Consider the following 72089-nt stretch of genomic DNA (forward strand, 5'->3'; position numbering starts at 1 on the left):
ATTATTGTTTGCAAATGATTTTCGGTACAAAATAAAATACGGTAAAGGCTATTTATAATTACGGAAAATTAGTATCCCGTTGGATCATCTTGGATATAAAATGGTACATTTATTTATAAAAACATATCCAAACGGTACCGGTTTTCGGGATAATTATCTAAATCAGTACAATTTGTATTGCGGTCTTGGTCTCAACGCCTGGTTACACGTATTACGAGGTGATAATTGTAATAGTTTAATAAAAATATTCTGTTTATCAAAAATACGAGTTTTATTGATTTACCGAAATGAATAATGTATCGAAAATATTACGCCGGGACCCGCGCAGGACAAACCGTACGCCGGATCGAAAAAGTCAAAACATGGAAAATGCTCGGAATATTGCAATTAGGTTAGGAAGGAGTTCTCGGAAGAGTTTCGGGTTATAAAAACGTAAAAACAGGTGACGTCGGTTGGTTCCCGATTATATAAAATAGTTTATAAATACTCGGAAAAAGAATTTATAAAATCCATATATTTCCTATAAAATCATAAATCAACATAAAAATAAATAAGAAGATATGACAATTATCTATATTTTATTTGGACATATAAAAATTAAAATACTCAATTGATATTATTTTTAAACATCCAAACACATATACCACTTAACAAATACTTCACAGAATAAATACGGAACATGCATAATATTTATTTATTAGCAAAAATAACTACATGATATATCCCAGATATTACTGTTAACATCAGTGAAAGCTAGGTAGTTGGTACTCTTCTTTGGAATAATAGCTCTAACATTGTTTACAGCCATTGTGAGTGTATCAATTAAGAGATTTGAGAGAGAAAGAACTTGAAATGAGAAAGAATGATGGAGATTTATAAGAGCTAATTGAGATCTCGAAAGCGTAAAGAGGAGTTATGTCGAGAAATCTGGGTATTTATAGAAAAAGATAAGTGACTTGTCGAGAAGTAGAAATAAACGGTTCATATTTGCTTATCGAGAAGTCACGTGAACTTGTAAATTCATATCGAGATGTCACTATTCTGACTCTTATCGAGAACTAGATAGTTACTTATCGAGAAGTAACATAAATACCCAGTTTGTCCTGATTGGACTGAATTATTCCATTTTTTATTGAGTAAATCAATGTGAAATTAGAACTGATTTTGTGTGAAAAGTAATTTACTAAAATAATTTATAGAACTAAATTATCTCAGTTATGAGTTATTGATAAGTCTAAGATTTATACCTGTAGAGAACTCCATAAAAATATACATGTGTCGAGATCTCTACAATACTTATCGAGAAGTCACAAAGATGCTTGTCGAGAAGTCCATCGAGAAGTCATGAAACAGATTTATCGAGTACTCTATCGAGAAGTCTTAAAGTGACTTGTCAAGAAGTCATTTAGACTTATCGAGAAGTCATAAAGAGGTTTGTCGAGAAGTCCTTCGAGAAGTCATGAAAAAGACTTATCGAGAACTCTGTCGAGAAGTCTCAAAATGACTTATCGAGAAGTCTTTTAGACTTATCGAGAACTCAGTTCTCTACATACTTTTGATTCTATTTCAATTATGTCTTATTATCAATTTTACATATTAAAATTATGAATTAACATTTAGACGTTTTTCTCAAAATTTGAAAAATAAAAAAATAAAAAATAAATATACAGAGAATTCTGAAATATTTATAAATCATATTCCATTTAATTTCTAATTAAATCAAATTAATTTTGATTTATTAGAAATTAATATGCTGCCATACATTAGCCGAGTTTATGCCTTTAGGATGAAGAAATTAATATACCAATTTCACTAACAAGTCTAGTGAAAGTTGCTTCATCCAAAGGTTTAGTGAAAATGTTAGCTAATTATTTTTCTGCTGGAACAAAATTGAGCTCAATAGTACCATTTGCAGCATGTTCTCTAATAAAATGGTACCTTAGATCAATGTGCTTACTTCTAGAATGATTAACTGGATTAACAACAATAGATATGGCACTAGTATTGTCACACATGATTAGAATTTTGTGTAACACTAGGCCATATTTCATAATTTTATTTCTAATCCAAAGCACTTGAGCACAACAACTTCCTACAGCTATGTATTCAGCCTCAGTTATAGAAGTTGACACAGATTGTTGTTTCTTACTGTACCAAGATACAAGTCTTTGACCAAGAAATTGATAGCTTCCACTAGCGCTCTTCCTGTCAACCCTGCATCCAACAAAATCTGCATCTGTGTATCCAACAGCTTCAAAAGCAGTTCCCTTAGGATACCACAATCCCAAGTTTGTTGTTCCCTTTAATAATTTGAAAATTCGCTTTACTACCATCAAATGTGATTCTTTAGGATTTGCTTAAAATCTAGCACATAGACATGTTGCAAACATAATGTCTGGCCTACTAGTAGTCAAGTATATCAAAGATCCAATCATTCCTCCATATTTAGCTGTAGACATTGGTGTAGATGTAGGTGAATAGTCAACCATTCCAAACTTTTTCAGTAAATCTTTAACATATTTGGTTTGACTGATGAAAATACCGTCACTTCTTTGACTAACTTGAAGCCAAGGAAGTAATTGAGCTTTTCCATCATGCTCATCTCATATTCACTCTGTATGAGACTTGAAAATCTTTGGCATAACTTCTAATTTGTAGAACCAAAAGTAATATCATCCACATAGATTTGAACTAGGATAATAACATCACCATGTTGCTTGTAGAATATAGTCGTATCCTGTAGTTCCTATATTAAATCCATATTTGATCAAGATTTATGATAGTGTGTCATACCATGCTCTAGGTGCTTGCTTTAATCCATAGAGATCTTTTAACAATTTATAAACAAAGTTTGGAAATTATGGATCTTCAAAGTCAGGTGGTTGTTGCACATAGACTTCCTCTTCCAATTAACCATTGAGGAATGCACTTTCACATCCATTTTGATACACCTCAAAATTTTAGTGTGTAGCAAATGCAAGGAAGATTTTATTGCTTCAAGTCTTGCAAATGGAGCAAAAGTTTCATCATAGTCAATTCCTTCTTCTTGTGAGTAGCTTTTAGCAACCAGTCTTACTTTATTTCTTGTCACAATTCCATTTTCATCCATCTTATTCCTATACACCCATTTTGTTCCAATAATACATATGTTTTTTTTATGTAGGAACCAATTCCCAAACTTTATTTCTCTCAAACTGATTTAGTTCTTCCTGCATTGTAGTTATCCATTCAGGATCAGGCAAGGTCTCTTCAGTTTTCATTGGCTCAATTTGAGACAGAAAACATGCATGCAAACATTCATTTGTAGCAGCACTTCTAGTTCTTACTCCAGCACTAGGATCACCAATTATTGCATCTTTAGTGTGACTTATATCCCATTTCCTGGTGTGATCTTATTGACTAGAATTGTTTGTATTATTGGCATGTCTTGTAGAACCACCATCTTCTTCTCCCCTTGAGTTTGTGCCATCAAACTCAGATGAAATTCTTTCTTAATTAGAATTTTCATTTCCATGGATCACTTGTTCGGTAGATTCTTTCTCCATTTTATTTTCCGTGTTGATCTCAGCATCATCCTCGGAATCATTGTCAATATTGAGATTTTCAAACTTCAAAATTTCAGCTTCATTTTTATCAAGGCATTCCAAGCATGGACACTTGTCATCATCAAAAGTCACATATGTGCTTTCCATAATTTTCTTTTATTCAAGCACATAAATTCTGTAGGCAGTTCTCTCCAATGAATATCCTAGAAAAAATTGCTTCAAAAACCTTAGAATCAAATTTTCCCACATATTCAGGGTTGTCCTTAAGCACAAAGTATTGGCTTCCAAACAATGCGGATGCTTCACAATAGGCTTTCTTTTTTATAGAATTAAGTAAGATGATTTTCCAGGGTTTTTGTTGATCAAATATCTATTTTGAGTATAGCATGCAGTATTCAGAGCTTCTTCCCAAAAACTTGTTGGCATATTGGCATCTTGCATCATTATTCAGGAAGCTTCAACTAGAGTCCTATTTTTCCTCTCAACAACTCTGTTTTGTTGAGGTGTTCTTGCAGCTGAAAATTCTTAAACAATGCCTTTGTCTTTGCAGAATTCATTCAATATCGCATTCCTGGATTCTGTGCCATTATCACTTCTTAATCTCTTTACACAATTTCGATCTTCAGCATGCTTTCAACTTTCTTTATGTGTTCAATAATTATGTGTGGAGTTTCGTCCTTTAGATGCATAAGCTCTACCCATGTATATATTGAGTAGTCATCCACCTTCACCAGTGCATATGTCTTTCTAGAAATAGATAAGACATTAATTGGTCCTAACAGGTCCATGTGAATAAGTTGCAATGGTGCATTTATGGAATTCACAGTTTTGCTCTTATCACTAGACCTCTTCATTTTGCCTTTCTGACAAGCCTCGCAAACTTTATCTTGAGCAAATTCCAAATTTACCATGTCTCTCACTAATCTTTTTTCACCAAGGTATTAATTGCTTTGTAATTCAGGTGAGAGAGTTTCTTGTGCCACACCTTGCTTTGCTCAACAGATGCCTTGGTGTAGAAGCAACAGATTCCGTCCTTGTTTACTAAACTTAGATTGCAACAAACAAGCTTCCTTTTCTTACTCTTTTTAGAGCAGTTTCACCAGTCATTTGCTGATAATTGAGCAGTCTTCTTTTTTAAAATTCACCTTGAATCCCTTGTCAGTAAATTGGCTGATAGTTAGAAGATTTATTTCAAGTCCAGCAACTAGTGCTACATCTTTTATGGCAACATTTTCGGAATCCAGCTTGCCATATTCCATTTTGAATCCTTTGTTGTTGTCTCCAAAAGTCACCAATGAGCCAGCCATCTCCTCAAATTATAATAGGAGGGCCTTATGTCTGGAGCATCCACTGTCAATGATCCATATGACTCTTTTCATTTTTCCCTGCACACAATGAGGATTAAGTGTGTTTAGCTACACAATGAGGATTAAGTTTGTTGAGTACTTTCTTCTTTTTCACAGAAATTACAGAAGTAGAATTTGATGATTCAAAAAGAACAATATTTATTGATTGATTTACATTTTCCTTTTTAGCTGTAGATCTAAGATTAACTTCTTTGAGATCTACTCTCAATTTATGACATCTTGTCATCACTTTCATATTACAAGGAATGCAATCAAATCTGTCACAGGATGAATAGGGATCCTCAGCCACTGCCTCATTGTATTTGCATGCTCCTTCTTTTGACTCACTAACAACTTTTTTACAAAGGCGAGTTAGTTGTTTTGTTGAACCATATTTTTTACATTTCTTTTTTGGAGCATCTGCAACATATGCATAGTTGTTGTTCTTGTTTACACCTATCTTCCCATTCATGTTCTTTTTCTTTCTACCAGCATTCTCAGATTTTACCTTCTTGGTTGGTGTCTTTATAACTTGATTGACTATTGGTTCCTTTTCAGTTTCCTTTGTAAGAGTGGTTTCTGCATCTTTATTTTCACTGTATTCATCTGCAAGTTCTTGCTTGATGACCAATTCAACCTCACTAAAATTAACCTCACGTGCCTTGAACAAAGGTACATTTACTTTTCTCAGCACAGTTGAGACATCTTGATCTGCAATATCTTTTCCTTTATCACCTTTATTTTTCTTGTTTCTGTTCAAGGCATCATAGTCCAAAACAATAGCTATATTGGCACATGGTTTATTTTTCTCATGGTATTGTCCAACCAACTGAGATGCATTCTTAAAGGACTTCAATTTTACTTCATTCTTTTCCAATTTTTCCCTCAGCACTGCTTCAATTTCACTTGCACACTTGAGCTTGTTTTTCAGATAATTATTTTCTTGCTTGACAGTTTCAAGCCCAACACAGCAGCTCTAATTCTTGCTTTTCAATCTCAAGCTTCTCATTAATTTTAACAGTTTACTAACTTCCTCAGTAGCTTCTAACATGCTTGTGTGATTATGAAACATCTCTATACTCATCTTTTCAACAGTTTCTTTATATTGGTTTGTATTTAAATTAATTGTGGTTAGAGTTGGTACCTCTAATTTTGATGAGGATGATTCTGCTTGCTCTAAAGTCATGAGTGCATAGTTTCCAAATTCTTCATTATTATCATCTTCATCAGTGTCATCCCAACTCTTGCCTTCAGCTATGTAAGCATTTTCCTGTTATTTGCTCAAGAGAGCTTCATACTTTGCTTCTAATTCCAAATAAGAATTATCCTTCTTCACTTTCTTTGACTTCCTACACTCAGTTACAAAGTGAACCAACTCATCACAGTTGTAGCACCTAATTTTTGATCCGTCAACGGATCTAATTTTGTAACCACCTTTTCCACCTGAGTTGTACTGAGTTTTTCCTTTCCAGTTGTTGTTTTTTAAGGTTTACCCCTTGTTCTTAAGGTACTTTGGCTTTTTCACCCTAATGTTAAAAAAATTTCTAGCAAGGTAAGCCATTGATTGATCCATCTCATCTAATTCATCAAGGGTGTAATACTCATCTACCTAAATTATGCCAATATTGTTTCCGCCGCTTATTTCTAGGGCTCCTTGTTCTTTTGATCAACTGCATTAGTGACTGGAGTTTGAGCTTCTTGTCCATCTTCAATCATTGTACTATAATTGACCATCAAGGCACTAGATCCATGAACCACATGTCCTTGGTTTGCCTTCAATAATTTTCTTTGCAACTCTCAAGCTCATATGTTTTTAAAATCCCCTATAGGACCTCCAATGTCATTAAAGCTCACGTCTTTTCCTTCTCTAATAGCAGATATTTCCGTTCAAGATGGTCAGGATGGGTAAGGAGAAATTTTAGGTTAACCTCTTCAGCTTCATAGTATTTATCATGAAGTTGCAATTCATTAATCAATTTGTTGAATCTTTTAAAAACTTTAGTAATTCCTTCTCTAGGTCTAGCCATGAATCCCTCATACTGAGACACCAATATTCTCTCTAAATTTGACCTTACTTCATCTTTACCCTCACACAGAATTTCAATCTTCTCCCAAATCTGCTTGGATGTGTCACAGTTGATAATATTGTTGTACATTACATTGTCAAGTTATTCAGTCAGTATTAACTACAAGCCACTGTCCATAAAAACCTTTTCCATTTCAGCTTCTGTGCATGTTGCAGGGTCTTTGGGGGGCAAAGTGAGCTGGTATGACCATATCTCCATCAGTGGACTCAGGAACTCTTTCCATAGGGATGAAAGGTCCATTCTTGAGAATTTGAAGATACATGGGATTGGCCATTTTTATAAACATCATCATCTTCTTTTTCCTTAGTGTGTAGTTGGTTTTGTCAAAGGCTGGTATCTTGATGTTAGTTATCTTTTGAGCACTTATTCTTCCAAGATCTTTATCTGTTTACTTTCAGATTTTGCTCTGATACCACTTGTTAGATATTGAATGCTATAAAATATAACACAGAATGGGGGGAGGGTGAATGTGTTTCTTTGATTTTTCTTAGTTTTAAGCTCTATGAATTTTGGTTTGAACAAAGTAGTTTAAAAATGTAGATATTATATTTAACAGAATGAGCACAAACACAATATATTAAAAAATTACTTAATTGTATTAATCAAGTTTGTCTTGCTACAAATCCGCGTTCTTAAGAAAATAAGAACTCAACTTCTTTCTTGAGAAATACAAGAAAATATAAATCTATTTGTTACCGGTGAACTAAGGACTCGTGCATGTTTTATAAACTAGCAACACGGGTTTACAAAACTTGCACTAAAATGTACTAAACCAATTTCTAAAGCAACCTTGTCTATTTCTTTTTCTAGTGTTAGCAAATCTGTGCAGAATCTTGCAAGTTTGTGACCACCCTTTGTCCGGTTAATCTTGGCACTTGATCTTGTATTCATCAAACTATTTTGTAGACTTTTCAATTCAGTGAATGAATTGTTTGTTCACTGATAATCTTGAATCTTGAACTTGTCTGTATTCTGAATTTGAGAAATATGTCGAGATCTCCAATTGTTCTATAGAGAAGTGAAATATCGATAAGTATAACGGCTTATCGATATCTCTGAGATCTCTATAGTTATATTTGACTTGTCGAGATCTCTAGTTTTCTATTTGTGAAATGGCTTGTTGATATCTCTAAAATCTCTACATGCAGAAATGATTTGTCGATATCTCTGAGATCTCTATATACACCATTAGACTTATCGATATCTCTGAGATCTCTATATGAGAAATTGACTTGTCGATATCTCCAATTCTTCACATCTTCATTTGACTTGTCGATATCTCTGAGATCTCTACATGCAGAAATGATTTGTCGCTATCTCCAGTTCTGTATGTCTTCATTTGACTTGTCGATATCTCTGAGAGTTCTTTATAAGCCATTTTAGACTTCTCTATAAGCCACTTTAGACTTCTCGAATGACTTCTCGATATACCTTGATCTGTGATTTGTCGATATCTTGACTTTGAGCATTTTTTCTAGAACAACATTATACAAATCCAAACTTCTACATCTTTTCTCTGATGCATGATCATAACTTGATCTTTTTCCAGAGTTTATTCCTTAGTTTGAAACTGTTCACAGAAAAATTTCTCAGTCTAATCTATTAAATACTTTTACAGACTCAAGAATTACAATTATAGAATACAAATTGATTATCAAACAACTCAATTTTAGGGCTCTCAATTTGACTTAGTATTGTTATTATACGGCATGCCTTGCACAACATATACACAAAATAAATGATAAAAGTGTTTTTAAACAATATTAAAATTAGATGAAATAATTATTTTGTTCTAATTTGTATTTAGTTCGATGATAATTTGTAAACTAACAATTGTAGAAATTAAGTTAGATTTTTAGTTTTAGTTATATTTAATTAAAACTATTTCTATAAAACTTTTTAATTATAATTTGATTAAAGAATATATTGTGAAAATGCAAAACAAACACTACAAAAAAATGCACATGTATATGACATTGAAATCATACATACCGAAAATGTAATCCGAAGTCGAGGTACTTAATTTCAAAAAAAAATTACGAATATACAGTGTTTGAAAATGAAATATTTTATAGAAAAGAGAAAAGGTAAGAGGCAGAGAGATATTTGAATTGGAATCAAATGTCATATGAGTTAAGTTCCATGTAATTCTTATTTCCTTATTTTTTGTGAGATCATGCAGTTCACACGTTTTGCAATTTAAATATTACGTGAAATATTACAAAATATATTATTTTGTGAATAATTTTATATAAAAATATCCATTTTAATGAAAATTATATAAAACACATACAATTTAAGAGTTAAATATTACAAAACATGTTATTTTACTATATATGTTTAGTTGGCAGAATATATATCTATATATTATAAAATATGCATGTTCTACGCGTAAAATATATGAGATTTACATAATTTACATTTGAATAGTGATGTTTATATAAAATGATTTGTAAAATAATATTTTCTGCGATATTTTACGTAATATGTTATTTATCGAACGTAAGTGGACTCCGAAAATATTCAAAAAATGAGGACTCCATTAATTTTTTTTTTCCATATAATAATAATAATAATCATATAAAATAATGAAAAGGAGGTAAAAGGCTAAGAAATACAAGAAATGAGGAAAAAAGAATGTTAGGGGACGTAGATAAAAAGGGCAAGTAAATCGGATAAAACGAGGAGTGGGTTAAGGGGGTTGGTTAAAATAGCCTTAGCCCGTTTAGTTTTCCTTTATAATTGGAACTCTTTTCTGTTTGTATATTATTAGTATTATTTTTAATTTTAATTCCTTGTTCCTCGTTGTCGTTGTTTATTCATGTCATCTCCCTCCCCATACTCAAAAAATCACAGAGACCCCATAATAACGAAAACCAATAACAAACAGGGGGGGCGCAAAGCAAAGCATGTTAAGACTCGCAGGCCGACGTCTTTCATCTCTCTCCTCTGCACGGAACTTCTCTCCACCCTCTTCTCTCATTTCTCCCCACCTCTCTCGTGGTTAGTTTCCCTTTTTTTTTTCTTTTTTTTTTTTGCGTTTGATTGCTGTTATTTTTCCCATCCCTTATTATTACTGTTTTCGATTTAATTTTATTCAGTTGCATTATCCGATTTTCTCAATTAAAACATATTGGCTGATTACTCCTTTACACATTGTTTGGGGTACTGTTTTTTCTATTTTTTTTTTATTGGATACAGACATGAAACTATGTGTATGCTTTGCCTTGTATGTTGTATATACGTCTTTCCAGTTTAGATCAAATATCGGACCAGATCTTTCACATACCAGGCCTTACTTTTTGTGAATATGCTCTTATATCTCGTTTTTTAGTTATTCACTACAATTATCTCTTTTAGCAGAATGAATACATTGTAACATGCAAATTACTACATTACTGTATAGTTAGTGTACACAGAGTTGGGTATTTTTTGTTTGATAATATGCAATTAATTCAAAAGTTTCCGTAAATGAGCCTGATGATTTCTACCAACAGTTACAATATCTTTATTATCCTGAATTGTTCACCAAATTCTTCCCGGGAGAAGACATTTTAATTCTCATCATTGCTCTTTCTCCCCTTGCTGTCTCCTCATCTTTTGTCCCATTTGCGGATGTTTAGTCTATCATCCCAACAGAACCCCCAACTCAAATATGTGATGAAGAACAACTTCAAATACTGGGGTGACTGCTATATATGCTAGAGACCATATCTTTTCATTACCTTGTTGATGATTTATTATATTTCTTTGTAATAATATTCATCCAACTCCTTCACTATCAAACTGTATAAAATCATTTGATTGATGGTCTCTTCCTTACTGAACTAGTGGGAAAGCTAAACAAATGTGGTTGATGATGGTGCTCTATAATATCCAGTCACTAAAATCCTGTATTGTTGCTGATGAAAAATTATAAAAAATTGCTTCGCTTTGTAGTTGCAAGGAGACTAGGTTTTCTTATGGAGATTGTGGTACTGTTTTTCTTTGGGAGGGGTGCTTCTGATGTTTGAGGTGCCATTCTAGCTTTTACTTGGCACCTTCAACTTGTCTGTGTACCATCAGTTAGTAATTAGTATAGTTAGCTGATTTATTAAGTGGTCTGGAGATACAGTTTATTAAGTGGTCTTAGCTGATTTATTAAGCGGTCTTACGACGGAGATACTCTTTATTTACTGAAAAGAGACCCGAATTTATTGATAATTGATGTAAGGAGAGTCTTCTGATGTAGAAGATCTTTTGGATTTAATATACCATACAAGGTCTTGTTCAACAGTTCAAGAATTATGATGAACGGCAAGCACTGTGTGCTCGTCTATGATGCGTAATTAGACTTTGAGGTTGTTTATTTTGCAGGTTTAACTTCTAATGTGATCACTGGAAAGAATGAGAAGCTGCCTATTCCAGATATTCCACCAACCATAGCAGCCGTGAAGAACCCGAATTCAAAGATAGATTATGACATTTCTAACCATGAGCGATTTGCACCTGGCGATCCTAGCAAAAGGGCAACTGCTTATCTTGTCTTGACAGGCGGAAGGTTTGTATATGCTTCCATGGTACGCCTCCTTGTTTTAAAATTTATCCTTAGCATGTGTGCTTCAAAGGATGTTCTTGCATTGGCCTCACTCGAGGTCGATCTAAGCAGCATTGAACCTGGAAAAACAGTGACTGTAAAATGGCGAGGAAAGCCAGTCTTTATCAGGCATCGTACTAAGGAGGATATTAAGGCGGCAACAAGTGTTGATGTGGGATCTCTTCGTGACCCACAAGAAGACGGTGTAAGGGTTAAGAATCCAGAGTGGCTTGTTGTTATTGGTGTGTGCACCCATCTGGGTTGCATCCCTTTACCGAATGCTGGTGATTTTGGGGGATGGTTTTGCCCATGCCATGGTTCTCATTATGACATCTCTGGGAGGGTTCGCAAGGGTCCTGCACCGTACAATCTAGAAGTCCCCCAATACAGCTTCTTGTCGGAAAACACAATGTTGATTGGATGAAAAGTTGGAGGTGGATCCTTCTTTAATTTTAAGATACCAATTACCAAGTACTTCAGAATCTTCCAATTTTCTTACATTTTATTGAAAACTTGCGCGGCACCTGTAGCAGGAAGAAATTTTTGTTTCATTCTTAGCATAACTAAAATGCTTTTGTAACTTGGGTGGCCAGTTTATGTTGCTGTTAATGGTATCTATGAATGCCTAATAAGGTTTTTGTTGTAAGTATACTTCGGTTTTTAAGTTTAAACTGCTCTAAAGAATACAATAATTTTCCCTTTCTTCTCTTGCTGTCATTAAGATTGATGTATAAGGTGCTATATGGTTCTCAAGCTCTTAAGCAAATGTATTAAGTTGTATAAATGCATTACACGGTTTAGTATTTTCCCAGTGTGATTTAGGTCAAGCTTCTGATAGTAGTTTGTGATCTTGATTTAAAAGGGTTTAGGAAGAGGAATTAGGGAAGTAAAACAAGAATGACACTACTTACTGCAAATTAAAGCTCTTGCTAAAGAATAACATCTGCAATCTCACCATATGCTAAATAGGTGTGAACTGTTTGTTGAATAATCTGAACATGCTCATCATCTCTCAAAGATTCCTTTGACATAAACCATGCCTTTTTCACTCAGCTGAAGCTCCTTCCTCATTTGTTCTACTTGCTGGTCGTCACCCTGAACAACAACTTCTGACAGTGTTCCGTCTTCAGCCACCATCATTTTGACCTTGATCTGCTCTGTTCTTGAAGCTCGCTTCCAATAGTAAGCTCCTCTGTTCAGTTGACATTTTATATAAGAAAAAAATACTTGTTTAAGTGAGAAGTTGGATACGACCAGAGCTTAATAAAGAAGAATAAGGGCAACGACTTACGCTAACGGGCTTAAGAGAGTTAGCCAGAACCAATTGTTTCCCACTTGAGGATTTGTAATAGTAAGAACAAGGGCAACACTTCCCAAGCTTATGCAGGTGCAGAATGTTAAGAGTGCTGCTTGTCCTCGACTAGGCACCATCATGCCTTGAAACCTACATAGTCAGTAGGTAGTGAAGAGTCATATTCACATACAAGAGGAACAACGACGGTCAAAAAAGGTTCTTAAACTCGGAAGTGAAGGTCCTCTTCTCTTTATTCAGGGAAACAACTAGGAAGTAGAAACAGTCACAAATTAATGGATCTCTACCAACGGAATAAATGGAATCGAGAGTTGTGGTTTAATTTGGTATGAAGAGAAATATATGATGTACGAACAATCATAGCTAAAGACCTCACAACATAGCATTAATCTAAAATTTGTTAAATTATTGGAGCAAATCATGAAAGTGAGGGGTGAGTGGCTCACGTTATGGTCTCTCCCTTATCCAACACCGCAAAACTATTGCGAGTGAAAAATGAAAGAATCTCCCCTGCCATCTGATTGGGCTTCTTCATTTTTCCGTCCCCTTCTCCTATAAATGTCTTCTTCACTATCTGCAAATCACTCAAATTCAGTGGCCGAACTAGAATTCTAAAATACCCAGCTAAAATCTATCTAAATTATAGAATCCAGTCAGGACTAAAAAATATCTACTAGTTTTTAAAATTACACGTACCTTGGATTTAACCGAACGTTTGATGAGGGACCAGAGCCCCGGAACAGAAATGACAAAAAGACCAAGAGAAGTGTAATAACTAGCAGTAGAATAGCCCACATTTTCTGAGATCAAAAAGACAGAATTTGGGTCTGACAAAAGTGGTTCGGGTGTTAGGGAAGAGACAACTCGAACCGCAAGCTTTCTGGGTCGTTTGAGAGTTGGGCATGGCCGCTGGAGCTGCTGAATTTGGGTTGAAAATCTGGGCCTCAATTTACAACAAGGCAGAGTATGTATGGGAGGAACAAGTAAATTAGCTGAGGATGCCATTGATAAATTTAATTTAAATGCTGTGATAGATATTCATTCCTTTCTTACATTTCTAAGTTCTAACAGATAAAACTGATTACATGCTTACGTGGACCAACCATGGACGTTCCCATTCTTTCTTTTTCTTTGGTTTCATATTTTGTGATTAAAATATTGGAAAAATCGGTTTTATTACTCAACTATTTATTATTTTAGAAATTTACCACTCAACTGTATTTTAGTTCTATAGGCACTAACATTACATTCAACTTTCATTTTAAACCATTTCAATAATTTTTTCTAAAAAATTTTAAATTTATGATTTTATTTTAGTTAATCATTCACAAGTTTTGAAATTATGAATGCGTAGATTATTTGTTTTTGAGTTTGCATGTCTTTATTTTGTTATTTTTAGCATATAATTTTGTGTATGCCGAGAAAGTGGACGTCACTAGCGTTCTTCAATTTTTCGGGTGATTGAGTGATTATTTGTTAGTTTAAGTTGGCATAATAAACTTGTAAGAGTATATTTGCTCATATGTATTAAGTTTTATTGAGTTTTAAATCAAATTTGGAATTTTAATAGATATAAGTTATTGAGTTTGTATATAGTGATTTACATTGAAAAATTACATAAAAAGAGTCGATTTGATCATAAATTTGGCTTGGTCGGAAAATTGTCGGTGACCAGAACAACGTTGTTTTCTAGGGTGTCAAGATTCCGGCAGTGTGTTCTTCATTTTCTGTTGTGTTAGCCGAAATAAGTCAAATTTAACGGAATGCGATAGAATTTAGTACAAAAGTGACTTTAATGGCTAAAAAAATTAAAACATAAGTTGAGTGGTAAATTTCTAAAGTAATAAATAAGTAAGTGATTAAAAATCAATTTTTCCCAAAACATTAGATTACTTCGAATTTGATTAATTATTTTCTTACATGTTATCCAAATTTCACTATAGTTGATGGTAAACTTAATTCACGGATGCTTAAAGACAGGTTGTCTACAATACTTTAAATAAACTTATATATTGATCAGATTTTAAAAAATTGTTAATGCTCAGTTTTAGAATTTACCGAAACCCGTTTTCACTTAAATTGTCGAACAAGGAATTTTAGTATACATAGGGAGACTGTTATGCTCAAAATTTGGAGTAAGCCTTGTCCCGGTTGAAACCAGATTATTTGGTTAAGATTGAATATTTATACCTAAAATTAAGGAGAAGATAAGGCAAATTTTCTTATTGTAAAGGTCAAGGGCGCGCCCTTTGTTTATGAAGAATTGGTGGTTAAAAACATCATATAGATGCTGAAGGCGTACGTACATGTATGCAGGAGGAGCGCCCTAGTGTTATATAAAGACGAGAATGTAAGTTTTCTATGAGTTAACTCCTCACTTGTGGAAGGCTTTAGGGCGTGCTCTGTAAATACAAGAAGGCGCACCTTAGGGCTGTAATTCGAGTCGGGTGGCTCGCGAGCTCGCCCGGCTCGAACTCGTTTAAGTGGACTCGACTCGGCTCGTTTAGTTAAACAAGCCGAATTCGGGCAGAAACTCGTGAAATTAAACGAACCGAGTTCGGGTAGGGTTTTAGGCTCAATTAAGTGTAAAATTAAATGAGTTGGCTCACCCGACTCGTTAAAATCGGCTCGTTTAGCTAAACGAGCCGGCTCGACTCGACTCGTGAAATTAAACGAGTCGAGTTCGGGTAGAGGTTTAGGCTCGATTAGTTAAACGAGCCGACTCGGCTCAACTCGATTAATCTTCGCTCGAATTACACACGGCTCGAAACTCGGCTCGCTCGGCCCGAATTACATCCCTAGCGCGCCCTATATTTATGAAGAATTGGTGGTTAAAAACATCATATAGATGCTGAAGGCACGCCCTCATGTATGCATGAGGCGCGCCCTAGTGTTATATGAAGACGAGAATGTAAGTGTTCTCTGAGTTAACTCCTCACACGTGGAAGGCCTAAGGGCGCACCCTAAGTAGGAAATATGGCTTGGAAGGGACTTCAACATGGTTACCTGGACGAGTTCTTTGGATGATTCAAAAAGAAAGGAGATTAATATTATTAACCTATTTGCTGCAGGTACTCTATTGAAGAACTCCTTACTGTAATACAACCACAGGAAGGCGATGTCCATGGTCAGGGATCTCCAGGGGTATGCCTGGACGGAAGGCCTCCTCCTGTAGTCAATGAGTGTTCTCATTGGGGATGTGGGGTAAACTTTGGTGTGTACTTTGGGAGCTCTGTTTCTGTAGTCAACAGGTATCCTCGTTGGAAGACTTCGGAGTATCCTGCACTTTGTACCCAAAATCTTGGGATCACTTGTCCTGCAATATAGTTGGGGCTCCTTATTCGAGGGACAAGGATGCGTCCAACATTTAGGGTGAACCACAACTATACCTGCGTCCACGGATTAGAGAAACAGCTGGTAGCGGAGGGTTATTATTGTCCAGAGAGATGCCTTATCCATGAAGTCTCGAAACCATGGACGAGCCTTGGGCCTTTGTGGTTGGGCCTCATCGGCGAACATTCCTAAAGATAGTAGAATAAGGTTTCTAGTAGGTTTCCTTCTAGGCCTCGGGATAAGAGATCTAAACCCATTAGGTTTCTTGTTCCCCAAGAACTACGTTGGCTTGATTCCCTATAAATAAAGATACGTAGGCAAATTGCAAGGGGTCAGAAGCGAGAGCGCAAAGGAGCCACCACTAACCCTAAGTAATCTCAGCCACCAATAATCACAAAAACCAAACATTGTTTATAAAATCTTGCGATTACTATTCACATTTTCCGACGAAAAACCATCGTCACAGATCTTGTTTCCGTCTACGAAATTCAAACTTTGTTGCTACCGAATTCCTCCGTCAATAAATTGGCGCTAGAAGGAGGGGCTAATCAAGATCTGCATCTAGGAGGAAAGATGTTTCAATATCATGATGGAAGTTCTTATAATGGAGAAAGCTCTGAAGAAGGCTCTGAGCAGGGCTATGATGAACCCTACATTCCTACTCCGGTGGATCGCCCAACCCCGAATGTCGGTGGCCAACCACCAGTTCTGATTAGCAACGCGGATTTGTTGTAACAACTCTATCGCATGGGTGATTGATAAGTGGCATTTTATACCACTTAGAACGTCTTATAATGGCTTGAAGTCAAGTATTTTGTGTATTTGATGCGTTTTTCTAGTGTTTTTGTATTTCAGGGTATAACTTGCGTATGTAGGAAGAGTTCATCGTAATAAGCCTAGGGAAGTGCTTGGCATTGGTTGTGGGAAGTTAGGAGCAGAATTCAGAAAAATCAGGAGCATAATTTTATATTTTCCAGAAGGTGCTAGGGCACCCGCCCAGGAAGCTAGGGCACCCGCCCAGGAAGCTAGGGCGCCCGCCCAGGAGCTGGGGCGCCCGCCCAGGAGCTGGGGCGCCCGCTCAGGAATCTGAGGCGGCCGCCGTGGTTCGAGAAAATTAATACTGATTTTTACAATCCTTATTCTGGTGGACTTCTGAGACGGCTGGTTCTTGTGGGCTTCTATATAAGTAGTTTTCAGAGACGTTTTAAAGTGTGTGGTATTAAGTAAGGAGCAAGGAGAGAAGGAAGAAGACCGTGCACATCGCAACGAAGAAGAGGAAGCATACATTTTCTTGTGATTCTTTTTTTCGTTGTATCAGTGGATGCTAGTTTTCTTTACTTTGAACCTTATTACTCTTGTGACGTACTCTGGTTTTAATAAGTATTTTTATTAGTTTATATTGTGTGTTATTATCATATTTTCATATGAACCCATGGTGACGATGAGTTCTATCATGGGATAATCGTGATCATGGGGTCGTAACAGATTTACTATGGATTTCTTTAGTTAGTTGTTTAATACCTTAGTGTGTGATGATTGTATGATATCTAGCATAGGTTGTGCTTATTCCTCTTATATGCGTCGCGAACATATAAGATAGTCTATTAATCTCTTGTGAAGCGACGGTGGATCTTGAGGTTTGGAACTTGCCATGCTAGCATATGTTCATGTATGTTTATGCATGATTAGTGGGTAACTCTAACCGTTTTACTTGCCCTATGTAATCATAAAGAATAACTTGTGCTTAAATCGTTATGTTGTCAAATTCTGTAGACATATAGGGTCTCAACATAATTGACGCCTATTCAACTTCTATCTTAATTGTGGATGATTGGTAGAATGGTATTAGTACAACGAAAGTTGGCTTTTATCAGTTTCGTGTTATTCGATTAATATCATCACCGTTACATGCTAAGGGTAATAACAATAACTATTGAAGGAAGTAGTAATGAAGTTATGATCTCATGTGTGTTTAATATTATTAATTCAAGTGTCAATTAAGTGTTTTAATTCTCGTAGTTAATTATAGTTAATAATTAGTTAATCAACTTAAGTGTTATTGTCTTGACATTGAGAAGTAATTATACATTGGTGAGTAAGCGGTAATTGAACATAATCAGTCCGAGTCTCTGTGGGAATGAACTAGAAATTATTCTATATTACTTGCGAACGCGTATATTTACGTGAATTACTAGCGCGTGTTTTGTGCTTAACAAGTTTTTGGCGCCACTGCCGGGAACTCGGCGTATTTGTTTAGTTTATGTACTTACCATCAGTGGCCATTAGTGCTCATTGATTAAGGTGCGTTACTTATAATTTCCGGTTGTGTTTCAGGTACTTTAGCGAGCGTTTATGCAAACACGTTCTCGTACTCGCAAGAGGACTTTAGATACGGCTGAGGAGATAGACTTAGTTCTTGATATTCCGGAGAAGTTATATTTTGAAGATTCGAATAAAGAGAGTGAGCAGAAAGAACCAGTAATCATGGGTGATTGTATAGTTCCAGCAGTAGATCCAACTCTTATGGACTTTTCTCGGCCTAAAATTAATGACATTCAGTCAAGCATCCTTCATCCGGTTATTCAGGCTAATACTTTTGAAATCAAGCCGGGCACTATTCAGATGGTGCAGAATTCTGTTTCTTTCGGAGGTGCTGCAACTGAAGACCCCAACATGCATATCAGGAATTTTGTTGAAATCTGTAGTACTTTCAAATATAATGGTGTTACTGATGAGGCTATCAAGCTGAGGCTTTTCCCATTCTCTCTGAGGGATAAAGCTAAGGACTGGTTACATTCTGAACCAGCTGGGTCCATCACTACTTGGCAAGATCTTGCGTAAAAGTTTCTGGTGAAGTTCTATCCAATGGCAAAGACTGCAGCTATGAGGAATGCTCTTACTCAGTTTGCACAGCAACCGACTGAATCTATGTGCGAAGCTTGGGAGCACTACAAGGAGATGTTGAGAAAGTGTCCACATCATGGTATGCCTGACTGGATGGTTATCACTGGTTTCTATAATGGTTTGGGGGCCCAATCTCGGCCCATGCTCGATGCAGCAGATGGAGGCGCCTTGTGAGCCAAAAGCTATACTGAGGCTTATAATCTTATTGAAACTATGGCTGCAAATGAGCATCAAAACCCAACTCAAAGGATGATGCCTGGGAAGGTAGCAGGTATTCTGGAAGTCGATGCAGCTACAACTATTGCAGCGCAGCTCCAAGCGCTGTCTTTAAAGGTCGATTCCTTAGCTAACTATGGAGTCAATCAGATAGCTATGGTCTGTGAGCTTTGTGTAGGCTCTCATGCTACAGATCAGTGTTCTCTCGTTAATGAATCTGTTCAGTATGTGAACAATTATCAGCGACCGCAGCAGCCTGTGCCAGCTACTTATCATCCTAACAACATAAATCATCCCAATTTCAGCTGGAGCAATAATCAGATGCTGTTCAGCAACCATATCAGCACCCTATAAGTAAGCAGTTTAATCCACCTGGATTCCAGCAACCACAATATTATGCTCAAAGTCAATCATATCCTCAACAAGGAGGTGCTGCTCCACCTTCTAGTGCTGATTTCGAGGAGCTCAAGCTGTTGTGCAAAAGTCAGGCTATTTCTATCAAGACCTTGGAGAATCAAATCGGTCAAATAGCCAATGCCGTGCTCAATCGTCAACCTGGCACACTTCCCAGCGATACTGAAGTGCCAGGCAGGAAGGAAGCTAAGGAACAAGTCAAGGCTATCACCTTAAGGTCGGGAAAAGTTGCTGATGCTGAAAAAGCAAAAGATGGAGAAGCTGAAGTTATAGATGAAGAAGAAAAGCAAAAGAAGAAAGCGGCGGAATCAAGGAAGACTACTGTTGAACATACTCTGCCTGAGGGTAATACAGGGGAGAAATGACTCTATCCTCCACCACCTTTTCCTAAGAGATTGCAAAAACAAAAGTTGGATAAGCAGTTCGGTAAGTTTCTGGAGGTGTTCAAGAAACTTCACATCAACATACCTTTCGCTGAGGCTCTGGAGCAAATGCCTAGTTATGCGAAATTCATGAAGAGTATTCTTTCAAGGAAGGTGAAACTGGATGACCTTGATATCGTTGCTCTAACGGAAGAGTGCAGCGCTGTGCTGTAACAAAAATTACCTCCAAAGCTTAAAGATCCAGGTAGCTTCACCATTCCTTGCACCATTGGCAAGTTGTCTTTCGATAAGTGCCTGTGCGATTTGGGAGCAAGCATCAATCTGATGCCATTGTCTATCTTCAAAAAGTTGAATTTTCCTGATCCAAAGCCCACCTACATGTCTCTACAATTGGCTGATCATTCTATTACATACCCACGAGGCATCATGGAGGACGTGTTAATAAAGGTGGATAAGCTCATCTTTACGGTAGACTTTGTCATTCTGGATTTCGAGGAAGATAAGAAGATTCCCATAATCTTGGGACGACCTTTCTTGGCTACAGGCCGTACCTTGATTGATGTGCAAAAAGGTGAACTTACTATGAGATTGCAAGTTCAGGATGTAACATTCAATGTCTTCAATGCGATGAAATTCCCTACAGAAGATGAGGAGTGCTTCAAGGTGGATTTGATTGATTCTGCGGTAACGGCGGAACTTGATCATGTGCTGATGTCTGATGTCTTAGAAAAAACCTTAGTGGGGGAATTTGACAGTGAAGATGAGGAAGGCAATGAGCAACTACAATATCAAAATGCTTCTCCTTGGAAGCGGAAGCTAGACATGCCATTTGAATCTCTTGGTAATACTAATCTCAAGAATGCTGAGGGAAAGCTCAAACCATCTATTGAGGAAGCACCTACTATGGAGCTTAAACCATTGCCTGAACACTTGAGGTATGCTTTTTTAGGTGATGCATCTACTTTGCCTGTTATTATTGCATCTGACCTTTCAGGTATTGAGGAAGACAAGCTCTTGAGGATCTTGAGAGAATTCAAATCGGCCATCAGATGGACTATATCAGATATAAAAGGGATCAGTCCTTCATATTGCATGCATAAAATTCTGCTAGAGGAAGGTAGTAAGCCGACTGTTGAGCAACAGAGAAGTCTTAATCCTATCATGAAAGAAGTGGTGAAGAAAGAAATTCTGAAGTGGCTAGATGCAGGAATCATATATCCTATTTCTGACAGTTCTTGGGTGAGCCCCGTGCAATATGTACCTATGAAAGGAGGTATAACTGTGGTAGCAAATGAGAAGAATGAGCTCATCCCCACTCGAATAGTCACAGGATGGAGGGTATGCATGGATTACAGAAAGTTGAACAAAGCCACGAGGAAGGATCACTTCCTTCTTCCATTTATTGATGAGATGCTTGACAGGTTGGCTGGTTATGAGTATTATTGTCTTCTGGATGGCTATTCCGGGTATAATCAGATTTGTATTGCACCAGAAGATCAAGAAAAGACTACTTTCACTTGTCCATTTGGCACGTTTGCTTTTCGCATAGTTTCGTTTGGCTTATGTGGTGCACCTGCCACTTTTCAGAGATGCATGATGGCTATATTCTCTGATATGATTGGAAACAATGTCGAAGTGTTCATGGATGACTTTTCCGTCTTTGGATATTCGTTTGATGAATGTTTGAATAATCTTCGTTCAGTGCTCAAAAGGTGAGTGGAAACCAATTTGGTGCTCAATTGGGAAAACGTGTCACTTTATGGTGCGTGAAGGCATTATTCTTGGGCATAAAGTCTCTAGCAAGGGCCTTGAGGTGGACAAAGCCAAGGTGGGAGTCATTGAAAATCTTCCACCACCTATTTCTGTGAAAGGAATCCGTAGTTTTCTTGGTCATGCGGGTTTTTATCGGCGTTTCATCAAGGACTTCTCGAAGATATCTAAGCCGTTGTGCAACTTGCTTCAGAAAGATGTGTCTTTCAAATTTGATGATGAATGCTTGACGGCATTTGAGACCCTCAAGAAGAGTTTGATAACTGCACCAGTTATTACGGCACCTAATTGGATAGAACTTTTTAAGATGATGTGTGATGCGAGTGATTATGCAGTGGGAGTAGTTCTTGGGCAGGGCAAGAATAATCTTTTTCATGTGGTCTACTATGCTAGTAAGACGCTTAATGGAGCCCAAATGAACTACACCACTACTGAGAAGGAGCTCTTGGCTATAGTCTTTAGTTTCGAAAAATTTCGATCTTATCTGCTTGGGACAAAGGTGACAGTATTCACTGATCATGCTGCCATTCGCTATTTGGTCTCAAAGAAGGATTCGAAGCCTAGACTTATTCGTTGGGTGCTCTTGCTACATGAATTTGAGTTAGAGATCAAGGATCGAAAAGGTACTGAGAATCAAGTAGCTGACCATCTCTCTAGATTGGAGAATCCCGATTCTACTTCACATGATAAGACATTGATCAACGAATCTTTTCCGGATGAGTAGTTGTTCAAAGTTCAGGAGGAAGAGCCATGGTTCGCAGATATTGTAAACTATCTTGTCAGCAATATAATGCCTCCTAATATAAATACAGCTCAAAAGAAGAAGTTTCTGCATGAGGTGAAGTGGTACATGTGGGATGAACCATATTTGTTTAGACAGGGAGCTGACCAGATCATCAGGAGATGTATCCCATTCTGTGAGATGGAGGGGATATTACGAGACTACCATTCCACAATTTATGGTGGACATTATGGTGGTGAAAAGACGGCAGCTCGTATTTTGCAAGCAGGTTTTTTCTGGCCTACGCTGTTTAAGGATGCACATCAGTTTATTTTAAGGTGTGATCGTTGCCAAAGAGTGGGGAATCTTACTAGAAAGGATGAGATGCCTTTAAATGTGATGCTTGAAGTCGATGTCTTTGATGTTTGGGGAATCAATTTCATGGGACCATTCGTCTCGCCTGCAATAATCAGTACATCTTGCTGGTAGTGGATTATGTCTCGAAATGGGTAGAAGTCAAGGCTTTGCCGACAAATGATGCAAAGGTAGTGTTGAATTTTCTCCATAAGTAGATATTCACAAGGTTTGGAGCGCCACGAGTGATCATAAGTGATGAGAGGTCGTATTTCTGCAACCGTAAGTTCACTTCTATGATGCAGCGCTACAATATGAATCATCGGGTTGCTACTGCTTATCATCCACAAACTAATGGTCTAGCTGAAGTGTCTAATAGAGAGATAAAGCGCATTCTGGAGAAAGTTTTTTGTCCGTCAAGGAAGGATTGGTCTTTAAAGCTCGATGAAGCTGTTTGGGCATATAGAACAGCATACAAGACTTCACTTGGGATGTCCCCGTTTCAACTTGTCTATAGTAAGGGATGTCATTTACCTGCGGAGCTTGAGCATAAGGTTTATTGGACGTTGAAGAAGTTAAACCTTGATTTAGATGCTGCTGGGAAGAAGCGAATGCTTCAGTTAAATGAACTTGATCAATTTCGACTTCAAGTGTACGAGAACAACAAAATGTACAAGAAAAAAGTAAAAAGGTGGCATGACAGGAAGCTATCTCCTTAGTCATTCACGCTGGGGCAACAAGTTCTTTTATTCAACTCTCGTCTCCGACTTTTTCCTGGAAAGTTGAAATCAAGGTGGTCTGGACCTTTTATCGTCAAAACTGTGTTTCCACATGAAGCGGTAGAGATTTTTGAGAATGATACGGGCCAAGCATTCAAGGTTAATGGTCAGAGATTGAAGCATTACTATGGGGACACGGCAGACCGAGAAGTGGTTAGTGCCGTTTTATTGTCAACTTGATTGAACTCCTCTACGTCAAGCTAATGACGTAAAAGAAGCACTTCTTGGGAGGCAACCCAAGATTTTAACCTTTAGGAACCTTTAGAAGTTAGTACCATATCCAAAAAACCCAAAAAAAAACAGAAAATTTGGGCAGAATTTTTTTTCCAAAAACCTCTAGGGCGCCCGCCTGGACTTCCTGGGCGGCCGCCTGAAGTCTGGGGCGCCCACCTGGAAAGCCTGGGCGGCCGCTCGGGACCCTTCTGTCAGAAATTTTTTTCGGACTTATAAAAAACCAAAAAAAATCAGAAAACCCAAAAATAAAATAAAACCCATAACAACAACCCACAAACCCACGTTTTCTCTCCCACAAACCCCACTTCTACTCTAATTCTAACCCTAAATCCTACCCTATATATACACACAACACCTCCATATACACTCCCATATACTTACAACTTAAAAACCCTCTCCTACACTCAAAACACAACTCTTAAACACTTTTTCTCAGTTTCAATGGCACCTAAGAGATCTCGAACTATTGATAGCAGCAGCACCGTTCCTACTGCTGATTCTTCGAGGGGAACTGCTGTGAGGCCCCGTTTGATGGATAGGGCTGCTGAGGAGGAGTATACTAGGCTTCTGACTAAGCCAATTCTGAAGGAGAGGGGATTTTTACCATCAGGGATGGATGGTGAGTTATTACCAATGGTTGCAGAGAAAGTGTTGTGAATATGTTGTGTACCTGATGATCACTTAAACAAAACATCTAAGTAGATTTTACTTAGTGAAATAATGTAGAACTCGACGGATAAGAATTATAGTCCCGATGGATAACTCATTATAGTCCTGACGGATGATTAACTTATTATCCATCGAGTGAGTAGCTTATGTTATAATAAGTTTGTAGCACATTGATGTATGCACTTTTGTATAGAATCTGTAGTAGCATATAAGTCATATTGACTTTAACTAGATATGCAGAATAGGTTGATTAATTGTACATAAGTAATGTCTTGTAATTCTGTATAAGTGAAATGAAGTCAAGTGCCAAAATAGCTACCAACGGATGATTAACAAAGCCTTTGACGGATGATCAAATGACTATCAACGGATGTTTAACATAGCAGTCGACGGATGATCAATTAAGTCATCGACGGATGATCTAAAAGTCGACGGATGATCATATCAAGAATTCAGACATCAGTTGAACAGTGAAAGCTGACACACAGTCGTCGAGTTGTATACAAACACATTGTGGAAGCCCATTAACTGGGTAATAGATGACGAAAAGCAGCAAAGATTAAGACTGTTAGATTTTATATTTGTTCAGTCTTTTTGACTTTGTAATCTTGGTATTATATAAACCAAGAGAGTAGCAAATAGAAAAATAACTGAGATAGCTGAGAAACACAAAAACAGAGAAATCTTTGTAAGCATAATCTTTAGCATTTCCTGTATTCTCAGTAGTTCCATTTGTAAGCAGCTGTGGGCATTTTTGCAGACAGAGTCCTCTCGATATATTATATATATCTCTGGTGGAATTGTTTAAATCCACCAGAAAGTTTTTAAAGACTCTTGTTTTTAATTACTTATGTTTTGATTCATTCAAGTTTACATTCCGCATTATGCTAATCAAAACAAATATATCTATAATCGAGTTGAACATTTTTATTTCAAGAAAAAGGTTCAAGAATTCCATTCAACCCCCCTTCTGTAATTCTTGCTACATTGTTAAGGGACTAACAATTGGTATCAGAGCAAGCTTTTAATCTAAAAAGAGTTTAAAGATCAAAACAATTCAGCAAGATGAACAAGAAAGATATTGGAGTCAAGATTCCTTTTCTTGATAAAGATAATTACCATCATTGGAAGGTAAAGATGCAACTTCATATGCTTTCTCAAGATGAGGCCTATGTGGACTGCATAGAAAGAGGCCCTCATGTTCCAATGAGAGCTGCAACAGGAAATGAGCCATATGTTCCAAAGCCAAGGCATGAATGGTCTGTTCCTGACATTGAACAAGTCAGGAAAGATAAAAAGGCCATGAACATTCTATTCAATGGTGTTGATGCAGACATGTTTGATAACATCATCAACTGCAAGACTACCAAGGAAGTTTGGGACACAATACAGATAATCTGTGATGGTACTGAGCAAGTAAGAGAAAATAAAATGCAGCTCCTGATTTAGCAATATGAGCATTTTCACAATGAAGAAAGTGAGTCACTCACTGACAGTTTTAGTAGATTCCAAAAACTACTAAATGCTCTTAAGTTGCATGAAAGAGTCTATCAGACTAAAGACTCCAATCTGAAATTTCTCAGATCTCTTCCAAAGGAATGGAAACCAATGATAGTCTTATTGAGAAACTCACAAGATTATAAGGAGTTTACTTTAGAGAGACTGTATGGCATTCTGAAAACCTATGAGCTTGAGATAGAGCAGGATGAAAGAATGGAGAGAGGAAAGAAGAAAGGAGGATCCATTGCACTAGTTGCTGATCTGGAAAAGGAGAAAGAAGTGAAGATGGAAGCTGTGGAATCAACTTCAAAGGTCTGTGAAAGCAAGGGTAAGGGGCTAGCTGCAGAAAGTGAAGAATCATTGAGCCAAGATGACATGGAGGACATTGATGAGCACCTAGCATTCCTTTCAAGAAGATTTGCCAAGCTCAAGTTCAAAAAGAACTTTGGAGTAGCCAAGCCAAATAGAAACATGGTGGATAAGTCAAAATTCAAATGTTTCAAATGTGGCTTGGCAGGGCATTTTGCAAATGAGTGTAAAAAGTCAGATTCCAGTAAGAAAAGGTTTGAGTCTGTAGATTACAAGAAAAAATACTTTGATCTACTCAAACAAAAGGAAAGGGCTTTTATTACACAAGAGAATGATTGGGCAGCTGATGGTTTGGATGAAGATGAAGATGTCAGCTATGTCAATCTAGCCCTAATGGCCAAGTCTGATGAAACAGAGACAAGTTCCTTAAGCAATCAGGTAATCACTACAAACCTTGCACTATTTATCTAAAGCTGAGTGTAATGATGCCATAAATGACATGTCTACAAAATTGTATCATTTGCGTGTTACACTTAAGTCTCTCACTAAAGAAAATGCTAAAATCAAAGAAAACAATTTGTTTTTAAGTGAGAGGAACAATGTGCTTGAGTCTCAGTTTGTTGAGTTTTAGAAACTAAAAATTGAGTGTAAGATTGCCAAGGAAGAATTAACAGAGTCCTTGAAAAAGGAAGAAATTTTGAAGAAGCAGCTCGAGCGTGAACAAGAGGTGATTAAAGCATGGAAAACATCTAGGGATGTTCATGCTCAAATCACCAAGGTTCAAGGAATTGAGTCTTTTTGTGATGAAGCCTGGAAAAAGAATAAGGAGAAACTAGAACCTATTTTGGTAGATGGGTTGCTGACAGATGTAGACTCGACGGATGATGAGGACTATCCGTCGGATAACAAAAAGTGTTATCCGTTGAATGACAAAAATCCTCATCCGTCGGCTGTAAGCAAACCCATTAGCAAAGCCAAATTAATCAAGCTAAATGAAAAGTATGGGTCTGTTTCCAAGAACTTTGTTTCAGGAGAGTCAAGTCAAGCTAAGAAAGGGAAAAAGGCTAATGTTGGTCACATGACTGTCAAACAGTTGAGTGACAGACTTGAGAAGATAGAGGTAAAAACAGAGACTAAAAAGAAAAACAATAGGAATGGTAAAGTAGGGATTAACAAATACAATAACTACACACCTGATAAATATGCTCCTAGAAAAATCTGTGTCAAGTGTGGTAGTGTAAATCATTTGTCTGTTAATTGCAAATCTGCCATGCCTACTCCCATGTCTGTTCAGCCTCAATTTCCTAACATGAATGCCATGCCTCCCATGCCTGTTAATGCTATGCCTACACAGAATATGAATGCACAGTTTGCTAATATGCCATTTGCACCTAATCCATATTATGCTGCATACAATATGCCTCAAATGCCATTTAGCATGCCTTACTGGAATAACATGTTTGCACCAAGCATGCCATTTCCTGTTAGCCATAACATGCATGATAATTCTGTTGCATCTAGTGGTTGCAAAGGCCCAACCCAAATGACTAAGGAAGAATCTGAAATTCCTAAGTCAAATGAGTTAAGACCTAAGAAACAGAAGAAGAAAGCTAACAAGGCAGGACCCAATGAAACTTGGGTACCAAAATCAACTTGATTTGATTTTGATGTGTGCAGGGAAACAGAAGGAATCTTTGGTACTTGGATAGTGGTTGTTCAAGACATATGACTGGTGATTCTACCCTGCTCACAGAGTTTAAGGAGAGAGCTGGCCCAAGTATTACTTTTGGAGATGACAGCAAAGGTTATACTGTGGGATATGGCTTGATTTCAAAGGACAATGTCATCATTGAAGAGGTTGCCTTAGTGGATGGTCTCAAACACAATCTGTTGAGTATCAGCCAGCTTTGTGACAAAGGCAACTCAGTAACCTTCAACAAAGAAGCCTGTGTTGTGACTAGCAATCAAAACAACAAAGTGGTTCTCACTGGTGTGAGAAGAGGAAATGTGTATCTAGCTGACTTCAACACAACTAAAGCAGAATCTGTAACTTGCTTCTCAGTAAAGCAAGTCAAGATAAAAGTTGGATATGGCACAAGAAGCTATCCCATCTAAACTTCAAGACCATGAATGAGCTGGTAAAGAAAGAGCTAGTTAGAGGCATTCCTCTAGTGGAGTTTACAAAGGATGGACTGTGTGATGCCTGCCAAAAAGGGAAGCAGATCAAAGCATCATTCAGGAAGAAACTTGATTCAGCAATTGAAGAGCCTCTGCAACTCCTTCACATGGATTTGTTTGGACCAATCAATATATTGTCAATTTCGAAGAAAAGATTTTGCCTAGTAATTGTAGATGATTTCTCAAAGTTCTCTTGGACATATTTCCCAAAGTCTAAAGATGAGACTAGTGAAATCATCATCAATCACATAAGGCAAGTTAACAATCATCCTGATTTCAAAGTTAGAAGAATCAGGAGTGACAATGGAACTGAGTTCAAGAACTATGTCATGAGAGCATTTTGTGAGGAAAATGGGATCTTGCATGAGTTTTCAGCAACAAGGACTCCTCAACAGAATGGAGTAGTGTAAAGAAAGAATAGATCTCTTATTGAAGCTGCAAGGACAATGCTTGAAGAATCAAAATTACCAACATATTTCTGGGCTGAAGCTGTAAACACTGTATGCTACACTCAGAACATCTCTCTGATTAATCAAGCAAGATGCATGACACCTTATCAATTGTTCAAGAACAAGAAGCCAACTCTAAACTTTCTTCATGTCTTTGGCTGTAGATGCTATATTCTGAGAAATCAAACTGATCAAAATGGGAAGTTTGATGCCAAAGTAGATGAAGGAATTTTTGTTGGATATGCTGTTGGTAAAGTATATAGAGTCTACAATCTAAGAACCAACATTGTTGTGGAATCTATACATGTTGTGTTTGATGATAAAAAGATTGAAGGATTGAAAGATGGAGATTACCATGAGAGTCTCAAATTCGACAATGTTGAGATGGTTAGTGATGAAAGTGATGATGAGAGTGATCAAGAAACAGTGTCTAAGGATAATGCAGACAAATCTACCACCAATGAAGCATAAAACTCAACATTCGTCGAGTTGCAAAATGCTTCATCCGTCGGAAGACAATCTGTATTATCCGTCGGTAGACAACCTGCCTCATCCGTCGGTACTCAAGATTCACCATCCGTCAGGTTATCAAAAGAAGCAGGAAGTCAAGGGAGATCACCCATAGAAAGTACCCCTTTCTTAAATCATAGATCCACAAACTAAGGGGGAGTTTCTAGCAATCATAACTCAATCACACATCAAGACAACATCGAGGTCTCTTCATCTAGAGCTAATCTACCTCAACCAAGTAAATGGACAAAAGATCATCCTTTTGAACTGATTATTGGTGATGTTTCTTCTAGAGTTCAAACCAGGAGAGCAACTCAAGAAGAATGTCTATACAGCAGCTTTCTGTCAAAGGAAGAACCAAAGAAGGTAGAAGAAGCCTTGTTAGATCCTGATTGGATTTTAGCTATGCAGGAGGAGCTAAACCAATTTGAAAGGAATAAAGTATGGAAGCTGGTACCCAAGCCTAAAGGAAAGAATCCAATAGACACCAAATGGGTATTCAGAAACAAGATGGATGAAAATGGCATAGTAGTAAGGAACAAAGCCAGATTGGTTGCTAAAGGCTATTGCCAGCAAGAAGGAATAGATTTTGATGAAATATTTGCTCCCGTTGCAAGACTTGAAGCCATCAGAATCTTCTTAGCCTATGCAGCCCATGCCAATTTCAAGGTCTATCAAATGGATGTCAAAAGTGCCTTTCTGAATGGAGATTTGGAGGAAGAAGTGTATGTTAGTCAACCTACTGGCTTTGAAGATCCAAATTTTCCAGAGTATGTCTATTATTTACTAAAAGCACTTTATGGACTGAAGCAAGCACCTAGAGCCTGGTATGACACTTTATCAAAGTTCCTTTTGGAAAATCATTTCATAAGAGGTACTGTAGATAAAACTTTATTTTTCAGAAATGTTAATGGCTCTAGCATACTTGTTCAAATTTATGTAGATGATATTATCTTTGGCTCTACAGATGAGAAACTTTGTAAAAAGTTTGCCAAACTGATGCAAAGTAAGTATGAAATGAGTATGATGGGAGAACTAACTTACTTTCTTGGTTTACAAGTTAAGCAAGTTAGTGATGGAATATTCATTAGTCATACTAAATATATTTTTGACCTTTTATAGGAATTTTGATCTAATGGATTGCACATCTGTAAAAACTCCCATGGCCACTGCAACTAAGCTTGAACTAAACACTACTAAAAAGTCTGTGGATATTTCAAGCTATAGAGGCATGGTTGGCTCACTTCTGTACTTAACAGCTAGTAGGCCAGATATAATGTTTGCTACATGTTTATGTGCTAGATTTCAGGTTGATCCTATAGAGTCTCACTTAATAGCTATTAAGAGAATTTTCAGATATCTCAAGGGAACACCAAAACTTGGCATTTGGTATCCTAGAGATTCTGGTTTTGATCTAACTGGTTATTCAGATGCAGACTATGCAGGTTGCAGAATTGACAGAAAAAGCACAACAGGAACTTGTCAGTTTGTAGAAAACAAGCTTGTGTCCTGGTTCAGTAAAAAGCAAAATTCAGTTTCTACCTCTACAGCTGAAGCTGAATATATTGCTGCTGGCAGTTGCTGTGCACAGATTTTATGGATGAAAAATCAATTGCTAGACTATGGTTTACAAGTTGAGAGGATTCCTATTTTCTGTGATAACACAAGTGCAATTGCCATCACTGAAAATCCAGTGCAACATTCAAGGACAAAGCACATAGATATCAAGTACCATTTCATAAGGGAACATGTAATGAATGGTACTGTAGAGTTGCATTTTGTTCCAAGTGAGAAGCAACTTGCAGATATATTTACCAAGCCACTGGATGAATCCACCTTTTCTAGGTTGGTAAGTGAGTTAGGTATACTTAATTACTCTTGAATCTATCTGAGTTATTTTGCAAGTTGAAAAGTAGCCAGAAATTTAACTGATATTTATTCATGGATGAAATTTTGGCTAAGTCAAAATTTGCATCTCGACGGATGACCATTATCCATCAAGTTAAGTCATCCGTCGATATACAATGTGCACATAAAAATCAATTATTTTTCTGGAATCTTTTAAAACTCGACGGATAACAGTTTATCCTCATCCGTCGAAGTGTCTAAATCTCAACCGTTAATTCCCTGAACATTATCCATCAAGTATACTTACAGTTTGTAAGCATTATACGACGGATAATGAGTGGAATTTTTACAGTTTATTTTTAAAACGGCTAATTTAGGCAATTTCTATTGGGTAATTTACTTCTCTTTATTATTTTTATCCGTTGATTTTGAGTAAAGTATAAAAGCTTATTTCATTCTAATCATTTTCTTTTATCATTCTCAAATTCAACTGCGTTTATTTCATTCTCTCTCAAGCAAAAATCCTCTTTCTCTTCAAGCTTTTCTTCTCTAACAATGGCACCTGTAGTAAAGATTATGTCTCAGACTGGGTTCATTTACGAGAAGAACAACTTCACGGCTTTGGTCAACAAGGGCATTCAGTAATCAGAAGACTATCACAAGATAATGGACTTCGTGAAGAACTGCAAGTTAAGTTTTGCCATGCTTGAATCACCCACAATCTTTTGTGAAGTTGTAGAAGAGATGTGGACTTCTGCAATTTACAACTCTACTGACAAAACCATCACTCTGACCATCAAAGGTAATAAATTCTGTATCAATAGTGATGTGATAAAAGCATGTTTCAAGATTCCTGATGATAATGTAACTTCACCACATACTGACACTGATATTATCAATATGCTTAATTCCATGCATTATGCACATCCTACTAATAAGCTAAGTGAGATTAGAAGAATAGGTCTTAGGAAGGAATGGAGTTTCATGTGTGATGTTGTGACTAAAGTTTTCTCTGGAAAAGTCAGTAATTTTGATTCTGTGAACATTTCCATGCTTAACATGCTATACATGTTAGTTACAGATAAATTTTACAATTTTAGTGACCTTGTCTTGTATGAGTTAGGTTTTAAACTAGGTGAGTTAGCCAAAAGGGGAAATAATGTATATTATGCTAGATTTTTCATGATATTGTCTAACCATCTTTGTCAAGAGATTGTACTTGAGAACCCAAACAACAAATTAGCTTGTTGGGTTCAAGAGAGAAGAATCATTGCAGATTTAAACAGAGCCAACCACTATAGGGATGTGCCAATGTTCTATTTCCCTGTAATGCTGACACCTCAGGTAAGTGAGGTAAGTTCATCCATACCCTCAACTATTCCAATCTCCTCTATTTCTTTGACTTCAGGCATAGCTATGGCAACTGTGACAATGACCAAACAGTTGCCTACCAAAGCTGCCAAAATAACTGTAATTTCCAAATCCAAATCAAAGAAAACCCCCTCTGGTATCTCTCAAAAGGTACCAGTTGAAAAATCTACCAAAGCAAAAGAGGGGAGTGTGAAGGAGGGTCAGATAGGTGAGGGAAGGGGTGAACATCAAAGAAACTCCAAGGATAAGGTTAGAGAGTTGAGTGCATCCCAGCCTAGCCACACTGCAGTTTCCCAACAAACTGCAGTGCTTAAAAAGGACAAAAGCTCACTTCTAGCTGCATCCTCCCAAAATGATGTGGCTATTGAACAAAGCTCTCATCCATGAGCACAGGCCAAAAGGGTTAGGGACACAAGCTCACCCCAAACTTACACTAGAAAGAAGAAATCCAAAATAACTGGGGATGCACAGGGCACACACACAGTGTAAACTGGTGCTAAAGACACAATCCCTGCACCTTCTCAAATTCAGATTGATGTGGCTCCAATAAATGTGGAGTCACAGCCAAAATCTCTTATAATAGAAGCCACTGAAACACCATACTCACCAACTAACTCACTGGAAGTGGATATGATAAACACTTCAATTCCTGATTCCCCTTCTTTAACTCTGTTGGGGAAGCCAAAATCTAGTGCAAGTGAGCATCATCTTTTAGATGATTTGTTGGCTCACTTGCCAATTCTTTCAGATACTATTGTGACATCTGTGCCTCAAATAACTACAATCAACACAGAGTCAACAATAGTTTCTCTTCCCACCTCATTCATTTCTACTCTCTCGATGGATATTGCTCATCCGTCAAGTAGTGATTGTATCCCGACGGATAAGCTTAACAGCAGTTATCCGTCAGATAGCTTTACCACTCACCCGATGGATATCACTTATCCGTCGAGTGTCTCTGCACAACTTCAAACTTCAATTATTTCTAGTGCAGAAGATTTAGTGGTAATACAATCACTCTTAGGACTGAGAGAAGAGAGTGCTTTGAGTGAGAGGCTGGGTTGGTCCCAGGCAGAAGTAGAGGAAAAGAGTGAATCTCAGCAATCTATTTCTTCAGGATTGGCAAAAGTGAGTGAGAGGAGTCCCACCTTAGTAGGTAAAGGTGAGGGTGTGAGGGTGGGGAGCCAGGGTGAGACCCTGATGCAACAAAAGAGAGATTATGAGAGAAAGGAAGGTACAGGAGAAATAAGGGTGGATCCAGCCATTGCTAGTGAGTCAATGATTGTGGATGAAGCTGAAAAGGGAAGATAATTTCAGCAACATTACAAAGCTGAAATTGATAACATTTCCTTGGATGCTGACACTTTTACTCATCCTGTGTCAGCCTATCAATTGTTGGCTGCTCAGGGCAATGTGGAGGCAGAGCAGATGTAATAACCCCAAAATTTTGAACTTTTTGTAACCCTTATGAATAGTGTTTTTGCTGATATTGCTGAATAAGAAAACTGTTCATGCCACACTATGTAGGGTTTCTTTTATGGATATTCTGAGATTTTATTGGTACTCTATATGATATATAAGTATATGTAAAGATCGTCAGAATCCAAATTTGAACCTTTTGATTTTTCCCGAAAATCCACCAGATATCAAAAGAATTGAGTATAAGGTAACAGGATAAAAAGGATTTAAATTCAAGGATTTTATTAGAAGATCATAAAAAGGAATATAATGTAATGAGAAAGGTTAAGGGAACCTAAGTAATAAGATCCCGGGTATGATCCCTCAAACGATAAACGGAAACGAAAGTTAAGCGAACCGTATAACAGATCAGCGTTCATTAGCCAAGTAATTAGAAGCTAATCAAAGAGATTAGAGGGGATGATGTCATCCAACCAATGAGAAGAGGACAAAGGAGGGAGGGTGACATCACATGATGACAAAAGCATGACATAAGGGAAGGAATTGTTGGATGATTGTGAGCCACACAAAAGTTACCATGGTAAAAAGGTAAGAAATCAAAACAAAACAAATCAAAAGCAACCAACCAAGCCAAAACATTTCATTTTCATCAAAAAACACAAAACACCTCCATTTTCAAGAAGAGCTCTCGGCTTTTCTTCTTTTTCAAAGAGGAAAATTCCAAAATTCAAGATCCAAGCCTTGTTAATTAGTGAGGTAATTATCTAAGACTCATTATGCATAGTTATGGATATCCTATAAGTTTGAGCTCCTAAATCATTCACAATCTCTTCCTAAAAATCATGGAAGAAGATGGCGAATAGTGTTTTTCAAGAACTAAAATTTTTGTTCTTGAAGTTTTATTTAGTTTAAGCTTGGATAAGGACTTTAAGGGTGATTCCAAGCCATTCTCTTGATTCTCCACTCTCCAAGGAAGGTATAAACTCCAAACCCTAGCTTTAGTTTTGAGTAATTAGGAATGAATATGACTGATATAGTATATGTGAAGCATGATGCTTGTTTGTTTAAAGTTTGGTTGAGTTTGTGGAGATTAGTTGGTTTTGTGGTGTTTTTGGAGTTGTAAATCTTGATAATTAGTTAAAGAACTTAAGTAAAGCTTTTAGTTCATGTGGGGAATAAGTATAAATTGTTAATGTTGAGTTGTTGGGGCTGTTATGATGTAGTATGGATGGAGTTTTGATTTGGTTGTGATTGTGGATTGATTGTGGGTTGAATTGGAGTGTTTTAAATTTGGGTAATCGCGTAAACATAGCCGTCGTAATGTCTGATTTACTTTAGGCTGTTTTTGTTCTTAACATTAGGACCCGGGAACTCACTGCTAGGTTTTTACCATTGCCATGATTAGATAGTTCATGTTACGAGCTTCGTTTTGATATGTAGTTCGTTTGATTCCGATGTACGGTTTAGGAGAAATGACCGTTTTAAGTAACGGCATTTCTCGACCGAACCATTACCCCTCGCCTTACTTTGAAACATAGGTTAAAGACCTTAAAGGACTAATTGGAGTATGAAGCAATTATTTTAAGTGGATTAGGCAGTTGGTAAGGTACTCGCGAAAGAATCGCCTTAAAACTCATAATGGTTAATTTATTAAAAATGGTGGAGCCGAGGGTACTCAAGCGACTTAAGAGAATCAGTAAGCGCAAAGCGAGCGTTAGAGTCTAATTTGGTTAAAGTATAGATTTATAAGTGACTTTGGTTTAATTCCAACTTACATGTTGTTTATAGGTTACCAGACTCGTCCCAAGCCATTTATAACCCCCAGTCGCTCAGGCAAGTTTTCTACCTGTTATACTGTTGTTGTGATGTAAATATATGTATATGCATTATCTTGTGATAAGTGCATGATTGTTATTAGTAAATTTTGCGATATATTGGAGCATATAATATGGTATATATGCATGTCTGTTTCGTAATCTTGATATCTAATTGTTGATTCAATTGCTTATAAGTTGCATAATACCTATGCTAGAGATAAGCAGTAGTTGCGTATTCCCTTAGTATAGGGGACCCAAAGGTGAACATTTTCTAAATCGGGAGTCGATGTTCCCGAGTATATTATATATATATATGTTATTATATATAGAGAGAGATATAGTTTTCAAAACTATTAATCGAATAAGGTTTATTCGATAACTTTATTTTTATTATTGAATATTACTTGGAATATTCATTCGAGGACATTATGACTCTATTTATTCTATTTAATGAATATTACTTGGAATATTCATTCGAGGACTTATGACTCTATTTATTCTATTTAATGAATATTACTTCGAATATTCATTCGAGGATTTATGACTCTGTTTATTCTATTTAATGAATATTCATTCGAGAACTTATGACTCTGTTTATTCTATTTAATGAATATTTATTTAATGAATATTATTTTGAATATTCATTCGAGGACTTATGACTCCGATTATTTACTAAATAATATTCTTTATTTTATTAAAGAATAATGTTTCGATAATCAAACTTATTTTCGATTATTCAAATAAAGATAGTACTTTCATATAAGTATATCTTTGGTTATTTAATATTCATTTCAAGTATGAGTTTTAAAACTTCTACTTCAAATTATTTATATAGAGATTATCCTTATGGGAATATTATAAATAATAATATTATATATTTTCTAATATATCGGGATTGATTTATTTCATTAAATCAGCATTACTCCAAACATTCTTAAAAATGTTTTCGAATCTTCAAAATGATTTTTAAAAGTTAGAGCGGATCCCAAAACTCATTTTTATATTTAAGATCTTCTTTTCGAAGGGGATTTAAATACTCGCTCAAAACCTGAGGGATCCGGCTCAGTGGTGTATTTTACATTCGCAACGAGGTTGCTATTTTGAGAAAACATCTTGATTACTTGCCCATCATTCGGGAAGTAAGTTCATCTATTTGAGTCGGCATAAGCAACATGGGCTCAGTGGACGTCCATGAAAGTGTAAGTGGCTCAGTGGGAGTCCATCAAATGCGTAAGTGGCTGAGTGGCAGTCCAGCATAAGGTCCTATTGCGGCTAGGGTGATGACCAGTGGGGAATTCGTCCATCTACTAGTAGAAAAGGTTACTTATTGGTATCTTTGCCTGATCAGCAAGATATCAGGTTAATGCCAAGGTTTTCTCCTTTCCAAATTCATTGGATATTGCAACTCTGTTTATAATTTTCATAACAGAGGTTTTCAAGGAGTGTATGAAATGTATATATGTATATAGGTGTATATATATATCGGGACTTAATGAAGTATCTCGTAACTTCATTAATACTAATGATGTTCAAAGATGGAATCTATTCAAATCTTGTCTTGTAGTTTGATCTATGTGATGAACTTTTGAAACTAATTATAACTTGAACGGTGGTAGTTCAAGTAGTATTTGGAAAAGATATAAGTATATTGGAGTATCTTGTAACTTCATCTTTTAAACTTATATCTAGTAAATGATTATCTTATGCATATAAAAGATTTTTAGAAAAATGTTGAGACAAGGTTAGATATATGAGATCACCTTGGAACGATATTTTTATACAGTTATAAACTGGAACTCTGTGTATATTATACATGTCAGAGGATTTCAAAGATTGTGAAAAGTATATATATATATGTATATATATATACTGAATATTTTGCGACTTGGTCGCGTTAAGATATCAGCTTGGTTCATTTCTTCTGACCAAGACTTTCATGAGTACTATGAGTATGCTCATATATTGTTAATCAGTATACATATTATTTTGGTGGGCTTGTTGCTCACCCTTGCTTTCTTCTTTCATCACACAACATCAGATAGACAAGATGAACAGGACCAAGCTCCCAATTTGCGAGCGGATAGGAAACTGTTCCGCAGTTTCCTATAGGCGTTGATGTCGCTGTAGCTGAGGTAGGAACTACCAATAGGCTAGGCTTTCAACTTTTGATGTACCAGACTTATGTATCTTTATCAATTGTAATAATGGCAAAGAAATGTAAATTTATTCAGAAACCCTTTTAAGGTGTAATGGCATATAATTTTGGAATAAAATGACTCGTGTTATTTTTGGATATTCATCTCTGAGACTATAAGTTGTGGTGTGTGTGTTTATTGTGGGGTCACAGTACAGAGTAGTTGATTGTTTATTAAAATTGGGTGTTATTAAGGGAAATGAAACTCGTGACAACCCGGATTCCCGACCCCGGATTTGGGGGTGTTACAGAAATGGTATCAGAGCCAAGCGTTATAAACCTCAGAGATGATGTGGCGTTAAGTTAATAAGCTCACTAAGATAATAAGAACTCTTGCCAAGTTCATAGTCGGGCTACCCCTAACATAGTACAAACAGTTAAAACCCTTATGGGAACCCTTATAAATATCGTGATAGAGGCGTAGTTCGTTATCGTATATGGTAGCGGGACTCCGAACCTTGAGGTTGAGAAGCAACAGCGCGATGATGTTTTATTACTAATTGGAGATCGGATTGTGGATCCGATGGAGCGTCCTAATGCAGGACCGGATGATGTTCATATTAAGGATGTAGCGGTTGAGGATGTTGTCCCAGAAGGGATTGCTGTTGAGAAGGATCTCGTGGAGGATCCTAACAAGACTGAAGAGATGACCACTGAGGAATTGATAACCATGGTTAGGGCGACTACCAGAGGTAGGATTGGCCAGTCACTGCCGGAGGTTCGTTCGAGTTTGTAAAGATAGTAGCCCCTTTAACGCGGCTTACTCGTAAGGCTGAGAAGTTTGAATGGACAGAGAAATGCGAGAACAGCTTTCAAGAACTGAAGCAAAGATTGGTGATGGCCCCTATGTTGGCATTGCCGGATGGAAAAAGGAGATTTTGTGATTTGTATTGATGCTTCGCATAAGGAATTAGGGTGCTCTTATACAGCACAACAAGGTACTCGCGTACGCGTCAAGAAAATTAAGGGAAATATAAAATTCGATATCCCCACCCATGAGCTTGGGCTCATGGCAATAGTTTTGCCCTAAAGATTGGAGGCACTACTTGTATGGAGAGAAGTACGAGAATTACCTAAGCCATAAGTGCTCTAGTATATTTTCACGTAGAAAGAGCTCAACATACGCCAGAGGAGGCGGTTAGAGCTAATCAAGAATATTGATTGGGAGATTCTTTATCATTCGGGGAAAGCCAATGTGGTGGCTGATGCCCTTAGTAAAAAGGAGAAACTTAAGATGATAATGTCTTTGGGAGAGTTTATAAGAGATTTTGAGAAAATGGAAATAGACGTGAAGGTAACCGGAGCCGGTACCGAAAAGCTGTTTGAGATTGCAATACAGCCCGAATTATTGGAAAAGAACAAATTGTGCCAGAAAAAGTGATGAATGAAGGTAGAGAGGCAACGATTAGATAAAAGATTTATACCGAGAAAGATGATAAGGGAATAATGAGGTATTCCTACAGAATTTGGGTTCCAAATATTCAAGAGCTTAAAGATGAGATCTTAGATGAAAGCTAGTTTGAGGAATAAGATTTAGAGCAAAACCTGAACGTGATAGTCAGGGAGGTTGACATCAAGATAGAAGGAACCCATATCATAATGAAGTGGAAAATGAGGATTTTAACGTATAAGATAACCCCAAGTATGGGAGAAGGATGAAACATTTCATACTAAGGAAACAGAAAGTCGAGTAAGGAAAGGAGACCCGAGACGGTACTCCTATACGACAATTCATGGACCTGTCTAAAAAAAAAGAACTTAGACTATTATCCCCAACCACCACCTTGAGGAAACAATACGGTAGGAAATTCTTTCATGACTTTTAAATCGCTAAGCTCTCAGAGTTCCAAGGAACAGGTTGACCCAGTCAAGGCAAGAGCCTGACTAAAGGAAATATAGGAATCATTTGAGATTCTAAATGATTGATGGATCACAAAAGACTGTTTGTAACTTACCCTCCTAAGAGAGAGGCCACCCGCTGGTGAAAGATAAAGAAAGGCACGAAGCCAGAGGTTAGAATAAACTGATTAAAAGTTAGTCAATTGTTTTCAGGAAAGTACTTCCCAAGGTTATGGAGATAGTGTAAAAGCTTTAGAGCCAGCACAAAGGCAGAAGAGTATGAGGAATTATGAATATAAGTTGCAAAAGTTGTCAAGATTCGTTCTGAGGACACGAATCCAGAATGACGGGATGTATGAAATCAATGCTTATGTTATGTTGGTTCATGAAATAATGATAAGTGAAAGGAAAATAAAAAGAAACTGAAGTGGAAAGGAATATAAAGGCAATAAAGTTTGAGGAATGATAAGGGAGTCGGGTATGAGGAAACCCTAAAGACTCGTAGCAATAGAAATAGAAAAGTATATGATTGTCAGGATGAGGATGATTTACCATGAGTTAAAGTTGATGGTTGAAGGCATAAGAGATATATATGTTGTACCCCTTCAAGTTGAAAGGATTCGGGGAAACCTTGAGATAGTTCGAAGGATAAATAATGAGACGCGGATAGACTTAGGAGACAAGAAAGTAGGAAATTAGGAAAATTAGATGAAGGGAGTGACCTTCAGGAATGTGAAGTGTAAGACCGGTGGCATGATACCCAGAAAGGGAGACGCCAGACATGAAAGATATCCCAACATTGAGATGACTGTTGAGATAAACAACAAAAGTAAATAAGGAATTATTAAGAAGAAGTTCACGTTGAACACGACCAATATCTTCCAGAACATCCCTGTTGTCATTACCAAATTAGGAAAGAAAAGCGGGTAACCATTGTTATCTTTTGAAGGCCATATGGGTTGACCTCAGTTTGAATAAGGATGTTATCGTGAAATTGGTTTAAACTATCGAGGTGGGAATGATTGAATAAGATAATCTATCAAGGATATAAGACTTGATTTATCCATGGAAGGATGCAAGTACCTTTTTAAAGATGGAATTAAGGATAAAACATCGGTAACTTAAAATGATTCCTAGGGGAATGCATAAAGGTTGGCATTTCACCCTTAATAGGGATAGTATGAGTTTTGACAGTATGAATTGGAAAAGATTATGGTAATAACAACCTGTAAGAATCAGTGGAGAAATTTTTCACAAGTATATAGACAATGATTCTGGTATTAATAAATGGTATCTTGATATGCCCTGTATCTAGGGAATACAGGAGGAACGATTCAAGGATAACCTTAGAGGTTTTACAAGGAGAAAGGTAATATTCAAAATTCTCAAGAATAGAAATGTTGATAAAGGAAATATGATGTAATTATAATGATGCCAAGTGGGGCACGTGTTAAACCACGAGAAAGTATGGATCGAACCAGTAATGGTCGAAATTGTTCAGGGCAATTAGGACTTAAGATAAAAGATGTTCTAAGTATGATTGAGAGTCAGTCGTGACAGTGATTAACCTCTAAAGACTGAGGCAATAACTTATGGAAAAATGGTGATTTTTTTTACTCATCAGATTTTAAGGAAAACATCTTCACATAAGCTGTGATTGAAATGAGGTAGAAAATTTATTTGGAGGTGGTTAAAATGACATTGACTGTAAGGAAATTTTACTATCATGAAAGGCCAAAGAGGCGGCCGACACTTTAAAGGTAAGAGGATAATTATAGGCACTTGTGCCAAAGGAATACAGTGATGATATTTAAAGCTATGAAGGTTGTATTATGGTTTGGAAGATTGACATTCCTTCTGATGACTGTGCAATACCCAACCGTAATAGTAGTTGGTAAAGGTTTAATTCGTGTAATCACCATGAGCGGGCTATCTATCTCAGAAGATGCTATCTTGAGATAAGCCAGGACCATGTTTCAAAAAGGACTAGACGAACCCTTGAGTTAAGTCTTCTATTTAAGGCATACGATTAAGAATGGTATTAACCTGCTATCGTTGCTTTGACTGAAACTCTTCTGCAATTTTATCTACTTCATGTCATGAAAGTACATCAGAGTTTGGAGTGTTCTTCATGAATTATGATTGGTGATTATGTTAACTCCTTAGAAGTATTCTATACGACATGTATGGACTCCGTATGGTTAGATATTAAGATTTCATGGAAAGTGAATGACGACAGTAGGTCAGTGGTGGACCATAGTAATGCAGCAATGATTCTGCAAGTAATGAGCTGATTACAACCGTGAGAGTTGTATTGGAATGGATGTTGAGATTGAGTACCACTAATCGGGTCGTGGTAGTGTATAAGTTATCATTGATAGACTAATTAAGTAGAGTATCTACCTATTGAATATTTATTCCCTCTTATGAAAAGAGAGTCATATTACTATATGAGGAAGGTTGCGGTGCAAGCATAGAATTCTAGTAACGATGATGTCTAGAATGAGATCCCAGATTCGATTTTCGATATCGAGGGAGTTTCAAAGGTGATTGTGTATAAGCTCGAGGAAGAGCATAGGTCCATAGAATGATGGACAGAATAGCAAAAATATTTAGGCATGTGAAATACGATGCTATAATACTTGATGTTGATATAAATACATATATGTTTTATTCTCCTATGATAAACCTCTATAGTTCAGAGGTAGATTCCAAGCCAGATATTTTGTGGCAGTATATTTTATATATACAATTATCTTCAGTTCATCCTTTTCTCTTCTTTTCATTTCATGTAAGCTGAGAAGAACAACCCTTCCAGAAGGGGAGGTATTGCCGAATGACTATCTATCTGTGTGATAGAAGCCTAGTAGGATACCACATATTGTTTAATTGCTTGTCAAGTACTAAAGGCCGGCCACCTTCTGTACTAACTATGCAATGAAACAAGTGTTCATGATCATAGTGATCTCTCAACAAATTCCTTTACTTCTATATGATTGATCAAACTTTGGGAAATAGAAACAGCTAAAAAAGGAGTAGTAAAGTTGTGGTGGTATTCGGAATGGAAACACATTCGTGATACTAAGGTTGATGTGGTTATTAAAAGGTTATAGAACGCTAACGAGCAAAAGTATAACCAGTATAATATTAGGAACGGAAGGTAGTAGCGATTACGAACTGGAAAAGAATGGGTATTGAGAAGTAAAAGCTCTATTGCTAAAAGCTATAATGAGAGTCTGTGCAATAGACTTGAAAGAATTTGGAATGATCACTTAACACGGATTGAGTTTTCTTACGAAAATAGATCACATGTTAGTATTGAGATGTCGTCTTATGAGATCCTTGAGGGAAGACAATGTCGATCTCCCTTATGTTAGGATGAAGTTGTAGAACGCAAGATGCTCGGACCCGCAGTAGTCCAAAGTACCAGGGATGTAATAAGATCTAATCAGAGGACGGCTGGTAGTAGCCCAAGATGGACATAAGAAGTATGCTGATTTGACAATGAAAGGACAAAGAGAATGAAGGAGGGAACCTTGTATTGTTAAAAGTATTCCCTTAAAAAGGAATTGATGAGGGTTGGAAAGAAAGGAAAGTTTAAGTCCACAAATTGTTGGACCCTTGAATATATTAAGACGTATTGGGAAGTTAGCATATGAGTTATCCCTACCCCCAAACATGTAGCAAGTCATAACATGTTTCACGTATCAATGTTAAGGAAGTGTAATTCGGATGCCAGATAAATAGGGGCATATGAGCGCATAGACATGCAACCAGATCTGACTTATGTGGAGAAACTAGTTAAGATTTTGGATAAGAAGGAGCAGGCGCTTCGGAACAAAGTGATCAAGCTAGTCAGAGTGCTATGGCAGAATCATAATATGGAAGAATCAACTTGGGAACTAGAGAGCGCAATGCTAGAAAAGTACCCCCATTTGTTTTCGATTTGATTCCGGGACGGAATCCTTTTAAGGAGGGGAGACTGTAATAACCCCAAAATTTTGAACTTTTTGTAACCCTTATGAATAGTGTTTTTGCTGATATTGCTGAATAAGAAAACTGTTCATGCCACACTATGTAGGGTTTCTTTTATGGATATTCTGAGATTTTATTGGTACTCTATATGATATATAAGTGTATGTAAAGATCTTCAGAATCCAAATTTGAACCTTTTGATTTTTCCCGAAAATCCACCAGATATCAAAAGAATTGAGTATAAGGTAACAGGATAAAAAGGATTTAAATTCAAGGATTTTATTAGAAGATCATAAAAAGGAATATAATGTATTGAGAAAGGTTAAGGGAACCTAAGTAATAAGATCTCGGGTATGATCCCTCAAACGATAAACGGAAACGAAAGTTAAGCGAACCGTATAACAGATCAGCGGTCATTAGCCAAGTAATTAGAAGCTAATCAAAGAGATTAGAGGGGATGATGTCATCCAACCAATGTGAAGAGGACAAAGGAGGGAGGGTGACATCACATGATGATAAAATCATGACATAAGGGAAGGAATTGTTGGATGATTGTGAGCCACACAAAAGTTACCATGGTAAAAAGGTAAGAAATCAAAACAAAACAAATCAAAAGCAACCAACCAAGCCAAAACATTTCATTTTCATCAAAAAAAACAAAACACCTCCATTTTCAAGAAGAGCTCTCGGCTTTTCTTCTTTTTCAAAGAGGAAAATTCCAAAATTCAAGATCCAAACCTTTTTAATTAGTGAGGTAATTATCTAAGACTCCTTATGCATAGTTATGGATATCCTATAAGTTTGAGCTCCTAAATCATTCACAATCTCTTCCTAAAAATCATGGAAGAAGATGGTGAATAGTGTTTTTCAAGAACTAAAATTTTTGTTCTTGAAGTTTTGTTTAGTTTAAGCTTGGATAAGGACTTTAAGGGTGATTCGAAGCCATTCTCTTGATTCTCCACTCTCCAAGGAAGGTATAAACTCCAAACCCTAGCTTTAGTTTTGAGTAATTAGGAATGAATATGATTGATATAGTATATGTGAAGCATGATGCTTGTTTGTTTAAAGTTTGGTTGAGTTTGTGGAGATTAGTTGGTTTTGTGGTGTTTTCGGAGTTGTAAATCTTGATAATTAGTTAAAGAACTTAAGTAAAGCTTTTAGTTCATGTGGGGAATAAGTATAAATTGTTAATGTTGAGTTGTTGGGGCTGTTATGATGTAGTATGGATGGAGTTTTGATTTGGTTGTGATTGTGGATTGATTGTGGGTTGAATTGGAGTGTTTTAAATTTGGGTAATCGCGTAAACATAGCCGTCGTAATGTCCGATTTACTTTAGGCTGTTTTTGTTCTTAACATTAGGACCCGGGAACTCACTGCTAGGTTTTTACCATTGCCATGATTAGATAGTTCATGTTACGAGCTTCGTTTTGATATGTAGTTCGTTTAATTCCAATGAACGGTTTAGGAGAAATGACCGTTTTAAGTAACGACGTTTCTCGACCGAACCATTACCCCTCGCCTTACTTTGAAACATAGGTTAAAGACCTTAAAGGACTAATTGGAGTATGAAGCAATTATGTTAAGTGGATTAGGCAGTTGGTAAGGTACTCGCGAAAGAATCGCCTTAAAACTCATAATGGTTAATTTATTAAAAATGGTGGAGCCGAGGGTACTCGAGCGACTTAAGAGAATCAGTAAGCGCAAAGCGAGCGTTAGAGTCTAATTTGGTTAAAGTATAGATTTACAAGTGACTTTGGTTTAATTCCAACTTACATGTTGTTTATAGGTTACCAGACTCGTCCCAAGCCGTTTATAACCCCCAGTCGCTCAGGCAAGTTTTCTACCTGTTATACTGTTGTTGTGATGTAAATATATGTATATGCATTATCTTGTGATAAGTGCATGATTGTTATTAGTAAATCTTGCGATATATTGGAGCATGTGATATGGTATATATGCATGTCTGTTTCGTAATCTTGATATCTAATTGTTGATTCAATTGCTTATAAGGTGCATAATACCTATGCTAGAGATAAGCAGTAGTTGCGTATACCCTTAGTATAGGGGACTCAAATGTGAATATTTTTTAAACCGGGAGTCGATGTTCCCGAGTATATTATATATATATATTTATATATATAGAGAGAGAGATATAGTTTTCAAAACTATTAATCGAATAAGGTTTATTCGATAACTTTATTTTTATTAATGAATATTACTTGGAATATTCATTCGATGACTTATGGCTCTATTTATTCTATTTAATGAATATTACTTGGAATATTCATTCGAGGACTTATGACTCTATTTATTCTATTTAATGAATATTACTTTGAATGTTCATTCGAGGATTTATGACTCTGTTTATTCTATTTAATGAATATTCATTCGAGAACTTATGACTCTGTTTATTCTATTTAATGAATATTTATTTAATGAATATTATTTTGAATATTCATTCGAGGACTTATGACTCCGATTATTTACTAAATAATATTCTTTATTTTATTAAAGAATAATGTTTCGATAATCAAACTTATTTTCGATTATTCAAATAAAGATAGTACTTTCATATAAGTATATCTTTGGTTATTTAATATTCATTTCAAGTATGAGTTTTAAAACTTCTACTTCAAATTATTTATATAGAGATTATCCTTATGGGAATATTATTAAATAATAATATTCATATATTTTCTAATATATCGGGACTGATTTATTTCATTAAATCCGCATTACTCCAAACATTCTTAAAAATGTTTTCGAATCTTCAAAATGATTTTTAAAAGTTAGAGCGGATCCCAAAACTCATTTTTATATTTAAGATCTTCTTTTCGAAGGGGATTTAAATACTCGCTCAAAACCTGAGGGATCCGGCTCAGTGGTGTATTTTACATTCGCAACGAGGTTGCTGTTTTGAGAAAACATCTTGATTACTTGCCCATCGTTCGGGAAGTAAGTTCATCTATTTGAGTCGGCATAAGCAACATGGGCTCAGTGGGCGTCAATGAAAGTGTAAGTGGCTCAGTGGGAGTCCATCAAATGCGTAAGTGGCTGAGTGGCAGTCCAGCATAAGGTCCTATTGCGGCCAGGGTGATGACCAGTGGGGAATTCGTCCATCTACTAGTAGAAAAGGTTACTTATTGGTATCTTTGCCTGATCAGCAAGATATCAGGTTTATGCCAAGGTTTTCTCCTTTCCAAATTCATTGGATATTGCAACTCTGTTTATAATTTTCATAACAGAGGTTTTCAAGGAGTGTATGAAATGTATATATATATAGGTGTATATATATATCGGGACTTAATGAAGTATCTCGTAACTTCATTATTTATAATGATGTTCAAAGATGGAATCTATTCAAATCTTGTCTTGTAGTCTCATCTATGTGATGAACGTTTGAAACTAATTATAACTTGAACGGTGGTAGTTCAAGTAGTATTTGGAAAAGATACAAGTATATTGGAGTATCTTGTAACTTCATCTTTTAAACTTATATCTAGTAAATGATTATCTTATGCATATCAAAGATTTTCAGAAAAATGTGAGACAAGGTTAGATATATGAGATCACCTTGCAACGATATTTTTATACAGTTATAAACTGGAACTCTGTGTATATTATACATGTCAGAGGATTTCAAAGATTGTGAAAAGTATATATATATGTATATATATACTGAATATTTTGTGACTTGGTCGCGTTAAGATATCAGGTTGGTTCATTTCTTCTGACCAAGACTTTCATGAGTACTATGAGTATGCTCATATATTGTTAATCAGTATACATATTATTTTGGTGGGATTTTTGCTCACCCTTGCTTTCTTCTTTCATCACACAACATCAGATAGACAAGATGAACAGGACCAAGCTCCCAATTTGCGAGCGGATAGGAAACGTTCCGCAGTTTCCTATAGGCGTTGATGTCGCTGTAGCTGAGGTAGGAACTACCAATAGGCTAGGCTTTCAACTTTTGATGTACCAGACTTATGTATCTTTATCAATTGTAATAATGGCAAAAAAATGTAAATTTATTCAGAAACCCTTTTAAGGTGTAATGGCATATAATTTTGGAATAAAATGACTCGTGTTATTTTTGGATATTCATCTCTGAGACTATAAGTTGTGGTGTGTGTGTTTATTGTGGGGTCACAGTACAGAGTAGTTGATTGTTTATTAAGATTGGGTGTTATAAATGGAAATGGAACTCGTGACAACCCGGATCCCCGACCCCGGATTTGGGGGTGTTACAACAGACTTTGAATTTGGTGCACACCACAGAATCTCTTCAAAGATATAAAGCTGCTGTTAACAGGATGCCTTCTCAAGCTGGAGAGCCATCTGAAGAATTTGGAGTAAATTCTAATGATGATGACTCTCGTTCTTTGGATGGAAGCATGAACTCAGGGGGAGCTGAAGGCCCAAGTTCTGCTTTAAGTTGACCTGAATGGGCATGGGCAAAGGAATCTACACCAGGACAATTTGAGGTGTCTTTGGTCAAATAAGTAATAGCTATTCAACATGCCCTTCAGGAAACTTCAGATTCTGGTACCAAGGCTGTTCTTAAAGCTCACCTAGAATCTCTACATCTAATGAAGATCCAGCACTTAAGACAGAATCTCAGTATGGATGAATTGAAAAGAGATATAGCTGACTTGAAGACCTATAACTCTGAGAAGCTGGATTCAGTAATGCCATATGGTACCATGCAAGATCTACTACTAAGATTAAGGAGAGAATCAGAATCTGAAAAGAAGCTAGCCAAGCTAGAAAATAGAGTTCAAGTTATTGAAGATTCAGTGGCTATTCTTCTTCAAAATCAATAGACTCAGACAAATCTTCTCATGCAACTGGCTAAATCACAAGGCCTTACTCCTCAACTTGATGATAACAAAAAGGGGGAGAGAGAATCAAGTAAGGGGGAGAAAGGACCAACAGAGGGGGAGAAACTTCAAGTACAAATCAGCAAAGTAATTGTACCTTCAATTACTATCTCCCAGCCACCAGTTGCAGATGGTATAGATCTAATTGAAACAACAGCAACAAATTTGAAAGTTGCTGAAAAAAGAAAGTTGAGTTTGATCAACTGGGATAAGATTGATGAGGAGATACAGATAAAGTTTGAACTAGTCAAGGAGCCAGTTAAGTCAGCCATCCATCACTCTCATGTCAAGCCAATCAGTGTGAATGAGATGAACATGAACTATCCGGAGAAAGGACAATCTTCCTGCATCAAATCACAAAAGGCTGAAATAATTCTCAAACCAAGGGCAAATTATCCAAAGTCATCTTTGAAGAATCCCTTGGACACTGTGTATGAGACACCCAAGCCTGATGAAAAGAAGCTTCTGTCAAGATCCATTATCTTCTATAAAGATCCAGCTGATTCAGCTTCAAAAAGGAGAATTGCTAAGATATTCAGAAATGGAAAGGAGATTTGTGTGGTAGCTGGACATCCACAGTTTGCTCAAGCAAAGAAAGAAGAAAAAGCCAGATTAAAGCAGGAAAAGAGGCAAGCTGCTCTAGATGCAAAGAAGTCTAAATAAAAGAAAGAACAGATTGCTATCTTGGCCAAGCTACAGGCTGTGAATTCTTCTCAACAAATTCCTTCTCAACCATCTGAAGCTGCTGAATCAAAGAAGAAGATTGAAGAACAGAAGAAATCCCCAAGAAAGAAAGAATTGGCTAGAAGAACAAAAAGGAAACTGGATGTTGTTGACAAGGAATTGGAAGATCAATTTCCCAAGGAATCCACACCAGCTAAAACTCAAGCATCAAAGCCCTCTGTGGTATTTGAAGATATAAGGGTGGTAGACCCCTACAGGAACATATATGGAGAGCCTATTGTGCCAAAGGATGAGCCAATAGAGTGGGATAAATTACCAATTCCTGACTTCAATTTTCCAATCCTTACCAAGCCAAAAAGGACAAAATCAAGGGCAGTCAAGAAAGTGAAGCTGTCACCTCTCAAATCCAAGTCAGTAGTTAAAGCTCAATCCAAGGTCAACAGGGGAGACTACTTGTACTTATGTGACATTAAAGAATTATCAGATCTAAACCTTTATCTGTATGAACTAGATGAAGTAAGGGCAATTGATGCATACAGAAACCTACCTGAAAGGTTGGTGTTCAAGTACAAAGGAGGAAGGGAGATGCAGTGGCCTCTTCATAGGATACTTCAAGAAAGCCAACCTGTGTTGATCAAAGTCTATTCATCCTTCAAGAAAAACTTTGGGTTCAATGTAACTGCAAGAAGACTAGTATTGAAGAGGATTGAAGAGCTGAGGAGTGTTAGAGCTAAAGATGCACTCCCAAAGACTCTAATCATCCCATACACAGGGAGAAGAGTGCATCTAAGGCCCTACTGGCTGATGGAATTCATGGATGACAAGGGTGTGAGAAGATTCTTCAGACTAGAAGACCAATTGAGTATCTCTAGCAATGAGACTCTCTTGGAGATGCAAGAAATGCTAGATCTCTCAGAATCTGATGAACTAGAATTCCACTGGCAGCTCCAGAATCAAATTGAAGAAAATAACATAAAGCTTGGAAGAAGATCCATACCTTCAAGAAACTAGAAAAACCTGCTCAGGCTAGAGGAGCATCTTGAACTGACTTTGAGCCAAACCTTGTACATTTTGTTTAATTGAAGCACTTTCAGTTTTATCTACTTATCTTTAAAGATATATGTTTAGGATGTTTTGTTATCATCAAGTATCTCTGAATTTATGGCTACAATTCTAGTAGACATAAATTGGGGGAGATTGTTGTGAATATGTTGTGTACCTGATGATCACTTAAACAAAACATCTAAGTAGATTTTACTTAGTGAAATAATGTAGCACTCGACGAATAAGAATTATAGTCCCGACGGATAACTCATTATAGTCCCGACAGATGATTAACTTATTATCCATCGAGTGAGTAGCTTATGTTATAATAAGTTTTTATAATAAGTTTGTAGCATAGTGATGTATGCACCTTTGTATAGAATCTGTAGTAGCATATAAGTCATGTTGACTTTAACTAGATATGCAGAATAGGTTGATTAATTGTACATAAGTAATGTCTTGTAATTCTGTATAAGTGAAATGAAGTCAAGTGTCAAAATAGCTACCGACGGATGATTAACAAAGCCTTCGACGGATGATCAAATGACTATCAACGGATGTTTAACATAGCAGTCGACAGATGATCAATTAAGTCATCGACGGATGATCTAAAAGTCGACAGATGATCATATCAAGAATTCAAACATCAGTTGAACAGTGAAAGCTGACACACAGCCGTCGAGTTGTATATAAACACATTGTGGAAGCCCATTAACTAGATAATAGAGGACGGAAAGCAGCAAAGATTAAGACTGTTATATTTTATATTTGTTCAGTCTTTTTGACTTTGTAATCTTGGTATTATATAAACCAAGAGAGTAGCAAATAGAAAAATAACTGAGATAGCTGAGAAACACAAAAACAGAGAAATCTTTGTAAGCATAATCTTTAGCATTTCCTGTATTCTCAGTAGTTCCATTTGTAAGCAGCTGTGGGCATTTCTGCACACAGAGTCCTCTCGATATATTATATATATCTCTGGTGGAATTGTTTAAATCCACCAGAAAGTTTTTAAAGACTCTTGTTTTTAATTACTTATGTTTTGATTCATTCAAATTTACATTCCGCAATGTGCTAATCAAAACAAATATATCTATAATCGAGTTGAACATTTTTATTTCAAGAAAAAGGTTTAAGAATTCCATTCAACCCCCCTTCTGTAATTCTTGCTACATTGTTAAGGGACTAACAGAAATGATGGATTTCTTTTTGTGAGTTACCGGAGGCGGTTCCAATGAGTGTGGTTCGCGAGTTTTATGCGAACACCAAGGCTGACAAGAATGGGTATACGTTTGTTCATGGGTTTACTGTTGATTATTAGCCTGAGGCGATTCGCCGTGTTATTGGGCAGCGAAAAAGGAAGCCCGAGGAGGAGAACTGGAATGAGAAGACCCCCAGGGATTTTGATTTGGATTTGATTTGTGCTACTCTCTGTCAGCCGGGCATGGTGTGGAAGTTTAAGACGGGATCTTACGAGTATCATTCTTTTCTGGCGGTTGCGATGAATAAGTATGCTCGCGCATGGAATACTTTTATTTGTGCTAATATTTTGCCTACTTCGCATGCACATGAGGTTACAGTTGAGAGAGCAAGGTTGTTATGGGGGATCTTGAATGAGGAGTATTATGTGGACCTTGGTGAGTTCATCTACCAAGGGATTTTGAAGTTTTTGAGGGGGAGGACACAAAGCAACATCCCTTATGCATCTGCTGTCACGAAGCTATGCAGAGCAGTTGGAGTTCATTGGCCGTCTTACGAGCAGCTGTGGATGCCGACCGCTCTTATTGACTCAGCGACGCTGAATGCGATGCAGGAGTAGACGGGTGGAGAGCCCGAAGAGCATGGTTTGGGATATCATCTTCCAGGAGGATGACCAGCAGCTGGTGCTACTATGGCTAGGCCTAGTCAGGCTCGTGAAGAGGTAGGTTCTTCTAGAGCCCAGGAAGGTGTTGGTTCAGGGATGGCTGATGCCCAATATAGGAGGCTTTCCAGAAGGATGGATGCGATATATGAGTCACAGAGTAGGTTTGCGCAGGAGCTCACCCTCGCACTTAGGACTGCTATCAGAGGCCTTGGAGCTGACATCCAGTGGCCCGTTTTTGGCGAGGACTCTGCTTATCTGCCTCCTGACACTCCACCCTCTGAGGGTGATGATGATGATTTCTCCGAGTAGGTATACCCTATGTTCCTTTCTACTGCCTTCACTGGGGACAGTGAAGATTTTAAGTTTGGGGGTGGTAGTTAAGGAATATATTTGTATGTGTGTCATGTAGTTGCATATTCATGATATTTTAGTTCATATAGTACATATTTTTGTCACATATAGTTTTTTTTTATTTTATAGCTTTATTTATCATCATGTCATCTAGCTCATGCATATATCATGATCCCTTTTGCGTTGCTTTACCGATTGATTTTTGATATTGATGCTAGTGTAGTGATAGCGTTAGAGTAATGTTGAATCTTGTAGGTTGACATGCATGCTAGAAACACTTATAATTTCACTAAGTCTTAGAGTATGCTTAAAGACTAGATTGTTGTCATGATTTGAAGTTTTTTGAGATTAATCTATTGAGTATGCTTAGAATTTATGATAGGCTCTTAATGATAAAAGGCATGAAAAGAAAAAAAATTGGAGTAAAAATTGGAATTCATTGCTAATTGTGGCTAGGTGTCAATTGGCTAGTAGCCGGCTTGTATTTCTATGCGTGTAGTCTAGGGTTGAGCAAGATGGAGCGAAACACACTTGCTCATAAATTTGAAAAAAAAGAGAAAAAAGATAAAGAAAAAAAGAGAAAAAAAAAATAAAGTTTAATGCATAATTGATCATGAGTGGGCTCTTTGGTATTCAAGTTATTAAGTTCTTAGGGGACTTTGTGCCTAGTGACCTAAGGCTTTTATTAGTCTGGGATCCGCTAACCTAATGCTCGCTAAATGGATGCCATTGCATAAGTCTTTTGTGGACCTCACTCATTGCACGATCAAATAAGCATTTGTTTGTTGTGTTGAATAAAAGCATGATTCCATAATAAGCTCCAGTAATCTTGGAGTGTTATAAGTCATTTTGTGCCTAGAATGTATTCTTCGTATAATCATGTGATTGCCTTGAGGATAATTGAGTTATGATAATTGATCTAGTTTCGAAGCATATCTGTTAAGCATCCGCACACACCACATTTCTAGTTGTATGTTAGGTTGCATGATTTGATTGATCTTTAGTCACCTAATTACATTTGTTAAGATGTCATGAGTTGGTTGGTTTAGTCATTGTGAGGGGGATCGATGCATTTCATGTAGTTTGCATTCATGCATATTTTTGTTTTGTTTTTGAGTCTGTGACGCATGAGGACAAGCATCGATTTAAGTTTGGGGGTGTGATAAGTGGCATTTTATACCACTTCAAACGTCTTATAATGGCTTGAATTGATGTCTTGAAGTCAAATATTTTGTGTATTTGATGCGTTTTTCTAGTGTTTTTGTATTTTAGGGTATAACTTGCGTATGTAGGAAGAGTTCATCGAAATAAGCCTAGGAAAGTACTTGGCATTGGTTGTGGGAAGTTAGGAGCAGAATTCAGAAAAATCAGGAGCAAAATTTTATATTTTCCAGAAGGTGCTGGGACGCCCGCCCCGGAAGCTGGGGCGGCCACCTGGGAGCTGGGGCGTCCGCTCAGGAATCTGGGGCGGCCGCTCGGGGTCGAGAAAATTAATACTGATTTTTACAATCCTTATTTTGGTGGACTTCTGAGACGGCTGGTTCTTGTGGGCTTCTATATAAGTAGTTTTCAGAGACATTTCAAAGTGTGTGGTATTAAGCAAGGAGCAAGGAGAGAAGGAAGAAGACCGTTTTAGCACATCATAACGAAGAAGAGGAAGCATACGTTTTCTTGTGATTTTTTTATTCGTTGTATCAGTGGATGCTAGTTTTCTTTACTTTGAACCTTATTACTCTTGTGACGTACTCTGGTTTTAATAAGTATTTTTATTAGTTTATATTGTGTGTTATTATCATGTTTTCATATGAACCCATGGTGACGATGAGTTCTATCATGGGCTTATCGTGATCATGGGGTCGTAACGGATTTACTATGGATTTCTTTAGTTAGTTGTTTAATACCTTAGTGTGTGATGATTATATGATATCTAGCATAGGTTGTGCTTATTCGTCTTATGTGTGTCGCGAACATATAAGATAGTATGTTAATCTCTTGTGAAGCGACGGTGGATCTTGAGGTTTGGAACTTGCCATGCTAGCATAGGTTCATGTATGTGTATGCATGATTAGTGGGTAATTCTAACCATTTTACTTTCCCTATGTAATCATAAAGAATAACTTGTGCTTAAATCGTTATGTTGTCAAATTCTGTAGACATATAGGGTCTCAACATAATTGATGCCTACTCAACTTCTATCTTAATTGTGGATGATTGGTAGAATGGTATTAGTACAAGAAAGTTGGCTTTTATCAGTTTCGTGTTATTCGATTAATATCATCACCGTTACATGCTAAGGGTAATAACAATAACTATTGAAGGAAGTAGTAATGAAGTTATGATCTCATGCGTGTTTAATATTGTTAATTCAAGTGTCAATTAAGTGTTTTAATTCTCCTAGTTAATTATAGTTAATAATTAGTTAATCAACTTAAGTGTTATTGTCTTGACATTGAGAAGTAATTATACATTGGTGAGTAAGCGGTAATTGAACATAATCAGTCTGAGTCTTTGTGGGAACGAACTAGAAATTATTCTATATTACTTGCGAACTGCGTATACTTGCGTGAATTACTAGCGCGTGTTTTTTGCCTAACAGTGATGCCATGAACGGTTTCGACTCAAGGTTGAGCACGATGGAAAGGCATAAGACAAGGAGAGGCCTTCGTCGTAACCGCTCTGCTCAGACATATGGGAAAGATCCCATTACTGAGAGGGACACTCCGATTGGCCTTGGCCAATCCAGAGGCGAGCGTGTGGCAATAACGCCGCAACATCTGAATTACTCCAATAATACTGGCCAGATTGTTGAACTTGTTGATGGAGATATTAATGGACGAGAGGCGCTACAGACAGATAACCGAGTAATCACTCACCCACATCGATCCGGACGAACTCTGGAGGAACGGCGACAAGTGGAATTTATGCCAGCGAATGAGCAACAAGGTTTCGCTGCTTTGAAGGATCATTTGGGGATCCGTTTAGGAGATGATGATCTAAGAATGTTACTTTTGGAATGGCAGAAAGATGCCGATCGCGGAGATATGACGCCCCATGGTTCAACGTGTGTGCCCCTGAATCCCACTGAGAATCAGGAGCGGCACCGCGACCATGAGAGAGCTCTTCCTCGTGGATCGATGGACTGTTATGGCCGAGATTATGGAAGTGATCACTGAAGAAGACCCTAGTGGAGGGGAAGAGGCAGAGGCTGAGGTAGATACTTGAATGGCTATCGCCGTGACAATTATCGTGGCTATAGAGATACTCGCATGTATGAGCGAGCTGGAAGAGATAACTACACGGGAGATGACGGTCGTAGGGATATCCAGAATTATGATCGCGAGACGCCTCAAGGCCGTGGCCGAGGTCAAGAAGAAAATCCAGAAGGAGATCAAGGGCGAAACCAAGAGATAAAAGTGATACTTGGAGGAGGACAAACGGATGCCCAAAAATACTAATCAACAACAGGCTCCTTCGGGTGGAAATCAGGTAGTGCTACCTCCACCTCAAGATCCACAACCCAATATGCAGACTATCCCCGACGTGGGAACCTTTAATGTGGATAATCTGAAAAGTCTTCTCAATCGCTTGGAAGGAAGAATGACGGTAATAGCTGAGATTCCTTCACCATTCTCTACGGCCGTAAGGGAAGCCCAGTTACCGGTCAGATATCGCAACACAATTAGCGATCTCCGATTCCATGGAAGTTCAGACCCTGTGGAAATCTTGGGTCAATTTAATATAGAGATAGATGTGTATCAAGTTCCAGACTTGGCCCAATGCCGACTCTTGGCGGCAACCTTCAGGGAAAGCGCTCAAAAGTGGTTTCAAAAGCTTGGACCGGGAATAATCACTTCTTTAGATCAGATGAAAACCTTGTTCTTGACCAAGTTCCAAGCAACTGTGAGATACGCTCCGTCTGTCACTAATTTAGCTAATGTCAGATAAAGAGAGAACGAAAGTCTGATGTCTTACTTCAAAAAGTTCAACGTCGAGTCTACCAGCCTAAGAGGTGCTTCAGACGAAGCTCTGAAAAGTTTTTTGATAGCAAGTCTAAGGGTCGGCTCAGATTTCTGGAAACATTTGCAGGGAAAGATCTGCCTATAATGGCAGATGTCTTTGCTTTGGCAGAATCATTCAAAGACATAGCACAATCTTTAGCAGAGGTTCAACCGGCTTTGAAAACAACCCAGAGGGGAAGAGCAAGAAAGAGAGACATATCTCTGAGCCCGAGGTATCGAAGAAGTAGTCAAAGCCCGAATCAGGTGAATGCCGCAACTGTGAGGAGGGAATGGAGCCCTCCCTCAAGCTATGACAACAGGATGAGTGGATACACCCCTTTGGCTGTATCAATTGAGCACATCTTCGAGGTAAACAAGAACATATGACATTTTAGGAAGACAGAGGCACTTTCGTCTTGACAAAGTAAAGATAAGAAGAAGTATTGTGAATTCCATAAGTCATCCGGGCACAACACTTATGAGTGTCGACAGTTAAAAGATAAAATCGAGACTCTGATCAAGGATGGTTATCTTGGTGAATGGGTGGTGAAGGAAGTAAGGAGGCATAAAAGTGGTTCTGACAAAGCAAAGGAGGAAAGAGGCCGTACTCCTCGGGGATCCAACAATAAAGTTCTGGAGGAAAACAAATTTGTCAGAGATGGAAGCATCCGAGCGATATACGGGGGAGATCTTGAGATGGAATGCAGTAACCGAGCCTTGGAAAAATACGTAAGGAAAGCCCGGTTTCGGCCATTGACCGACATTCATAGGGTGGAGGCTCGACCACCCAAAGTATTCAAAGGAGAATCAATAGATATCACCTTAAGAGAAGCTGATGATAGGTGGGTACATCACTCTCATAATGATGCTCTAGTCATTTCTCTTCAGATTGGAACTAAAAACGTCCACAAAGACTTCATGGACAATAGGAGCTCGACTAACATCCTCTACTACAACACCTATAAGAAGATAGGTTTACCCGATCGAGATATGTCATGGGAGGATTCTTGGGTATATAATTTTTCTGGTGAAGGTGTTAGGGCGAAAACACGCGCTAAAATTACACGCAAGTATACGCATTCACAAGTAGTATAAGATATAAATCAGATTTGTACCCACAGAGACTCTTTTTAGTTAACTTAAGATTATGCACCTATGCAACAATGGTACGACTATCGCTCAATGCTAAGACAATAACAAATTGAGTTTTTTATAACTAAGATTAAACTAACATGCAATTAACTAAAAAAAAAGTGATTGAATTAACTATATGAAACAAACATGGGATTATAACTTTATTAAATACTTCATTCAAAGTCATTGTTCTTAACCTTAGCATGCAATGGTGATGACAACTAATCAGATAACACAGAAATAGTAAATGCCAACTTTTATTGTACGAATACCCTACTACGAGACATCCACAAAAGAGATTGAAGCTGAATAGACACCAATTATGTTGAGACCCTATATGTCTATAGAATTTGAAAACATAAAGGTTTAATGAACAAGTTATCTATCATGATTACATAGGGCAAGTAAGATGGTTAAAATTACCTACGAATCATGCATAATAAATACATGAACCTATGCTAGCATGGCAAGTTCTAAATCTCTATATTCACTGTCGCTTCAATAGAGATTAACAAACTATCTTATATGTTCGCGATGCACATAAGACGAATACGCACAACCAATACTAGGATATCATACAATCACCACACACTTAGGTATCAAAATAATTAAATTATAGAAATCCATAAGTAAATCTGTTAGAACCCCATGACAATGATTAGTTCATAACCGAACTCACCGTCACCATGGGTTCCAATAAAAGCATGGTAAATAACTAAGATAAACTAGGTCTGAATTAACTTAATAATAATAACAAAGTATGTTAACAAGAGTATTAGGTTCTGTTAGGTCCCAATTTGTTTGTAGAAGGGGGGGTTGAATGCAAACAATACCGTTTAGTCGAATAAAATGCGGAATAAAATTGTGAAACAAAATTCAAGTTAAATAAAACTTTTATTAAACTTGAAAGGTGTTACAACTACGGTATCGGTTACAAGGGATTAATCTCAAATCAATTATTACAAATCTAGAATAAATTCGACATGAACTTTTTCTATTTTTGTAATTAAAAGATCAAATGCTAAATGCGATTTGAGATTAAGTTCTAGGGATTTTAATCCGCTAGATTGATACACAAGAACAAGAGAGTGATTTCTAGTTGATTGGATTTAACTTTACAAGCTAGAAATTGTAATCTTGAATTAGCAGATAAGATGAAATATTTGGCTGCTTGTTCTCTTTTTGTTCTTGGCTTCTGTTTGATTGCTCTCAGTATGTTTTTTTTAAATTGGATGCTTCTGCTTCTATTTAATCAACACAGCCGAGATCAAAATGAACTGGTATGACAATCATTTGTCCAATAATACTTTCGGTGTGACAATCTTTTAGAGCTAGCAAGACAATTAAAATGAACTAGCAAGACTTTCGGTATGACTATTGATTGTCATACCGATTGTCATATTAGTTCAAATGAAATTGTCTTACTGAATTAATAAGTGATTTTAATCTAAATAATAATTCTATCAAGACAATCAACTGAATTAGCATGACTTTCGGTATGACAATCAATTGTCATACCGATTGTCATACTAGTACAATCAGTTATCTTTTTAGAATTAAAACAGATTTTAATCAATTAAAATTCTGAAAAACCTTAATATTAATTCAGAATTAATTAATCAATTAATTTAATTAATCAAATAAATTAATCTTTGCAGATATAATTTATTTTCATAATTAAATTATATGACTTAATTAATTAATAGAGAATTAATACTAACGCTGAGCAGCATCCATTCTTCTGACAATCTTCTGAAAGTCACTGAGACTTATGAATCAATTCCGCCACTTCAATGCTGACACTCGATGTACTATCTGGTTCATGAGTGACTAACTTTCGTGACGTTTCTTCATGTCTTGACTTTGTTGTTCTGATTGAATCCTTGTAATAAATAATACCCTGACGAGATCTCTGTCACTTGATTAAATCCACGATCTTGATTTATATCACTGAGACATGATCAAATTCTTGAACTTCTTCCAGTGAATCTTCAAGTCTGCAGATGAACAATGTTTCTTTATTCTTTGACAAATGTTACTTTGTGAGATCTCTCTGATGATAGATCCACTATTTACTTATTACATTCTTATTTGAGTTGAGTTAAATACTCGAATAAACGAGTAGGCTATGACATATGCCTTTCAATCTCCCCCTATTTGCTTGTTAGACAATAACAACAAATACCTAGATGATAACTCAACTAACAAATAAGAAAAAGATATAAACAGTAATGTAAAGTAAATAGCAGAAAAGTTCTGGATTATATTTAACATTTTCCAGATTCCAAATGAAATTTTACAAGTGAATACAAGATAGATGTTCCTCTAGCCTGAACATATAACTACATTAGACTATCTTGATTCATAAAGCTCTAATCATATTACATTGAGTTTTGAGCTAATTGACTTCAATTGTCTTCTCTTCTGACTTCACCTTCTTCTAAATCTTGAAGCAATTCCTTGTCAAAGACACAATCCTTTTCTGAAGTGAAGCTTGCTGGTCTGACTGGTTGAACTCCAACTGACTTCAGCTTATTCTTGAGTTGATTGTACCTTTTAACATTCTTTTCACAATAAGCTTGAATCAAGTCAGCAGCTTGAGTCTTCAACATGGATGAATATCCAGCAGTTCTCAAATGATGTTCCATCCAGACCAGATGCTTAGCTGAGTAGTCTTTAAGAGATTGTACATCTAGCTGACAGATTTGAAGACAATCAGACTTAAAGAATCTCACCTGATGAGGATTGTTGACCACTTGAGGACTAGCCCTGCTGGCAAACTCTTTAAGCCTTTCTCGAAGAACTTCATTCAATTCTGAGCTTCTTTTGACTTTGTTTAAAAGAACCCAAATCTCTGACAAAGAACGATTCTCAAATAGATGAAGTGACACCTTGAATGATCCTTCACTCTGATAATATACAAAAATGCTCATCTCATTTAGGGATCTATCAAAAGCAGTTGTGATCCTTGAGACTTCAGTCTTGATAGCATTCATGTACATGTCATTGTTAGGATTTGAGATTTCCAGCTTGTCAAGAAGATGTAAGAACTGCCTATCATTGTTAGTGCTCAGCTGAGGCATATCAAGTACTCTCCTAGCTTCATCCCATTTTTCACCAATCTTTAGTCTGACATCTCTTCTCCTTTCTTGAGCCTTAATGTCATGAAGACGTTGCTTTTGAAGAGTTTCTGTTCTTTGTATGTCTTTCCTCCTGTCAATGATCTGAGAGACCTTCTTGAGTTCAGCTTCTTTTCTTAGCATCTCTGACTGCTCTTTCTGAAATTCTTTCTCAAACCTAGGATCCACTGTATCTTCTTCTTCCCAATCTTCAAAATCACTTTCCTCTTCAGCTTCAAATAACCCATCTTTATCTTCCTGAACTGGTTCAGTGGGAATGTCAAAAATGTCAAAGTCATCCTGTTCTCCACTGTAGTAGACATCATCAGCCTTTCCTTTATTTCCAGCAGAGGTATCTTTTTCCTTCCCTTTGGCACTACTCCCTTTCTTCTCCCTCTTAGTTGAGGGATCCTCTACTGACTTTCCTTTGGAACCTCCATCACCTCCAGAGCCTGATCCTCCACCAGACGGTCCTTCAAAATAAGCTCTTTGTTCTTCATTAGGGCAATGAGAATTCTTGATCATGTAATATAGGTGCTTCATCCCTTCATTGAGATGTTCCATGCCCGTCTCTATCTTTAGAAATCTTGAGGAGTCCAGTGAATGATTCATCTCAACGAGGTCTTCAAGAGAAGTCATTCTTGTATGTAGAGAGCAGAAGTTGGATATGTCATCAGCTGATAAATTTGGAGTGTCCTGAATAGAATTGAGCTTTGGTGTTACAGTGGTCTTTAGATCTGAGATGTCATTCCTTATGATTGCAAGCTGATTGTTGACAGAGGTGGAAGAAGAAGACCGTTCAACCACTTGTGCTTTGAATGCTTGAGATTCAGCTTGGCTTTTAGCAAGTTCTTCTTTTAGGGCAGCAATCTGAGCTAACAGGTTTACAGTATCAGTGTCTGTGTGTGCTCTCACCTGAATTTCACTCGTGTTTGGTTCACTCATCTCACGTGCATGTGTTTCTCTCAATATAATTGCTCGTGAGGAGTCTTCCAGTTGCTGTTCTTCTGTACCTGCATTAAAAATCACCCTAGCCTCTTCAAGAGAGGTCAGTGGTGGTGCAATGGGAATTCGCGAGTCCCGATCCTCAGTCAAACCTATCAAATCTTTTGGAATAGATGTCTGAATTGCTTCAGGGATAGATTGACCGAGTTGCCCTCCACTTTCTCCAGATAAATCTGCGAGTGGAGAATCCCATAAGGGAGCCAGAGGTGTTGGATCTGGGAGGGGAGAAAATGACTCTATTAAAGATGGCGGAGAGTCAGATTTTCCCTCTGAAGCATGTGACTGCTCTTCTGCCGTAACTATGGCAGGCACTGTAACCGACTCTACGTGCACTCCTCGCTGTGTGTCCTGAGTATGATCTGGGGAAGTGTATGGTTCCATTGTGAGTAATGGAATTGTGCTTGACTCAGTACAAGATGCCATGGCCCTATGGCGAATTTCAATAGATGCATCCTGTTGAGAGAATGCCTCTAGTAACTGTTCATTGGCCATTTCAAAGTCCATGTCCTGTTGAGAGGGCAAGGATGGGCTTTCAGATGCCTCAGAATATGTTCTTCTTTTCTTAGGAGGAGGCAGAGCTGAGGGTTCACTCATATTTAACAATGTACTACTTCCTAGTAATCTCCTGGGTAACATTTTAGACAGTGGGGGAGAGGTTGAGATAGAATGAGACTCTGTGTTTGGCTCTATGACCTGGGATTGAAGCTGTGGTTCTACAACTTCATGGTCAGCCCTATCAACCACTGGGGGTCTGTCAACAGAAGTAGGAAGAGAGTGAGAGTGAGGAATTACTACCTGTAATGGAAGAGCCTGGGTGGCTTGAACCACTGGAGGTTGAGGTTGCTGTTCATGGCCGGGAAGATTGAAAATAGGTAAGGGAATATAATTGGCCATGAAAGCAGATACAAGTACTGGAACTTGCATGAATTTGAAGGTTGTGTCTGGGCGAGTGTAAATCTTTTTGCTAACTGGAGGGGGTTCAGTTACAGCAGAGTTAGCAAAAAGGGCTTTGTGTTCAGGGGTGAGTAGATGATCTGCTATAAGCATGAGAAAACGAGCATAGTAACATGATACCCTACGATTTGTAGAATGATCACGTAAAGCAGAAGTTAGACGTCTCAAGAGAATGGGAAAAAGTAGTTTGCCAAAATTGATCCTTTGATTGAAAACAACCGCAAGACCAATATACTGCAGAGTGGAAGTGATGTTATGAAAATTGGATTTTGTGCAGTTGGCAAACACTTTGGAAAGTGTATCGAAGAAAATATCCCATTCAGACACCAAATTTGATTTAGAAAGTTTGGTTAAATTGATCACCCCCTGATAGTGAATAGCATTGAAAAAATTTGTGATATCATTTTCAGAGGGTAAATTACAGAAATTGTCTAGTGGAAAATTTAACGCACGATTGACGACTGTTTCATCAACTACATACTGTGTGTTTGCGACGGTGAATGAAAAAGATTTTGAATCATCGGCCACAGTAGAAGTTGTGCAAATCAGTCTAAGTAGATCGACGTTTAAAATCACATTTGATTTAATAGCAGAGCTAACAATCGAATGGTCATTTAAAAATCTAATCCATGGCTTAAATTTTTCAACATCACATTTTTCCGGATTAAAATAACCAACCTGATTATGCGCGACAATTTGGAAATTGAGAGCCATTTAAAATAATAATAAGACACACGCTTTTCAAAATTATAAGAATAATATTAAGAAAATTCGAATTAATTAAACTAATTTAATAATTCGAATTAAATTAATTATAATCGAAAAATTTGGACAGAAATGTATCTCGTTAGAATTCCTAACTCACAAACACAGTTTTGACAAACCAAAAGACACAAATCAGAAATTGAAAATAAAAATAAAAAGTTCAAAATCAACAAACACAAATTGAATTTGAAGGGGCAAACTGATTTTTATTAGTTTTTGTTTTTATTTAAGAAAAATCCAACAGCACCTCTGTATATATATACTTGTATGTATATATCACAAAGTGATGAATCAGTTTGCTGAGTAAAAACTCGAGCAAGGAAGGAATCAGATTGATGGTTTTAGTTCGAAGAGAGAGAAGAGAGAAAACGAGGAAGAAACTGTTCGAATTTTTTTTTTTTAGAAATGATTAACGTTGAAATGGTTTAAAACAATACACACACACGCTTTTATATTACAGCTGGTATGACAATCCGGGATTGTCATACCGATTGTCATACCAGGCAAAAAGAAAGAAAAACAATAGAATAAGTATTAAAATTATAACTGGTATGACAATCTGATAGTCATACCGATTGTCATACCAGTATAATAATAAAATGAAACTAATTATATATATGGTTATAACTGGCAAGACAATCGATAGTCATACCGATTGTCTTGCCAGTATAAACTATACCGACATATTCAAATATATACAAACATATACTGAAATGACTTTCAGCAAGACAATTCAATTGTCTTGCCGATTGTCATTGCAGTAGAAAATAAAATAAAAGGAACAGACTACTATATATGTACTGAAACTATATTACAAAATAGTAAAACTGAAATAAAAACTTATAATTTTTACAGAAACAAAGACAATATATCAGAATTTATTATTTTTATTCCAAAAATAGATTTCTATTGAATTTTAGCAAATAAAATTCATAGAAAAATATTTTTAGAGGAAATAAAATATTCTGAGGTATTTTAAATTAACAAGTAGGGAAAATAAAATAGATAAGATAATATATATTACATAGAAATAAGCAAGAAATATGGTAAAATGATAAAATAAATTTGCAAATGAATTTTTCATTTATGAAAAATTCATTTGTAAATTCATTCAAGAACAGATTCCAGATATTAATTAAATTAATCACTAAAACTATTCAACATGCCCAATTTACCAACTAATCTGGTAAATGTGGATTCGTCAAGTGGTTTAGTGAAAATATCTGCTATTTGTTCTTCTGTTGGAACAAAAAATAGTTCAACAGTACCATTCATGACGTGCTCTCTAATAAAATGATACCTGATGTCAATGTGCTTTGTCCTCGAGTGCTGCACAGGGTTGTTGGTGATGGCTATTGCACTTGTGTTGTCACATAAAATAGGAATCTTGTTTAATACAGAGCCATAGTCTCGTAGTTGGTTCCTAATCCACAAGATCTGAGCACAGCAGCTTCCAGCAGCAATATATTCAGTCTCGGCCGTTGAGTTGGAAACTGTTTGCTGTTTCTTGCTGTACCATGAGACTAGCCTGCTTCCTAGGAATTGACAACTTCCTGGGGTGCTTTTCCTATCAACAACACTTCCTGCATAATCTGAATCTGTATATCCGACAAGGTTAAAACCAGATTCTTTAGGGTACCAAATACCTAGATTTGGTGTTCCCTTAAGATATCTTAAGATTCGTTTAACAGCAACGAGATGAATATCTCTAGGATCTGCTTGGAACCTTGCACATAAACATGTAGCATACATAATATCTGGTCTACTTGCAGTAAGATAGAGTAACGAGGCAATCATACCTCTGTAGCTTGTGACATCTACCTTAATGGAGTTTTCACATGGTCCAAGCTTGACAGCTGTAGTTGATGGAGTCCTTGCTGATGCAGAATCCTCTAGATTGTACTTTTTGAGGAGTTCCTTGAGATACTTGGATTGACAAATAAATGTTCCATCTAACCTTTGATTTACTTGTAATCCAAGAAAGAACTTCAGCTCTCCCATCATGCTCATTTCAAACTTGCTGTGCATTAACTTAGCAAATCTCTTACAGAGATTATCATTAGTAGACCCAAATATTATATCATCCACATAGACTTGGACTAATATAGTATCATTCTTATGTTTTTTAGAAAAGAGAGTTTTGTCTATGACACCTCTAATAAAGCTATTTTCAATAAGAAATTCAGAGAGAGTGTCATACCATTTTCTTGGAGACTGTTTTAGCCCATAGATAGCCTTGAAAAGAAAGAAGACAAAATCCAAATGATCTGGATCTTCAAAACCAGGAGGTTGCTCTACATATACCTCTTCATCCAGCTTTCCATTCAGAAAGGCGCTCTTGACATCCATTTGATAAACTTTAAAGTTTGAAAATGCTGCGAATGCCAGAAATATCCTGATGGCCTCAAGTCTAGCCACTGGAGCATAGGTTTCATCATAATCAATACCTTCAGCTTGAGAATACCCTTTAGCTACCAGTCTTGCCTTGTTTCTTGTAACCACACCATCTTCATCTAGTTTATTCCTGAATACCCACCTAGTACCAACAGCTTTCTTGTGTACAGGCCTAGGTACCAGTTTCCAGACTTGTTGACTTTCAAACTGATTGAGTTCATCTTGCATAGCAATCACCCAATCTGGATCAGTCAGTGCTTCTTCAATTTTCTTAGGTTCCATCTCAGAAAGAAATCCTGAGAACAGACACTCATTTTGAGTAGCACGTCTAGTTCTGACTCCAACATCTGGATCACCAATAATCAACTCAAAAGGGTGAGCTTTATTCCAGACTGTCTGTCTTGGAAGATGTGATCTTGATGATTCGCCTTGAAATTCATTGTGATGTTGTGTCCTACTAGATGATCCTTCAGCATCTCCCCCTGAGTTGTTGCCATGTTGACTTGAAGATTCTCCGTCAGTAGCAGTGGTATCTCCATTGTTGCCAAAGTTTCCATCACTATTACCTTGAGTATCATCAGGATTAACAGGTTCTTCACCAGCAACAACCTCAGGTTCTTGACCATGTTCTGATTCTGAATCTGACGTATCATCAAACTTCAGTTTCTCAGAAGGATCTTCAGTTTGGATACTAGGGAGTTTAGTGTCATCAAATGTAACATTGACACTTTCAGTTACTTTGTGTTGATCAATGATATACACTCTATATGATCTTCTTCTATATCCAACAAAAATACCCTCATATGCCTTTGCCTCGAACTTACCACGACGATCATCTCCATCCTTGAGCACGAAGCATCTGGCACCAAATACATGAAAGTATTTGATAGAAGGTTTCTGTTCATTCAAAATCTCATAAGGAGTTTTCATGAAGTCTTCGTTGATTAGAGTTCGATTCTGAGTATAACATGCAGTATTGACAGCTTCAGCCTAAAAGTACATTGGAAGACCTGATTCATTTAACATCGTTCTTGCAGCTTCAATCAATGTACGATTCTTCCTTTCTACCACTCCATTTTGCTGAGGGGTTCTAGGAGCTGAAAAATGTCTGGTAATCCCTTTGTCTGTACAGAATCCATTGAGAAGTGTATTCTTGAATTCTGTCCCATTATCTGACCTTATTGCTCTAACAGGGACGTTAGAATCTAACTCAATCATCTTGATATGATCAATCACAACTTGTGGTGTTTCATCCTTAGAGTGAAGAAATAAAACCCACGTATACTTGGAATAGTCATCAACTATCACAAGACAGTAACACTTCTTGACATAGAAAGGATATTAACTGGACCAAATAAATCCATGTGCAATAATTGCAGAACACCAGTTATGGAAGATGTGTCAGTGCCTTTGTGACTTGCTTTCTTTGACTTTCCTTTCTGGCAAGCCTCACATAGTCCTTCTGGAGAGAATTCCAGCTGAGGCAGACCTCTTACCAATTCTCTTTTGACAAGAGAATTCATTGTTTTGAAATTGAGATGGGAAAGTCTCTTGTGCCATAGCCAACTCTCATCTGACGATGCCTTTGCATAGAAACAATTGACTTCAAGATTGCTTCTAGAGTTCATGTCAGCTACGAACAGATTTCCTTTCCGGATTCCCATTAAGGAGGGTTTTTCACTTTTCTTGTGCAGAATCTGACACTTCAGCTTGTCGAATAAAACATTGTAGCCGTTGTCACAGAACTGACTAATGCTAAGCAGATTGTGTTCAAGTCCTTACACAACATATACATTTTCAATGATAACATTTCCAGCTTGCAAACAGCCATATCCCTCCGTTAAACCTTTGCTGTTATCTCCAAAGGTAACCACTGGGCCAGCTTTCTCAACCACATTTGATAGCAGGGCTCTATCTCCGGTCATATGTCTTGACGATCCGCTGTCAAGAATCCACACTACCGGTTGTACCTGTTTAATGCCCTGCAATACAAATGGATTAGAACTTCTTCGGAACCCAAGCTTGGCTGGGTCCGGCATACTTGTAAAATTGGCCTTTATCAGGCAAAACAACATTCTTAATTTCACTATTCTCAACATTCTCAATGACTGAACATTTGACCTTTAAAACAGCCTTATCAAATTTCTGTTTAGGCTTAGGCACAAATGTCTCCTTTCTAGCTTTAGGAGGACTAGCAGTCTTAGACCTATCATGCTTTCTATTATTCACATGCTGACGAGAAGTAGTCTTATCATTAGAAACATGCTTACCATTAAAATAAGCAAACAACAGATTAAAAGCACAAGACATACAATCAGGAACACCACATGCTTTATGAGAAGGATTAACAATAGGCAACTTATGCATGGTAGACATGGCATTTGTGTTATCCAACTCATGTGTGTCTGAGTTAGTCTCAGTTGCTTTCACAACCTTGACTGGAACCTTTGACACACTTGACTTGGAGACAGCTTTCCCATTAGCATTATCTTCAGCACGGATTTCTTCTTGAATAATAAAAGAGGTCTCATCAAATGGTTCAGCAATTGATTCTTTATAGAGGGGTTCATCAACACCCTTAAGCACATGTGGTACTTCCCTGCCTTTAGCACATACATGAGGAGGGGAGTTTATGCCTAATTTTCCAATAGCAGCATTGTAATCATAACCTATTCCATGTGTTTGATTAACAGCTTGCTTATTATAAAACTCTTTGGACTTCGAACAAGAATTAAAGTAAGCTTTAACCTTAGCCTCAAGACCGGTGATCTTGTCTTTGAGAATAGTTTCGAGTTGTCTATAACAGTCAACTCTATTCTCTAGAAAAGATACTTGTTCTTTTAGTTTATCTTGATTAATGTGCACAAGTCTTAATTCATTGACCTCTTTCTCAAGGTCTTTGATTTGTTGATTTAACAATTCATTATCACGACGAGCACAATCTAAGTTACCTCTTAGATGATAAACCATTTCAGCATCAGAAAGTTTTACCTCTTTTCTTGACGATGAGGTGCTTGCATTACTAGCCATGAGAGTAAGATTCCCAACTTCTTCATCTTCACTGTCAGTATCATCCCAGCTTCTTCCCTTTGCCAGGTACGCCCTTTCAGATTTACTCTTCTGATTAGAATCATAAGATTTCTTCCTAGCTTGTTTTGGCTTCCTGCATTCTGTGGCAAAGTGTCCCAACTCATTACAGTTGAAGCATCGAATGGTGCTTCGATCAACCATCCCTGTTTTATACCCACCACTGCTGGTGTTAGAGGATGAAGATCCACCTTTCTGGAATCTGTTGTAGTTGGACTTGTACTTGAACTTGGGATTCCTTTTGAATCTGACATTTGAGAATCTCTTGACAATCAGGGCCATTGACTCATCCTCCAATTGCTCCAGTTCTTCCAAGGAATAATAATCATCTCCTGATTGATTTGTAGTAGGAGAATCAAATTCTGCTACTATCACATTATCTTCAACCTTGGAAGACTGTACCATTCTTTCTGACTGTTGAGATTGTTGTTGATATTGTGGTTGTTGTTGTTGTTTATCAGCTACTAGAGCAGTAGACGTGCTGACCACTCTTCCTTTCCCGTAAACTTCCTTCTGCTGAATCTGCTCCAGCTCATAAGTCTTTAACACACCATAGAGCCTTTCCAAAGAAATCTCACTCAGATCTCTTGCTTCTCTTATGGCAGTGATTCTATGTTCGAGATGAGTTGGCAGTGTTAAAAGGAACTTTTTGTTGACCTCCCTGATGGAATAGTATTTACCATTAATATTCAGGTTGTTGATCAATGCATTGTACCTCTCAAACACTTCAGTGATTCCTTCTCCTGGATTTGATTTGAAATATTCATATTCAGAGGTTAGGATTTCTAGTTTGTTCTCCCTAACTTCCTCTGTGCCTTCATTAATAATCTCAATAGTTTCCCAGATATGTTTGGAATCTTTACAATTCATCACATGTCTATTCATCAGGGGATTAAGGGAATCTACTAAGATTAATTGAAGGCTAGCATCCAGGGAAGCTTCTTCTATTTCAGCAGGAGAGAAGTCCTCAGGATCCTTCACATAAGTTCTCGCTTTGGTGATCACCACATCATTTTCTATTACCTCTGGTTCAATAACCATAGGAATTTTTGGACCCTTCTTCAACACTTGCAAATATTTGGGATTAGCAACCTGTAAAAACAGTAGCATCTTCTTCTTCCACATAACATAATTCTCTTTATCGAAAAGTGGAATTTTAACGGTTCCAACTTTTTGTGTAGTCATTATGAATTTTTTTTTAGTGAATAAAAAATTCAAGAAGTGAAAGAAACACAAAAGTCTAGGATCTAGATTTGTACGTTAATCAGAAGGCTCTGATACCAATTGTTAGGTCCCAATTTATTTGTAGAAGGGGGGGTTGAATGCAAACAATACCGTTTAGTCGAATAAAATGCGGAATAAAATTGTGAAACAAAATTCAAGTTAAATAAAACTTTTATTAAACTTGAAAGGTGTTACAACTACGGTATCGGTTACAAGGGATTAATCTCAAATCAATTATTACAAATCTAGAATAAATTCGACATGAACTTTTTCTATTTTTGTAATTAAAAGATCAAATGCTAAATGCGATTTGAGATTAAGTTCTAGGGATTTTAATCCGCTAGATTGATACACAAGAACAAGAGAGTGATTTCTAGTTGATTGGATTTAACTTTACAAGCTAGAAATTGTAATCTTGAATTAGCAGATAAGATGAAATATTTGGCTGCTTGTTCTCTTTTTGTTCTTGGCTTCTGTTTGATTGCTCTCAGTATGTTTTTTTTAAATTGGATGCTTCTGCTTCTATTTAATCAACACAGCCGAGATTAAAATGAACTGGTATGACAATCATTTGTCCAATAATACTTTCGGTGTGACAATCTTTTAGAGCTAGCAAGACAATTAAAATGAACTAGCAAGACTTTCGGTATGACTATTGATTGTCATACTGATTGTCATATTAGTTCAAATGAAATTGTCTTACTGAATTAATAAGTGATTTTAATCTAAATAATAATTCTATCAAGACAATCAACTGAATTAGCATGACTTTCGGTATGACAATCAATTGTCATACCGATTGTCATACTAGTACAATCAGTTGTCTTTTTAGAATTAAAACAGATTTTAATCAATTAAAATTCTGAAAAACCTTAATATTAATTCAGAATTAATTAATCAATTAATTTAATTAATCAAATAAATTAATCTTTGCAGATATAATTTATTTTCATAATTAAATTATATGACTTAATTAATTAATAGAGAATTAATACTAACGCTGAGCAGCATCCATTCTTCTGACAATCTTCTGAAAGTCACTGAGACTTATGAATCAATTCCGCCACTTCAATGCTGACACTCGATGTACTGTCTGGTTCATGAGTGACTAACTTTCGTGACGTTTCTTCATGTCTTGACTTTGTTGTTCTGATTGAATCCTTGTAATAAATAATACCCTGACGAGATCTCTGTCACTTGATTAAATCCACGATCTTGATTTATATCACTGAGGCATGATCAAATTCTTGAACTTCTTCCAGTGAATCTTCAAGTCTGCAGATGAACAATGTTTCTTTATTCTTTGACAAATGTTACTTTGTGAGATCTCTCTGATGATAGATCCACTATTTACTTATTACATTCTTATTTGAGTTGAGTTAAATACTCGAATAAACGCGTAGGCTATGACATATGCCTTTCAGGTTCAAACAAGAAAGAAAACATGCATCCAAGATTATTACTTAAGCAAAGAATCACAAGTAAAAAACAAGAACTTCTTCTCCTTCGTTGTATTGTGCTATTAGGTCTT

The 72089-nt window shown here is 36.9% G+C and overlaps 2 protein-coding genes and 1 non-coding gene across 3 annotated transcripts; 1 reads left to right on the plus strand and 2 right to left on the minus strand.

Moving 5' to 3' along the window:
- The first annotated feature begins 9755 nt into the window (after positions 1-9755).
- On the plus strand, positions 9756-12260 carry LOC141712948 (cytochrome b-c1 complex subunit Rieske-2, mitochondrial-like). Its single transcript, XM_074516080.1, has 2 exons — positions 9756-9981; positions 11335-12260. Exons 1-2 carry the CDS (start codon positions 9888-9890, stop codon positions 11976-11978), a joined length of 738 nt encoding a protein of 245 aa, XP_074372181.1. The 5' UTR covers positions 9756-9887; the 3' UTR covers positions 11979-12260.
- Positions 12261-12461: 201 nt separating this feature from the next.
- LOC141712947 (protein COFACTOR ASSEMBLY OF COMPLEX C SUBUNIT B CCB1, chloroplastic) lies at positions 12462-13914 on the minus strand. The gene is made up of 4 exons (XM_074516079.1): positions 13563-13914; positions 13313-13440; positions 12846-12998; positions 12462-12746 (listed from the first exon to the last, which is right to left on the minus strand). The coding sequence occupies exons 1-4, from the start codon at positions 13869-13871 to the stop codon at positions 12560-12562; spliced, it is 777 nt and encodes a 258-aa protein (XP_074372180.1). The 5' UTR covers positions 13872-13914; the 3' UTR covers positions 12462-12559.
- A 5165-nt stretch (positions 13915-19079) lies between these two features.
- LOC141715828 (small nucleolar RNA R71) lies at positions 19080-19186 on the minus strand. The gene has a single exon (XR_012572576.1). It is a non-coding gene; the product is annotated as a small nucleolar RNA R71 (small nucleolar RNA).
- Between the last annotated feature and the right edge of the window lie 52903 nt (positions 19187-72089).

Source organism: Apium graveolens, chromosome 3 (genome assembly GCF_009905375.1).
Source record: "Apium graveolens cultivar Ventura chromosome 3, ASM990537v1, whole genome shotgun sequence".
Lineage (NCBI taxonomy): Eukaryota > Viridiplantae > Streptophyta > Magnoliopsida > Apiales > Apiaceae > Apium > Apium graveolens.

Bases quoted from the DNA above. Each gene is read 5' to 3' on its own strand.
- LOC141712948 (XM_074516080.1), top strand. From the start codon at position 9,888: ATGTTAAGACTCGCAGGCCGACGTCTTTCATCTCTCTCCTCTGCACGG. The intron at 9,982-11,334 runs GTTAGTTTCCCT...TTTATTTTGCAG, and splicing joins TTCTCCCCACCTCTCTCGTG to GTTTAACTTCTAATGTGATC.
- LOC141712947 (XM_074516079.1), bottom strand. From the start codon at position 13,871: ATGGCATCCTCAGCTAATTTACTTGTTCCTCCCATACATACTCTGCCT. The intron at 12,999-13,312 runs GTGAGCCACTCA...CTGACTATGTAG, and splicing joins GATAAGGGAGAGACCATAAC to GTTTCAAGGCATGATGGTGC. The intron at 12,747-12,845 runs GTAAGTCGTTGC...TCAACTGAACAG, and splicing joins ACTCTCTTAAGCCCGTTAGC to AGGAGCTTACTATTGGAAGC.